The 71,632-nt window shown below is 40.9% G+C and overlaps 4 protein-coding genes across 9 annotated transcripts in view; 2 read left to right on the top strand and 2 right to left on the bottom strand.

Annotated features, from left to right (window-relative positions):
* Positions 1–17,087, bottom strand: part of kcnh8 (potassium voltage-gated channel, subfamily H (eag-related), member 8) — a 59,879-nt gene extending 42,792 nt beyond the window's left edge. The window contains exon 1 of the mRNA XM_020648060.3: positions 13,081–17,087. Within this exon, the coding sequence (XP_020503716.2) occupies positions 13,081–13,156 (76 nt within the window). The 5' untranslated portion in view covers positions 13,157–17,087. The remainder of the gene's footprint in view (positions 1–13,080) is intronic.
* Positions 17,088–21,091: 4,004 nt separating this feature from the next.
* On the top strand, positions 21,092–35,676 carry satb1a (SATB homeobox 1a). Of its 5 annotated transcripts, none has more exons than XM_065948326.1 (11): positions 21,092–21,717; positions 22,058–22,287; positions 22,558–22,734; positions 22,826–22,952; positions 24,302–24,425; positions 25,761–25,872; positions 26,575–27,110; positions 28,220–28,417; positions 30,028–30,183; positions 32,479–32,682; positions 33,624–35,676. In XM_065948326.1, the coding sequence occupies exons 2-11, from the start codon at positions 22,071–22,073 to the stop codon at positions 34,491–34,493; spliced, it is 2,721 nt and encodes a 906-aa protein (XP_065804398.1). In that variant the 5' UTR covers positions 21,092–21,717; positions 22,058–22,070; the 3' UTR covers positions 34,494–35,676. The 5 variants fall into 5 exon arrangements, with proteins under 5 accessions (XP_065804398.1, XP_065804396.1, XP_020503705.2 ...); XM_065948324.1 differs by having other exon boundaries at positions 21,092–21,769; XM_020648049.3 differs by having other exon boundaries at positions 21,092–21,775.
* A 2,976-nt stretch (positions 35,677–38,652) lies between these two features.
* On the top strand, positions 38,653–61,279 carry tbc1d5 (TBC1 domain family, member 5). Of its 2 annotated transcripts, XM_065948328.1 has the most exons (23): positions 38,653–38,751; positions 44,966–45,022; positions 45,383–45,501; positions 46,681–46,738; positions 46,902–47,010; positions 47,223–47,312; positions 48,149–48,223; positions 49,367–49,434; positions 49,550–49,652; positions 50,097–50,185; positions 50,350–50,400; positions 50,562–50,631; positions 51,768–51,940; positions 52,053–52,195; positions 53,073–53,179; positions 55,499–55,584; positions 56,488–56,804; positions 56,982–57,038; positions 58,249–58,457; positions 58,697–58,796; positions 59,117–59,196; positions 59,289–59,564; positions 60,030–61,279. In XM_065948328.1, exons 3-23 carry the CDS (start codon positions 45,402–45,404, stop codon positions 60,342–60,344), a joined length of 2,676 nt encoding a protein of 891 aa, XP_065804400.1. In that variant the 5' UTR covers positions 38,653–38,751; positions 44,966–45,022; positions 45,383–45,401; the 3' UTR covers positions 60,345–61,279. The 2 variants fall into 2 exon arrangements, with proteins under 2 accessions (XP_065804400.1, XP_065804401.1); XM_065948329.1 differs by lacking the exon at positions 56,982–57,038.
* Positions 61,280–62,408: 1,129 nt separating this feature from the next.
* The window catches only part of LOC109994621 (inactive phospholipase C-like protein 2), a 26,843-nt gene continuing 17,619 nt past the window's right edge, over positions 62,409–71,632 (bottom strand). The window contains exons 8-12 of the mRNA XM_020648048.3: positions 71,462–71,632; positions 70,640–70,843; positions 68,948–69,023; positions 63,753–63,862; positions 62,409–63,590 (exon numbers count right to left, since the gene is read on the bottom strand). The exon at positions 71,462–71,632 is cut by the window's right edge and continues 116 nt beyond it. Of these exons, the coding sequence (XP_020503704.2) occupies positions 63,411–63,590; positions 63,753–63,862; positions 68,948–69,023; positions 70,640–70,843; positions 71,462–71,632 (741 nt within the window). The 3' untranslated portion in view covers positions 62,409–63,410. The remainder of the gene's footprint in view (positions 63,591–63,752; positions 63,863–68,947; positions 69,024–70,639; positions 70,844–71,461) is intronic.

The following is a 71,632-nucleotide window of genomic DNA, read 5'->3' as shown; positions in this document are numbered from 1 at the left end:
CTGGTCGCCATGACTACATTCCTCCCTTGTCTCTCGTGATTATATTGTAGTCACACACACAACTTGTGCCGGACCCTTTCATGACGTAATTTTCAAGATTTTAAAGTCTAAATATCAAACATGTTTGAAATAAATCGTTAAGATTGGATATTTGTACAACTCACACTACAAGATAATCTGAGCAGATAATCGGGTCCGAGCAGCCTTTAGTCGGATCGGTGGGAGTGTTCTGCGGTGCTGTGCATTCTGGGAGTTGTTGTCTTTCATCCACATGAACCAAAAAGACACTTTCTGCCGTTTCTCTCGGTCAAGAAGGCACCAACCTCAAATTTTATTTCACATTTCTTCTACATATATGATCCAATGTCAATACAGATTCATGTTTCAACCGGTGAGGTATCCCTTTAATAAAGACTTCCATTGCTAATAAATACTCAATTATTTCATTTGACAGCTGGGCACTGTAACCTTAAGAAAATAATACCCACACATGAGAAAAAAGTAAATTTATTGGGGGCAATTTAGCTTTGGTGTTTTAGCGGGTATACCTATCCAAAGTTTAAACTTGGTAATCTTATGATAAAATACTTTGGCCATGCTCATTGTATTAAGGTACATGTCCAATCCGTCATTTATTTAATCAGCAGGCCCAGAGTGGCTAATCTGGAGGACCAGGAAAAATCCCTGGTGGGCCGTGCTGGTTGTTTGGCTGCGAGGGCCGGTGACAGCAAATAGAACTTACAAGCTGCACTCGCTAATGATGTTCAGAAAACCAAACTGCAAGTTCGGTAAGGCCTGTTCCAACCTCCTCTAAAGAGGCAAGAGCAGACAAAATCCAAAACAAGCCTTTTTAAACCATTTGTTAGGTTATCCACCACTTTTCTTGGATATATTGAAGAAAGATAGTGAGCTTCTTTGAAATGGTTGTAATTCTTGTTCACTTCAGAGGGAAAGTTTGGGCAAGTTGATGTATGTTTCCAACAGAGAGTTGGTTTGAAAACTATTCTGTTCTCCTCCATTATTTCCTCAAAATGTATTCTAATGACTTGACTCCTTCATAGCGGTGACACTGGGTTCCTACATATCAGAATGAACTTGCTAAGTGCTAATATTAAAAGGAATTAGAACAAACAATGATAGCGCAAAGCATTTGTATTGTAATTGTTGAATGTATGCTCTAACAGCGTTTGGGAGTTGTAGTCCTCATGGATGTAAAACATAATGAGAGCTGTTCCCATTCATGTAGAGAAATCCCAACAAGAATGACATGTCAGCTGTAACTCTCTGACTGCGTGGCTCAGACAGATGGTCAGAGTGGGTCTCAGCATTGGGACCGGCTGTCAGACATGAAGCCCCTCAGGCTCGTGGTAAGCAGGAGAGAAAACGACAGGGCTGCTGGCCTCTCAGGAAGCCCCGGTAAAGGCCTGCAGGACGTCTGATGGCAGCTCCCAGAGAAACGAGAAGATGGTGCTGACACAGAGCGGATGTTTACAGTGAAATACACACCATGCTGTGTTTGACTGAGGATTATATAGGTTGGATGGAGTTGACAGCTTTTGCTACATGGTGTTTAAATACACAGTATGTGGATGTGGAGGGGCAATGAAAAGTCTTCTTTTTATGTTGGAAATTGGCCAACATATCAACATGCGATTCAGCATTAACAGACTCATCTGCAGACGACAATGAGATACATGACAACTGTCATTGTCAAAGCAAACCAAACGTACACAGCACTGATACAGTTCATCTGTGTTTATGGGTGCTACATTATCAAAGTTCACACACACAAGCTACTAGAGCACTATTCAAATGAAGTCATTAATGTGGTTCCCTTTAAAAAATGAAGTAATTGAGGGACTTGCCACAAACACTGATTGGCATTTACAGTAGCGAATAGCGCTACATGTGAGAACATTCAAACACAAACACAGTGACGCTTTCATCACTCAGCAAATGTGTGTATACCTTGCTAGAAAGATAAGTGCTGACTTGTCGAAATTCTTGTTGTTTTGATTTCTGGTCCTCGTTGAATGTTTTTGTACATGCTCCAGGTTGTTGTCTGTTATCATTTGCCTGACGTATACTTTTGGAAAAGTTTTAATTTAATTTATTTATTTTTATGTATGTTCCCTCGAGTCTTGACTTATGTTTGAATTAGCTCGTTCCTGTGTATTTTGCTGTTGCATGTTTATCCTCTACAAGATTTTGTGTGAATATTTTTTGTATGTTCTAAAATTGTCAATAAAGACGAAGAAAAAAAAAAGTGAAATATGTGTGTATACCTTTTGTGTATTGGAGGAGAGACATCATATTTCCAGAAAGTATAAGTTTCAAGTGTTAAAGTGCAAATTCTGGAAACTTCTGGAAAGTGCAGGGTGAATCGTTTTCCTCTTTTTAACGTTGGCCAGAAAACAATCTACTTTAATCATCTTAATGAATATAACAAAAATGTATTTGTCAAGCCTGATAACTGCTAAACGTTTGCTATCAGAGCAAGAGTCGGAGCAGTGATTATGTCACAGAAACTTGAAAAGAGCAATCAACTGATGTTTTTTAAGCACTGGCAAGAACCAACATTTATAGTGATAATTCTAGTTTCTAGAGTTTTGCAACCAAGTTTTCGGGAGTCTTGTGATTTCTTGAATTATTTATTTCTCAGCAAAAACGCTTGACAAAGTAACATGATTACCATTTTCTTCCTTGCCCTTTCCGCTAAATCCCCTGGTCCTTCCATTCTCTATGTCTCTTTTGCCCTCTACCTTTGACTGTCCTACTTCTGTCCTACTCCTCTTTCCCTTCTTCGCTAATGCAGCTGCATTAACCCCTTTCTTGCCTTACCCCGCCCTCCAATACTGCTACAGTCTGGTCTCTTATTCCCTGGCTACCTGCACAATTCCCCTTTCTCTCAACACCTCTCATTGTCCATTGTACACCTTCTTTCCTTCCTACCCTTCCTCTCCTATCCACTGTAACTACCTCCTTCCCTCCCAGATGTTCTTCAAGTCCTCCTACCGCTCTAGATCGTTCCGCCTAATTACTTTTCATCTCCCCTTTCCCTGGGAATTCCATCAGACTATCCCTCTTTTCCCCAATCCATTTATTCTCTTCACTATTTGCACATGTTCACCTTCTTCCCAATGACCCAAAGAGCATCTGTCTCCTTTTCCTATCTGTCCTTTGAACCTTGATGCTCTAATGAAGGAAAACTGAATCATCTCTCATTCTGAGTCCTTCCTTCAGAATCAATCTCACCTTTTTTTTTTTTTTATCTCTCCATCACAATCTCCTTTGTGTCTTTCTTTTGATGGTCTTTTCAAATCTATATCTTCTCTCCCCTGAACCTGTTCATCATCTGTCATTTCTCTGCTGTATTCATCTCACCATTCTGATTTTTCTTCTACCTAATTGCTCCGGTGTAGAAGCACCATAGATCATACGGGCGCATAGTCCTGAGAGATCCCCCCCCAAAAAAAAAAAATTCAGAGAGGAAGAGGAGCAGAGGAGAAAAGATGGAAACAAAGAGCGAGAGGGGGGGACAGAGGAGGAGAGAGGGAGAGAAGAAAGGGAGCTAGATTGGAGAGTAGAAATCTTTACGGAGCCTTCTTATGCAATTCAAGTGGGTGAATGAGTTATTTGTAAAGCATGTTTGAGCTTTCACTAATAGATACTTTCAAGCAATATTATAACATCAAAACATCAGCATAGCCGAGCTGCTGCCTCCTCTCCAAATGCCTTTAGAGATTTGACTGTTTTGTCTAGCCTTCCAATAAGGCAAATTCACAAGAGCAGGTTTTATTTGCTCTGGTAGATGTGTCTGTTTCACCCTCTAATTCGGACAGATTTGTATCCTTTCAGATTCAGGTCAGGTTGATCTAACCCTTTTTCTAATACGGGGAGGGTTAAGGGGTTGTTGAGGAATTTTTCATAAACAACTTAGATGGCTGCTGCTGATGTGGAACGCTTTAATCTGCCCTCATGTTAATATTTAATAAACTTCTCCGTTGGTTACATTATGAACAAATGTGTTGGCTTTAAATCACGCCATGCCAAACGTTGTTGTACTTTGTTGAACTAGAAGCCATATGAAATGGATGCTGAAAGAAACTATATACCCCTGTTGGCTGACTACATCACAGGCTGTATTACTCTCTCTTTGTTTTTTTCGCTCTTTGCTAGGTTGTGTAGCATTAAGAGGTTTTGGGGGCTCTCTCTTGGGAGCAAAGGAAGAAGTGGTATTTTAATAGCATCACAACTGGCTTTGCTTTTCAAATATTCGGCTTGGTTTCCTTTTATGACCACAATATTTCCTTAACTTTAATCCAAAAAAAGCTGGCCTCATGGGTCTAGGAATGGTTAGCTATTTGGTTTGCCAGTTAGTTGATCCATCACTGTGGTCCAGCTTAAAATATCTCCCAACTATTGTATAGGTGACCATGAACTTTGGTACAAAAATACAATCTCTTCAGCAGTTAAATACATCCCTTGATGTTTCATAAAGCACCAACAGGTTGGTCAAACCTAATACTTATGCAGCAAAGCATGGCCATAGCACTTGCGAAGACACATGTTAGTTCAAAGAGGATGAATCTGGGAACCGTGACTTTGCAGCCCAAAGCTTCAGCAGAAGTACAACATTGTTGGTAAAGATGAAATAAAGATCCACATCTATTGGATTGATGCTATTTAGTTTGGGCCTTTTCTCCCCAGTGGATAAACAGTGGGAAATGTGGTGTTCCTTTAATCTTCTCCAGTACATCTCAGAAATACCCAATGCTTGAATTAAAGTCTAAAAAAACCTGCAACAAGATGACATTCTCTTTGGCTTCAGCTGTTTTGTGTTGGACAAATTGTCAAAAAAAAAAAACTGTCTTAATGTTTTAACGTTTTAAACATAACACTTACTAAAGATTATTATGTTGGCGTTGTCATTATGAATATATTAGCATGCTGATGGCAACATTTTAAGAACCACTGTGGCAAAGTGCAGCTTAACAGAGCTAATTGCAGAAGTATGACATCAGCAGAACATAACACCTGAATAACAGGGGCGCCAGATTAGAAAACACTCATGTTGATCATTTTTCAAAGTTTCTATAAGTGACCTGTTCTGTGTTTTAGGTTGGAGGACTCGTGAGGATTTACTTTCCCAGGTGAGCAGTACAATAACATGGTTTGAGAGAGGCACAAATTACAGCTCTCCTAAACAAATGGAAAAGTGTACTAAAGGTGAGTGAGTGTTTGTGCTACCTTGTCCACACACTGTTTTGTCCCAGATTTGAGGGTTGGAAACGCACTCAGAAATGCTCTGTACGCACATTCAGCAGCCCCAAGACAGCTCTGTGACACCACCTAGAGAACCCCCTGAGCTATTTAGGGCACAACAATTCATATAATAGTTGAGTAAGCCCGGAAAAAAAAAAAAAAAAAAAAACACACATAGAGGAGGAGAGATGGAGACATAGGAGAGAGAGGATGGCGGTGGGGGTAGTATCCGTCAGAGGGACATAGCAGGGAGGAGAAGAGATGAATGACAAAGCAGGTGAGAAAGTAAAAAATGAGGGAAATATTGGAAAAGGAAGGAGAGGCAGAGAAAAATACACCAAGGCGGACAGGCGAGGGTGGGAAAGGGACACAGGGTGGTGGGGCGATGTGAGAAGTTGAAAGAAAAGTGAGATAGAGCTGCGAGAGGTGGAATGACGAAAGATGGAGATGGAGTATGGAGAAAATTGGAGGAGAAGTGGAGAGATGGATGGAAAAACCTCCTCACCTCTTCGCCAGAATTCATGCCGGTCTCTTGAAAACTGCTACAGGGCAGTCACATAACCACAAAATGTCTCTCTAGAGCTACCATGGTAACTGTAGAAACACACCACAGCAACCAAGGCTACGACTGTTCAATTTGACAAATAGATAGTGATTCTGATTCAACACTTTGGATTATGAGATTAACATCACATAACGCAAAACTGCTCTGTTTTTTAGGAAACTGTTTTGGGTCTGTCTATTGATCATTTGTATTTCTTTATGTACACACACACATCCAGGACACAAACACAGACTCCCACAGCCATTCAAAGTGTGGTAATCCATTCAAACCATATCAGTGAAGAGAGAAAATCATTAGCCAAATCCAGAGTCTTAATCACTTTCTTGGGCTCTTTGTCATAAAGTCCCCCAGGCTCTTACCAACTGAAAAATTACACCAGTCATTACGCTCCTGTAATTTGCAAACCCCCTCTTCCCCCGCCCCACCCCTAAATTTTTTCATCTCCATTTCTCTTGGCCAGTCATTCAACTTCCATTGTATATTTCCCCTCTTTGCTTCCTCTAAATGTCTGTCACACACACTCTCTCTGTGTCAGAAAAATGCAATCGTCTTGTTTAAAGTATTAATTGAATCTAAAAATGGCCGACTTGGCCGGGATTTACGTTGGTGAAACCCTGTTTGTCGATCGCTTTGGACAGGTCATTAGAGACGGTGATTAGGGAAGGCAATCTTGCTAATTAGGCGGTTTAACAAGGCAGAATGTCCACGTTGACGCCGAGGCTCTCACACAGAAGTCCCAAAGTTTTGTGGAAACAGATATCATACTGGCCTCTGAACTGTATTAACGAGGCCTAGTAATCTCATAGCGAGGTCAGTGTTTTGTCTGTAAGTCTGCGCTGCTGCTGATGGCGGTTGTATCATCTTAATACTTTGTCAAAGTCTTATTAAAGCCAGAGGGTCCTGCTGGGTTGCTATTAATTCAAAAAACTCATTTATATTTCTATCTTATGCCTTTAGCTATGTTGGCTTACAGTGAATGAGTAGGTAGAGGCTGAGGATCTTCTTATTTATAACACAACATGGAACTGATCATGTTGTAGGAATCGACCTCTTCTTGATAATTCAAATTAAAACATGTGTTCTTGAGGCACATAACTTTGGTTTAAGTGTACAGAAGAGCAGCAGGCAGCTATTTTTAGCTCAAATAAAGGGCAGATGGACAAAGGACTAATTGGTGCAGCATTTACCTAAAAGACTAGAAATTCTTCTTTAGAGTTTATAAAGACGTTCAGGAAGCAAGGGGGGGGAAGAATGAATATTAAACTCGGATACTAATGTAGCTCTGTGTCTGCTGGAGTTTTACAGGCAGACATCGAAGCATAAACTGAATGTTGGCCTTACATAAAGTTGCACTGACCCAGCGTATTTAAAAAAAAATCCATGTAAGTAGCTAACTTTAAAACCATTGACATAGCTAGCATGCCAACTGACAGCCAGCTGATAGTAACGCTGATGAAGGCGCTTTATGCTGAAACACGTCCATTGCTGACCTCTACTCCGCTGCTCTACCCAGATTATAAAACTTTAAAAGGACATTAAATGTGCTGACTTTTCTGTTTTTAGCTAGCTGACAGTAGCCTTAACCAGTTAGCTTTAGAAAGTGGGCTAAGATGTTTAGTAAACAGTATTTTCATGATTAATGTCGTTTAAAAAGTGTTTTCTTGAGGCGGGTGCTTATATTCAGCAAGAAACTAAGTGTGTGACTAATTGGTGAAGCATTTAGCTATAGCATCACATATTATTCAAAGGCATCAGTTATATAGTGTTGATTAAGAACAACAGAGCTGGAAGGAGAGTACATTTTTCACTTGAATGCTAATACAGCTCTGTGTTTGCTTTTTAAGGTTTATTTTTGGGGCTTTTTATGCCATCGCTTAGAGGACGATAGTGTCCGTTCATTGGGCACACACACTGACTACTAATGACACACACTAATGGCTACTGACGGCCCAGCTCTGTGTTTGCTGGATGTGTAAATTCACTCCTTTAAGTTTAACTGATTCTGGTGGTAAAAAATAAATGCACGTGTCAAGATAGGATAAGTTAAAATGACTGATTAATCAGAAGACTAGAAAAGCGCTATATAAGCTCAAGTCCTTTAAGAAAAGGCCAGAAACCTAAAATTATTTTACCTTTGAATGAACAGTGCTAACTCTGTCAGATACGGCTGACCTAGCTAGCATGCCAACTATTGGTTATTAGCAAGTTCTCTCTAATCTGTTTTCATTTTTTTCTCTGTATATGTCTCCCTGCATGTTAATATATTTGTCTCCATCTCATTGAATCGTTCTGTCTATCCTGCTTTCTTAGTCAGCTGGTTCTGGTTCTGCTCGAGGTCTCTACCTGCTTGAAAGCATTTCTTCATTGACACTTTGGCAAAGTAGTTGCTCATGGGCGTATTTATATTTGGTCTTTGCAAATAAGATTTCAAAGAATACTTTCAAGATCCGCTTTTCATTTAAAAGGTAATGAGAGAAATGGTGCTAAATTAATAAAACTTTTAACTTTTTTACGATTAATGAATTGATTTATTTTGTTTATGGCTAACTGGAGAAAGCATTACACTAATTTGCTAAAAAATAAAAAAAAACACATTTAGTAGCCCTGAAAGAAGTCACAACAGAAGTAATATGTTGGCACCTTATACTTTGTTCTATCGGATAAAGCACATCTCATTCCTCCTAGTTTATTTTTACTCTAAAATAAAACAGTCCTGATATTAAGTGGGCTTTGGAGAAAAGGGGAGCAGCAGTGCCAATCCAGCGGCAGTAAGTGAGGGCCCCTGTGCACCCTGCGGCACTACAGTCAATGATGATTGATTACTCCCTCGCTGTCTCATAACTGCACTCATTACTTCTTTCACAGTCAATCTCTATCTGAGGACTGTATTAGACCTGCCTTTTCACAGTAGCATAATCTGATGATGTGTTCTAACTCTATTAAGGAAAACTAAAGAGTTGCTAATGTTTTTTTATACAGTTTGACACACCCAAATAGCCCAAGTTTACTCTGCTTTAATAAACCTCATTGAAACATTTGTGCGTCAGCATGTTGTCTGTGGTTTTTTCAGACTCAGTAATTAGCTCCCTGGGTTTTCCTGCAGGTCATGAGGCTGCTGGTGAGACTGAGCCACAGGGAGAGCAACACTGTGTCTTCTTTTAAGACAGCCGACTCTGATAGCGTCGGCTTCTTTTATTGTCTGCGATACCCGGGTTAGTTTTTTAAACACGTGACAGAAAATGGCAAGATGTGAAATCCCACAGCCACTACAGCCTAAATATTTAAAGAAAGGTAGTTTATCAGTCGAGTTGAAACTTCTGCTTTAGTACTGTACCCTTATGCTTAAAGATAGAAAACACACACACAGCTACACACTTGTAAAGTTCTGTGACACAAACTTGTGTGCTCAACTCTGAAGTGCTCAAAATTTAGCATACTTTCCTGTTTCCTCTCGCTTTACCCTCCCCATCCTCCTCCTCTTTCCTTACGCTCTCACACACACAGGCACACACACTTTAACACGTCGACTCAACACACAGCTGTTCCATGTCTCAGCATCAGTGATTGTGACAGTAATTACCTATCTAGTGGAAGTAGAACTAGTGTGCGTTGGGAGCTAGAAAATAGCATTCTGGAACAATGGTGCAGGATGGGGAGCACGCAGCCCACACTATTGGAGGCTTTACACAGCCCTCTGTTACAACTGCAACACCATACCGTCTGCTTAATTTTGGTGGAAGGAAAGCCCAATATGGTCTCCATTTCCCAAATGAAGGCCATCATTGCCTGACAGAAGGAAGAGTCAGCAAGTATTCCAAGTTGCAAAGAGACAATGATCACTTCAGAGGTATAGAAAGCTAGTTTCCCAGCCAGAGAGTCATAAGGATACCTTTTTAATACATTTCAGTGGTTTTACCAGCTATATGGAAAGTCAATGGCATAGCAGATTTAAACTCCTATCATACATTTCTATACTCAGATAAAAAAAAAGGGAAATGGCACAAATGGTAAATGGAATCGTATAGCCCTTTTCAAGCCTTTCTGACTACTCAAACATTAACACTACATGTCACATTCACCCGTTCACACCACATTCACAAACTGATGGCAGGGGCTGCTACATAAAGTGCCCAATGGCCCATCAGCACCACCCCATTAATATGCATTCACACCGCTTACATAGCAGCAGGAGCAATTTGGGGTGCAGAGTCTTGCTTAAGGACACTTTCACATGTGACCACAGGAGATGGCGATTGAGCGCCCAACCTTTCGGCTGAGAGACGACCGACCTACCACTGAGCCACAGGCATGAAAAAAATGTTTAATGTTACATTGGCTACATCCAATCGAAGTCTATAATGCAGCTTTACTCTGAATGTAAAGAGACTATAAGCAATTATGGGCTATGAGAGACAATGTGTGATTTTGTATGAGTAGCTCACTACTAAATACAGCTCCAACAAAGGTAAGGTGATAAAGTTAGTCACCTGGATGATGGACTGATGAAACACAGTGTCACAGCGCTCTCTCACAGAGTCATCACAGTGCAGAGCTACACACAGATTCTGATGTGTATAGTTACAGTGTGGGCAAACAGACACACACCGATCCAGACAGTGTGATCAAAGGTGTGTGGAGTTGACAAAGCAACAGATTTTGAGTCATTTCTAAGTTGTTTCCATCAAACAAGGATATGTAATTTAAAAAACAGTTACTCTAATAAACATGTGATGTCCTCTCATATCTCGTACATGAATTTATCTTGAAAGGTTGGGCCTAGGCAGCAGTAGCTCAGTCTGTAGGGACTTGGGTTTGGAACTGGAGGATCGCCAGTTCAGGTCCCGGTGCGGACCAAATCTGGAAGTTGGTCTGGTAGCTGGAGAGGTGCCAGATTACTTCCTGAGCACTGCTGAGGTGCCCCTGAGCAAGGCACCAAACCCCCTTTCCCACCACCAGCTCAGGAGTCACTCTGACATCTGTCCATTAGTGCATGTCCATAGGATCCTGTTTGTATATTTCAGCCTATGTGTGTGTTGCATGATTAAGAGAGTGTAAAAAACTGAATTTCCCATTGCGAGGATCAATAAAGTAAATCTTATCTTAGGACAAAGAGCCCTGGGTTTGAGTTGAAACGATAATCTCTCCTGTTATTGGCTCTGAAAAACTGTTGAATCCATTTAAAGGTCACATATAAATATAAAACAAACCCTGGTACAAATCAGATCAAGTTAAAGACCTGCCTACTTTCACTTTCATCCATTTATCATTTACTGTTTCCAGGTCTGACCCTCCCGCCTGGGCTACGAATGACGTCAAAAGGGATCGCATAGCAGTGAACTCAGCACCTCCCTTATATGTGCTCCTGGCCAGACCATCACACCTAATTTGTCCCGTCAAGCTCCGCTGCTTCCAGTCTGCCCTGTCTTGCAGTTCAAATCCTGCGTTCATTTCCTTCTACCTCACAGCGAAAAAAAGAAAAAAGAAAAGCCACTTGTGCAAGTAGCGATACCTCTTCAACTCTCATGTGTTAGAACAGAGCTCCTGCACAGTCGGCTCCATGTTTTTGCCACTCAATGTAAAGCCTGCTCTTACTCATGCAGTAGTGCTCAGCCTGCAGGTCTGCTTACTGAAACAACGGGTGGATGTCTGGGGTTACTATAGATACAGTTGTTGTTATGAACATACAATGAAGACTGTAGCAACTGCTGTGGTAAGAGTGGGCTCAGGAGTGGACTTAGGGATGAAACCAAGCACTAAAGGAAGGTTGTGTTATTATCTGTTTCGTCTATTATTAGGATTTTCACACACAAACGAAATCCAAACATGGGCACAGAATGGACAAAGAAAGACCACAGATAGAAGTGTGTTTATAAAGGTAGCAAGGACAAATTTGAAAAATTTAAAAGCAAACAATACAGAATACTAGTCTCTTACATTCACACTGAGTTGATCTAATTAGATATGCAATTAAACCCTGATCCATCCATTACTTGTTTAGCTGACTGGTACAAAAATATGCAGAGTTTGAGAGTTTGATGGTGAAAGGTCACTAGTGTCAGACTCTCAAATATGCAAATGTGTTGCTTTTCTTTGTATGAACATTATGGACACATATGATGACATTGTATTAGTCTTCAGATAACCGTTATGGGCATTTTCACTCATTTTGTATTATTTTACAGACTTAATGAGTGATTAAGAAAGTGATTTGGGATAAGTCAATAAATTAATAATTAGTTGCAGTCCGAACAGCAAAGAGTAACAATATATTTATCAAGAAAAAAAACAGGCAAAGTTTCTAAACCAAGGGAATCATTGCAAAAAATGTCAAATTGTTCATGGTTGCCTAGAAAACCAAAAGGAACAAAGATCTAACACACATTTCAAGGCTCAGGCAATGGGTGGAAGGCAGCTCAGCTTAACAAAAGTCAAACGTGGACAATCATCATTACATCATTGCAGACCTCTATGAATCTTCAAAGAGTAAAAAAAGAGAGAGAGAGTTCAGACAGAAGTTGCCTTTAGAAAGCCCTGTGCGTGTCTCAGTCTGTGAAAGACCTGCTGTAATATCACCTACGACCAATTCATTCTGATAAATGCTACCGCTGGTCTGAGAGCAGCAGGAGGACTCATCAGACCAAAGAACAAAGATAATAAAGGTTAACGTTAGGGACACACCTAGTTGACAACTCAGGTGTGTGTGTGTGTGTGTGGGGGGGGGGGGGATAGAGATGCACAGGTGTGGTCATTAAAATAAACATGACACAGGCAGTAACTTGTGAAAAAGTCGTCCAGATGTGTTGTATGTACAGTAGCTGGGAGCCTGTTAGCGCCCAGTTAACCCTTTGGTCGCTGTCTGTGGTGCTGATGTTCCAGCACCATGGACAGCGACAGATTCAGCCTGATAATTGCTGTGGAAGCTTTCCCAGCTTCTCTATTAGTTTTACACTCAGATATATAACCATTTCGAATTACAGGCAAGTACAATTTCAGCAAAAAACAAATGTGCCTATTGTTGTGGGGCTCCTGTTGTGTACATTTAATTAAAAGTCCATTTGCATCAACGACAAAGAAAATAATAATCCCATGTTCTTCTTTTATTTCTGCAGGTTTAAATCTGCTGGAGATCTCCAAAGATCAGATGCAACCTGCTCCTCACAAACCAGAGGGTAAAACCCAATAGAGAACTTAAACCATAAATCTACAAAAACTGATTCAATTGCATGCAAAATAATTCAAAGCAAACTTACGCGTGCCATCAAAACGTGTGGCTATAGTGTCCAGAAACGTGTTCTGCGGCGCTAATAATCCCTTCATCACAGGCATTTTCCCTGCTTGATATCAAAGCCCCCATCAAAGTTACTGAACAGAACGTGCAAGTCGTCCACATGTGTGAGCTGCTCCCATTTAAGCCTCCGGACCTGTATGGAGAAGGAGCTATCCGGTCAACTCAGCACAAGGCGATCACCAGCCGGTGGTGAGTGCACGCGACGCGCGCACCCGTGCGCCTGGAGCTTGCGTCGCGTGTGTAAACGACAAGAGGAGATGAAGTCCACAGGTGCAGTTCAGGTAATAGCCAGGACGACCGTGAGAGCGTGAGGCACCCTGTCAGCAGTGCCATTATTGTGCCCGTTGGATTCAATGATCGTCTCTCCACAGCGCGCAATGCCGCCTGGGAGGCATCAATCACTCCCAAGAAGTATAAAGATTAAAAAAAAAGAAAAAAAAAGAAGCAGTGATTAAAGCGCAAATGAGGAAGCTTCTCAGAGTGAGGCCTGAGTGACATCACAAGTCAGAAACAGAACTTTATTTTTTAATTTTTTTAATGAATATCTGTAGTTTCTCAGAAAAACAAATAATATTTCTTTGTCTCATTCTCGCATCAATAAAGTGTGGATTGATTTGATTTCATATGATTTCATTTATGGATCTGTATCCATAAGGAAGCAGAATTACACAACCGAACAGCAGCAGTCAAATCTAACACATGTCGAATCAGTTCACATTTAAAAGAAAATGTTCTAAAAGCATGGTTAGCTTTGAAACTTTTTTATGACATAGTAAACACTACAGTTTTTAAACTGGACTTAAATTAACCTATAATTAAAATGTGAGCGCATCTTTTCGATGCAAAACACTTGAAAATAGAAAAAAAGCTTGTTTGAACAAGAATTACGCAAGAGATAATGGATAGGCTCTATTTGACAAAAACTAAAAACAGGTGTTGTGCCAAGAATTGCATGCTTGGGGAAGATCTGTGGTGACAAAGTATCTGAATTTTATACTTAATAAACGTTAAGTGTCCCTTATTTTTCTATAGACTCGAGAGAGGATGCATTTCCATAAGCCATCTTAAATATGATCTGCAAACAGTGATTGACGCTGAAGTGTAGGTAGAGGAACTTTAAGGGGGTATGCGTAATTCGACAGGAATTTGTGTCTGCTGTATTACCCTTTCTCCATGCATGCATTTCTCAGCATAATACCGGCACGTGCACGGCCCTTAATAAAAAAAGAAAAAAGGATGGGGAGCAAAATTTTCACAACTGAAGAAAAAAAGCTTTCGGGGATCCACAGCTCATTCACATCGTTTTGCTTAGGTTAAGACTGGCAGCGTTTCTCCCTCAAAGCGCACAAAGCATGATCACAGCTGGACACAGGAGCACATATTTCTTTATTTCTAGCGCCACCTGACGGTTGGATCAAGAATCGCTGAATTCAAAACAACACGAAAGACTGAACGATGTTAAACAGACAAGTGAGTTGTACAATATCGCCATCTTGTGGACAGTTCACTGCAGTGCTCACCTACACGACGAATAAGTTTAAACCTATGTCAGGCGCAACTTCTAAATGCACATTACAGCCTGTAAAGATTGCAGAGTAGCTTATGACGTACATGCTCTTAAACATGAAAAACAGTTTATCTGTTACAGTCTTTTGTGTGGGATCACAACTTTGTCAGATTAGAACAAAGTATGTTATTGCTCTAAATATGCAGACTTGACACATTCTCAAAAAAAGCTTGTTATTAGAGTATTAAAAGGGTCAAACACAAGTATTGAAAGTTAAATCTGTAAGATGTTATCTTAAAGTCACTGAAATGTTTCACCTAGAAAAGCCTCATGACAAAAAAAGTTCCCTAATCAAAAAATAGGGAGCAGGGACTACAACTAGTTATATGCTAATTTATGGTGGGATAAACTAATTATTTCCTGAGCAAGCCATACTTAAATATGTGGGTGAGGGAATTCTGATGAAGCTAATGATGGAAATAATTTTGAAAACGTACAAAAATTCTGCCTCAAGTGATCTTAAAATCCCACCCTGCGAAACCCAAGTCTCCTCTGTAAATCCACAAATGGGATATCACCCAAAGTTTGCGATTTCAAGCCTCATGTTGCAAGACACCTCTAGCACATGACAACAAACCTAGTGTACTAGTGTACATTAACACACACAAACACACACACACACACACACACACACATACGCATACACATACAGACAAGCACACACAGACACACACATATGCAGGCAAATCACAGCAGACAGAACTAATCTAGGTCAATCCTATTATGAACAGTTCCACAGCACAGGACCAAACAGCAGAAGTCAAGCACTCCCACTTAGATCCTCCACAACAGTGAAGCAGCTGTTATGTCATTTAGGCAAGGTGAGGTCATCAGGTGCTCTAAGGCTGAGAGCTGTGAATCATATATTAAACTGTATGTGCCCACAAACACACACACCACACACACACACACACACACACACACACACACACACACACACACACACACACACATACACACATGAATCACATCCCTCAGGAAAGGCAGTGTGAAACACAGAGATATACTTCCATAAGACTGTCAGCTAATAAAATTAAAACAGACAGCCAACACACATCGGTGGATCGCCTGAGTAATCAAGAGCTTAATGCATCATTCAAGCCTGATCACCGCTCTGAACACACATGCTGTGTGTGTGTGTGTGTGTGAGACAGTGTCATAGAGGAGGTCGTAGTGAAGTGACAGTGGAGTTAAAGTGAGTCATTGTTCATCACAGTGTTCCCTCTAAACCAGCTTTATTAGAGCCTGCATACATTATGATCACTTGACTCACATCTTTCAATAATCACTCAGTTAACTCCGTGAGCAAGTCTACATAAGATGTCTGATGAAATCTTTTGTGAACAATTCTTAACAATTTGCGCAGGAAGAAAAATAAATATATTTAGGAAAAGGCTGTGCACGGGTGTAATCCCCAGATAGAGAACATACATCAGTAGAAGGTATATGATGTTGATATACTGTATAATGTTAACCCTGAAAAGAACCAACACAGAAACTAAACAAGAATGGGAATCCAACATTTTTTTACGTTTTCTAAACAAGCCGCGATTTTAAAAAATCCCCATCGTCACATCCTTACCATTACTATCATCACCTGTTTATTTCTAGAGCTGTTTTAAAGAAAGGCTGCAACGCACCTCATACAACAATTATGACAACGTGCATTAAAAAAACAAAGAAAGGAACAAAGGCACTATTATTTAAAGATTCTTTTTTTCACGTTAAAGAATAGAAAGTTAAATCAGGTCAAAACTAGAGTTTTAAACAACATATAGAAAGACATGGAAATAACTATTTATGTTTCTCTGCTCAATAAAAAGTTGAATTCTGGTTTCAAAGATGATAGATAAGATAACAGAAGTTAGATTCAGTATCATTGTAGAGAACTAACCACCATCTAAAGGGAATATGGCGGTGTAGTAGATGAAGCTTTACTGAGTTATAAGACTGCAGATAGTGTCACTTAAAGTTCCTACCTAAGGAATCATGTGAATATACTAAAAATCTATAATCACTGTAAAAGCATCATTTTTGTGTTGGAAGAGAAACGAGACAATCCAAATAAAAGATGTTGTGTTTTCATGCTACCACTAGGAGGCGCCAAAGAAACCTTTAAATTGTGCACGTAGGAGCTTTAACAGAAACAAATGATCTGAATTACAGAAAAAAAGACCTTCATGTGCATCAATCATTCATTTTAGTTTTAATTTAAATAACCTTAGTGCCAGTTCATAAATATGAAACGGTCTAAAGTAAACTTTGATCTAATCTGCTCTCTTGTCTCTATAACACAAAGTCATGCATTTTTATTCTGCATGTCTTTCGTTTTGCAATGCAAAGACAACTATACTCTTGGGGATTATCTCAGAAGTACACGAGGCTGTGAAAGCTATACGTTGCTTCTATTTTCACAAAGCTAATAGCTCATATTATATGTGCACACAGTCACTTCCACCCACCCACACAAACTGCTGTACACTAGTACTGCACAAGCCCTAATTAAAAGGCAGTATGTCACATGTCATAATGCCCCTTTAGTATTCCTTTCTTGTATCTTTAGAAGGTTGATTCTGTTTTGTCGGTTGTATGTCAAACAATGACACAATCTCATCGGAAATCTGAAGGTATGCAATCAGACTCAGACCTTTTTTCTCATACAGTAGATGACCTTAACCTGGAGCTAAGTTATTCTCATCCTGTTATATCTGATATCTGCATTGGTACATGATCAGACCAAGGAGCCCCAGATCAGGAGAAACCTGAGCAGACACAGCTGTCTTCAAACCCAGCTCAGGAACAATGTCAGCGATAAGATTATTGTATGGATATTTTATTTGACTGTAGTGAGAGGTTTCTGGGTTTGTGTGTTTCAGGTTAAAAACATGACAAGTACAGAGGTGGCGCTCATATTTTTGAATTTAGATAGAAATAATTTACATTTTTAAAGGAAAAAAAACCTGCACTCAGAATAAAGCAGATATAAGACTTTAATTTTAATGTGGATTTTTTTTTCCAGCCCTTGTTAAAGAAAATGTGTGTGTATAGTGTTGTAATCTAATCTACTACTCCTACTACTTTGTACTTAAGGCTTTTTCAGTCTGCAAACTGTAAATTTCCTCAGAATCTGACCTTGTGTCAGCGTGACAGGGATTAAAAATAACTTTATAGATGTAGTCTATCTTGTAGCTGATGGCCTGGTTTGCTTTTGTAGGTCATATAGAGGCATCAGTATTGAATTGAGTCGGTTTCAAACCCAGTTCACAAACACCCTAAAGTACTTTTAAGTGATGATTCAAGTAAAAGCACATCAGTAAAGCATACTTAGAGTATCAAAACGAAAAGAAAGTCAGGACTTTGTTAGTCTATTATCAAAAATAGCATGGTTGGATTGGATTACTATTAAGGATGTGTGAAGAAGAAAGGAGTTGGAGTAAATTGAACTAGCTTTATAACTTAATATACAGTATGTTAATAATGTCTACTGGTTTCTAACATTTGGTTTGGACCTTCTTTAATGGGCCACAAAATAAATGTAGGGGTGGCTGGAGGTGATTAAAAAATGGTTTATATTTTTAAACTTCAATCAGGTGGAACCGCTTAAAACTACTAGGCTCATATCTAAAAGTTTCATAATGGACACCATCAAGAAACACCTTCATAAAAGTAAAATCAATCCCTTTAATGAAATGCCAAAGAAGTTAGAAAACCTGTTTAGTAGATAAAAGTAAAGCACATTTACTTTCAGACTATTTCACTATGTTGACATGTCTTCAAAGTTCTTTTGAATGATGTACACAGAGATGTGCGAGTTCACGATGGGTCGTGTGTGTTTTAAGGCGGGATGTATTGTTGAAGACATCTTATCAGTCATCTGGGAGTGTCTGTGTGTTTTGCATTACATAGTGTGTATCAGATTTTGAAGTGTTTGTCTGCAACAAAATACTTCAGGACACCAGTGTGCCCGAGCAAAAGAAAAGGAGATTTGCGGTTCAGAGTGTTGGCAATCCATTTCCCCTTTTAACGCTCCAACATGATGCCTCCACCCATCTAATGGCAGCAGGCTCACTAACCATATCATGAGTTTATAATAACCACATCACATCCACGGCGAATGAGGTGGAATGAAAATCTAACCTAATTTGGAGAGATACACGACTGTGTGAGTAGTAGGGTGTCCCTTGAGATGAGGCTGCGATCGAGGGAGCTGCTGTGCTGCACTGGTAGTGTGCTCTGTGAGCGTGTAATGGTCTTAATTATCATTTAGCATGCCAGCCTCAATGACGATGTATCAAGCCACTGATAAAATAGTAGAGCAGAGGGTGACAGCCGGAGAGAGAGAAATAAATAAATAAATCAACACCTAAAGGTACAAGCACACACACAAGAAGTACTATATATCTCTAAACACACTCACAAAACTGTGAACTTACACAGCAGCGTACCCAGTGGTGCAATTGAAGTTACACACATGCACACACACACATTTCCATCCAGCTGAGTGACACGTCTCTCTCCGAATTAGTCACGATGAATGATGTGTAACCAGCCATGGCTCGTTCTGGCTGGGGAGATAGCTAATTCACTTTGTTTAATTAGTCAAAAGTAGTAGAGCATGCTCACTCTCCCCAAACAGACTCTCTTATTGCACAACATCCACCCATCCCTGTGCCCGTTCTCTCTGTAGAGAACACAGACCTGTTACCACATCGGTGGAACGTTTCAATGGGGCAAGTCTGTGGATCTTTGCGACAATGAAGGACTTGTGACTCTTCTGGTCTCCTTCTGCCTCTCACAGCACACACACACACACACACACACACACACACACACACACACAGACGCAGACCACACTTGGCTTGGTGTTACCTTCTCAGAGATTTCAGGCAGCATTTAGTGATCTCAGCTCCAGAGGTGCAGCTCGTCTTCCAGTGACTGAACAGAGGACGTCTGCTGGCACTTGGTCGCAACTTCAGGATTCCGCAAACAGGACAAAAGACGTTCTCTATGCCAGCTGATTCAGCCTGATCAAAACTCTTAAGGTACTCAGATAAAAAAATGTTTCCTTTCATGCACTTTTCTTTCCTTGGGTGCTGTTCTTAGACATTTCAAAGTGGAATTTAGGGATTTACTTTAAGAGTCAAATGATAACCTGTTGTTTAAACCCAGCATAGTTAAGCAAAGTCAAATACAGTAAGGGTAACTAAACTCTATTGTATATACTTCTACAATATTCTTTACTGAATACAACACTACACTATGTAATGATTTGCTATGATATCAATACTATATAGGCCCTTACAAACATAATACATAGCATATGAAACTATGGTGTATAGTAAAGTATAGAGTACTAATCTATATAATCATAATGTATATTTTACTCTTTCATAGTGCTGCTGTATAGCATAATATACTGTGCATATTAACAATATCTCAAACACAACTGCTGCAGTTTTGAATGCTTCTATATTTGTCCCCTGACAAGTTGCACTTTGGTCTTTTATTATTATTATTATTATCATTATGTCTGTTGTTTGTTGTCCTTCGGTTACACTGTGGCCTGGGAAAGCAGCATTTGAATCCTCTGTATGTCTTTTATATCAGGCAGATTTGACAAACGTATCTCTTTATACTGTACTATATTTGACACGTAATTGTTCTATGCTATACTAAACAGCTCTCATACATGCTCAGACTAGAATGTACATACTATAGTAGCACTCTATAACACCAGTACAACATAATATAATTTAGTATAGTAGTCTTAAATTGAGTATGGTCTGAACACTCTATATCCTTTACTGTCTACTATACTATAGCATACAAAACTAAACTTTATACAACACTATAAGACAATGTACTGATACAAAGCATACTGATTCAACATAATGTACAAAATACATCCTGTTTTTTGGGTTGCTTTTATCGTTGTGCCTAATGCTTGTGTAATTGTGATGGATAAAGTTGATCTTGGTGGCAGTGATTAGGCTAAAAAGTGTTATTAACTGCATCTTCAAAAAAAAAAAAAAAAAAAAACTCGAGTGAGGATTTAACCTCATCGTTCAAAAGTTAATATCAGCCAGTTCTCCTCGTGCTGCTCCACTTTGTTACCATGGAGAGCTCCAATACCCTAAAGACAATAATAAGTGCGTGCACAGCATGCGGCGGAAAATAATAAATAGATTTATGCGCAATTGTCACATTTAATACATTTACGGAGCGCGCTAGTGAATTCATTATTACACCATATGCTAATGCAGCTGGGTCCACGTATTTATGAGTATGTGTATGTGTGTGAGTGTGTGTGAGTGTGTGTGTGTGTGTGTGTGTGTGTTTCTCTCTCTCTCTCTCTCTCTCTCTCTCTCTCTCTCTCGCTCGCTCGCTCGCTCGCTCGCTTTCTCTCTTTGCGTGCGCATAGGGCTTTGAAGTGCTGTCCCGGAGTCACTGCTGTAGCCTCGTGTATGATAGGGAATGCACTACAGGAGCTCAGAGCCGCGTATTGTTCTCTCTGGAGCCCGACCCACGGTAACAGCTGATCCTCAGTCCCGATGCTGTGGACGGGAGGTCGGCTCTTGAACTTGCACTAAGGCCAAATTTATCGTTGCACCGGAAAGCGAAGCGCGGCTGGAGAATAGGAGGCAGCCTACAGACACAATACTAATGCGACTGCAAACACGAGGTAATGTTGATGTTTGAGAGGCGATCCAAGTGAGTAAACGGACGAGCACTGACGGCGATGAGACGCGTTTCTGGAGCTCGATGGAAGCGAGATTAACACATGGGGTACAGGCGGAATGCTAATGTATGATGGCAGGTTGGACATGCACGGTGTGCGGACTGAAACAGGTTGGTTTCTCCTCGATCAAACTTCAGCCTGATCAGACGTGGGACGATCGGCGCGCATTACGGTGCTGAAGAAGATGAACTGAGTCAGTGTTACGCGCCTGGAGATGACAGCAGGCTGGGAAACTGCGCTCCGTCGTTCACTGGACTTTTACTGGATTTAGAGGGTTATCCTCTTCGCTACATGTGGGTGAAGGTCACCCCCTTTTACTGACCCGGATATCCTTCAGATCTGAGTGTGTGTGTATGTGTTTTCTGATATTAAGAGTCAGTACATGAAGGAAAAGCCTTATTTACAGTCTCTCACCAAGTATCCAAATTGACTTCTGCTATGCTCATGTTTTAATTATTGACATTCTCTATGTAGCCTATTCTTCACCAATGAAAATATGACATTACATTTCTCTGGGAGAAGTCACTTAAATATGATATCCGCTTAGCAGTACAAGAAGCTGTTTGTGCTGATATGAAGGAGAGATTTACTGCCACTGTGTTTGAATTTTCAGCATGTCTGTCTCTGTAATAGTGCAAAACAACAGATGGATGTCCTGTGTAATGGAGCAAAGAAACCTGAGGGCGCAGATCCCCTTTTAGACCCCCAGCCTCCGCCTGCCAAGCTGGCTAGACTGGAGTATAACGGAGCGGGACCCTCTGCCCAGGAGAGAAGCAGGCAGGGGAGCCCCGTGGCCAAAAACCTCGGCCTGGCCCAGAAGCCCACAGCAGTGAGGCCACAGAGCAAGAGCTGGCACACCAAAGGTAGGAAGTTTTTCACCAAAAAGATTTTTTAATTACACTTACTGGAAACATTGTGTTACAAATTGGGTCTTTAGTACAGCGATTATGACGCCTACATGCCATCTGATATGTCTTATTACTGACTTGGGTTCATTTTGGGGGGGATGAAAATGTTTCAAGAATATAGCAGGTTTGGAACTATAACCAATAAGTGCATTAATGAACAACATAACATTTTTTTAATTCCTCTTAGCGTGGGTCGTTTCTCCTCATTTGTGTCCATCACCTCAGGGAGTCTGCTGCCTGTGTTCTGCGTGGTGGAGCACAAGGAGATCGCTCCGGAAAGAGAGAGGAGAGAAGAACACGCTGAGTTTGTGTTGGTCAAAAGAGACCTGCTGTTTAACCAGCTGATAGAGATGGCCCTGCTGACGCTCGGTTACTCGCACAGCTCCGCCGCACAGGCCAAAGGTAAAATACATAAACTTGTAAAAATAAAAAAAGAGGTAAGGACACCAGTGTGTCTTTTTCAGTCTATTCACTTCAGTGTTTACATGTTCAGGTCTGATCCAGGTGGGCAGGTGGAACCCTGTGCCTCTGTCCTGCGTAACAGATGCTCCTGATGCCACAGTGGCGGATATGCTGCAGGATGTTCACCATATTATCACCCTTAAAATCCAGCTGCACAGGTGAGACCCTCTCTATATTTACAACTTCGTTCAGGTTTTCAAGCCATCCACCATCCCTCATTGAGGAAATAAACTTACCAAGTGGCACAGACCAAATCAAACCTCTAAACTGTAAATCAAATCTGTTCGGCAGTCTCCTGCAAAGTATGATCAAAATCTTACTTTGTGACAGTTTAAATGCCATCAGATAAAGTTTAATGAGTGATTTTATATGCTTGTTGCAATGAATATTGATGCGTATTTTAATGGAGGGAGACATTAAAAGTTATTTCCTGTAACATGTTTCAATAATAAAGGTTCTTTTCACTTTTTGACAGAGGGGCTTTAGCGATGCCAAATTTGATCCACAATTCTATTTAAGACTGAATAACTTATTTTGTATTACAAGATACAAAATCTGAGTGTTTATACGCAAAAGCAGATATTTTGTTGTCATAGAAATACATAGCTTAACGCAAACAGCTCAATGGAACTCAGATATCTTTAAATGTACGTTTTTGCACCTGTAATGTTTTGCGAAATATAGAGCCAATTCTCTAAAAAACCTTTAATTTTATTTTTCATTAACACCCTCATACTGAAAACTTGTTTGGGATCCTGCCTGCACATCACCAAGTGCATGCTGGGAGATTCATTCATGTCTAGGGACACTTAAGGGATATCTTGTTATTAAAGGCGCCGTCACCATGAAGTTCAGTTTAGCCACCACAATTATCAAACAGAGTACTGTAAAGCCCCTTTCACACATGCGCTGCACTCCTGAGCATTTTCCAACATTGTCTGGGTCAGCTGCAGGATTGTTGACATGTTTGTCGTTGAGTGAAGTTTCGCCGCTGTATACTCTTGGCTGCTCACCTCAATGATCTGTATATTCTTTTAAACTGTTGTGTTTTCATGTAGTGGTGACATAAGACAAAAGCAGTCGCCGGCCTTATCATCCTTCTCCTGCACATGCTATCTAGTGCCCCACCTAAACCAAACGGAGTAATTCGTTGTGTTTGAAAGGCAAGTTCCTGAAGAGGTTAGGGCCTGACTGTCCCAAATTATCTAGAAAAGGTCAAAAGCTCACGTTTGAAAGAGGCGTATGTCTTCTCTGGTCGTAAATGTAACCTTTTTAGCCCTAAATATGTCATCAGGGTCTGGAAAAGTAATCACTGGAAGATGCGATTAAGCATGTGACTTTATGGCACTCTGTAATTTTCCTGAGATTAAGTTGTAGTGGAAGAAGCTGAAAGTAAGGTTGTTGATTGTTATTGAACTTTATTTTTAGAAGATTCCCCGTGTTTCCCTTCATACTGTACGACTTAAGAATGCTGCAATTGAGTGTTTTAAATGTGCTCTTTGTCTAGTTGTCCCAAATTGGAGGACTTGCCCGCAGAGCAGTGGAGTCACTCTACAGTGAGAAATGCTTTGAAGGAACTCCTCAAGGACATGAACCAGAGCACCCTAGCTAAGGAGTGCCCACTGTCCCAGGTACAACACAAAGACACACACACACATACGAACACACAGCATACATCCAAAGACAGAGCATGCATACACAGAGAGAATCAATTCCTGCTAAGGTTCAAAGTGTGCCTTTAATGTCTTTGCCCTTCCATGTCCTGCTGCTGTGTTCTTGTGTGTGTGTGTGTTTGTGTGTGTGTGTGTATGTTTGACGCATGAGGCAGAGTGAGCGTGTGGTCCAATAGTTTGACAGGAAGTCCAGATGCAGCGGGAGATAAGGTGTGGGGGCAGAGTGAGAGCGGGAGACACAGATAACGAGAGATGGCTATCTCTTAAAAAGCCCCACCGCCTAGGGGTGCTGCCTATCTTGATTCTTTTCTCCCTGCCGACCTGTCTGCCTGTCAATGTATCCGTCTGTCCGCCTGTCGGCCTCGCCCGCCGTCTTACTCTCACTTGCTCCATCTGCCTATCGCCATTTTTTTTCTTTTCCTGCCCTCTTGACTGATTCAGCAATATCATCCAAATCTGGTTTTAAGATCTCCTTCCAATCCAGTGTGTTTAATCAAGCAAACAGAGACACAACTGCAGGAATAATATTACATTAATGTTGCAGTATTTGGGGAGGGCCTCTTTGTGAATATTCATAATTATCAACTTAGTCTGTCTCTTTGTTTGCCGAAGGCAGCATAGGACATCTACAGTTTGATAAAGAGAAATTCTCACTATCTCTCCCTAATCTGACACAAAACAATTGTCCCTCCCCCATCTCTCTCTCTCTCTCTCTCTCTCTCTCTCTCTCTCTCCTATCACTCCCATTACCCCCTCTGTTGTTCGCGAGGAGCAGATTAAAATAAATATGAGAAGATGAAAGGTGTAATCAGATGTAAAGATTGCACAGGACGGTCTTTGGGGAGAAGCTGTGCCTGTGTGTTTTTGTGTGCACTTGTGTGTGTGTGTGTGTGTGTGTGTGTGTGTGTGTGTGTGTGTGTGTGTGTGTGTGTGAGTGAGACAGACAGAGCAGCATAGTCTCTGATGACCTCGTGTGTGTGTGTGTGTGTTTTCTATTTTATTACACACACATGCATGCACAAACACAAATGTGCCTCCACATGTTGTAAACACACACACACACACACACACACACACACACACACACACACACACACACACACACACACAGAGCTCTCACACACGGACACACTCATCTGTCTTTATTATCTTATTTACCTGGGGGTCTTTTTAATAACACAGATCTAAGTTCATTAATATCAGATGTGTGAACAGCTGAGCCACCCCAGCCGCCCATAGCAGAAGCTGGGAAAACGTAATGAATTTCTATTGTCTTTCCTCCCTCTGTTTCAGAGTATGATATCATCTATTGTAAATAGTACTTACTATGCAAACGTCTCAGCTGCCAAGTGTCACGAGTTCGGTCGATGGTACAAGCACTTCAGGAGGACCAAAAGCTTCAAGGGTGAGGGGTTTCTAACAAGCCTGCAACCACTGAGTGTGCCTGATAGCTGTTATAGCATTCACTATTAGTAAGTCTTATACTACCTATCTTGTTGGAAAAAATATTTAATTCTTACAGTAAAATTATAAAACGTTCCTACAGAAGCCATTTTCCTCTGACATCAAGCTCAGGGTCGAAAGCTAGAATGCTTTCATTGAAAAAATATTTTGCTGTATTCAGTCTGGCATCTGGTTCATCGCTTCCCAATCCATCAGCCACAGAAAAGACAACGGGCCATAAAGACACTGGAAGATATTTGGGCAAGATTCAAGCTACAACTATATATTTGCTGACTCATTAGTTAACGGAATGCAACGACTGGCATAGAAACACTTCCTATTCATGAGCAGTGATAGAAAAGTCGTACATTTCTTGCTAATGATTATGAGTTGGCTTTGGTGAACTCTAATGTGAACAATACTAAATGTTGCTTAGTGCTGTGCTCATGATGGATTAAACAATGAATTAATGAATTTTAGCGGAATAAATTCCAACTTCAGTACTATGATAAAAAAAAAAAAACGACAGTAAACTGTTTAAGGCATAATGCTGTCTGGTTTAAGTACCGGTATACATTTTTGTCACTTTTTCTAGAGTAAAAATATTTCATACTCCAGTTGGTGTTTTGATACTCATATGAATGTTTTCTCTTTTCTGCACCAGATATTGACAACTTCTCTGAACAGTCCACGCACGTCACCCTGACCCAGCAACCAATCACAAGTAGCCCAGCCGAGCAGAGCTCCACCCTTCTTTTCTCTCGTGGAGAAGTAGCCAACATATGTGGCCGTTCCCCCCTTGGCCTGCGCCCTCACAGCTTAGTGACCCAACCGCTCAGCTCTCAAATGGTCAACCAGCAGCTAGTGATGGCCCAGTTTCTCAACCAGCAGTACGCTGTTAGCCGCATGCTAGCCGGGCAGGGTCACCCATCGCCCCCACAGCAGTATCTCAATCATCCGCCTGTAGGGAGGGCACCTCCTAAGGTCTTCTCCCATCCACCTGAATCTCAAGCCCCGCAACAGGCACACTGTGGCCCCGGAGGAGGGCCTGCACCCGGACCACAAATCCATACATCAGCCGGGTCCTCCGTGGGGCTAACAGACGTGACAAGTGACATCTACCACTGTGTGAGGGAGGAGCTGAAGAGAGCGGGCATCTCTCAAGCCATCTTTGCTCGAGTTGCATTTAACAGGACCCAGGTATGGAACACAAAGAGGTGGGAAATGTTTGCTAGCAATTATCTGTTGGAAGTGTTTTCTGGTGCTTTGGTTGTTCGTAAATGTGTCCTGTGATTGTGTGTATTTCATGGTTGGCACATTGGCATGGCCTTTGCCGCAGTGCCCCCTCCCCCCCATGCATGTGTGTATGTTTGTGTGTGTGTGTGTGTGTGTGTGTGTGTGTGTTTGTGCCAGCTCTCTGCAGCACAAAGCTGTTGCCAACACTGAAGCAGCTGCTAGGCCAACTAATCACAACCCCTTGGAGAAATGTTGTCTCCCTCTCCACCTTTTTCTCTATCTTACTGTCCCTCCAGCTCACTACTGTTCACCCTGACAACCCTTTTTAGACTTTTAATCTCCTGCTCTGATCTTTCTTTTTGTATTATTCCCCTTATTTAGTATCCATATCTACCTGACTGAACTGCCACTTTATCTGTGTCCATCATCTTGCATTCACCACGCCACCCACAGAAATGGGGCTCAGAAGACAGGCCATTGTTATTATTATTATTACCGCCATTATCATTTTCATCACAATAAGCAGAGGTAGTTATTATCCATCCCTGTGTTCCCCCCGTTGCCAAGTCCAAGGTGCCTCAGTGCCAGCCGTACAAATCGGGCATGATGCCAACCTGCCACATAGACTTGATAGAAGCATTTATCATTTAGCGATTCATGTAAAGCCTCCTTCAAGTTGAAAGGGGGAGTTAGCGAGTATCTAAAGATGATCCATGATTTGAATAAGAAGGCTGTTTCCCCCTTTTTCCTCTTCCAGCGTAAAATCTGATTTCTTTTTAGGATTGAATCCCTACAATCTGCATGAGATGTTTGAAGACTTTTCTCAAATAAAGCTCCAATAATGCGAGCTTGACAGACGAGAAGAGCGCTCAGAAGTGACTGAGAACTGGCTCTGTATCTTGTAAAGCCTGGCAACACTAAACCACAAGTTAACTGTTAGAACGAGAGCGATGAAGCAGCTATTGTTCAATTCTTCAGACGTATAGGAAACTTTAAATATACCACCTTTATGTGAAAAGCATTTCATTATTGACTAAGAATTTACTAGTGTTTTTACCAAAAAAAAATACCAGGGCTTGTTGTCTGAGATCCTGCGGAAGGAGGAAGATCCTAAGCACGCCTCTCAGTCTCTTCTGGTAAACCTGCGAGCCATGTACAGCTTTCTGCAGCTGCCTGAAGCCGAGAGGGAGCGGATCTACCAGGAGGAGAAAGACAGGAGCCTGACTGGATTCACCCCCAGCTGCAACAACACGCCACCAAGACCTACACAGGTCAGCCTGCAAGTAATCAGAGAGGGAGAGAGAGAGGGACAAGAAGAGAGAAATGGCTGCTTTAGAATGATTTGTATTATTTATTTTGCTTAATTTAATTGAAATATTGAATAGGGGTAACTATTATTAAGCTTAGGATAATAAAATCACTGATGTATGCCTAAACTAAATCTAAAGTATCAGATTGCATATGCTTGGTTGTAAGAGACCGTCCTTAAAGGGCCAGAATACATGGACGACACAGGCTTACTAAGTTAAAGACTGAAAAAAGAAACACAAATCCTCAAATGATCACGTTTGAAGCTCACAGACGTTCAACCAGGAGGCATTTGTGGTTTGGAGTGAATCTTTCAAAACATGTACCAACACATTGCCAGGAAGTTTGCTACAGTCATTTACGATCCTTTAGCACCCAAAGGCATCATCACTTCAAAATTCAAATTTGACCAAATAACTACAAAGTGAGTAACATTCCCAACAGCCTCAGGTTTACTTGTTAGCTAAAGTTACTACACTAGCATGCTTTACTATGATGCTAGGTTTTGGCTAATATTTTACATGTTAGACAACAGTACGTAAGCTTGGTAGCATCCTGAAGCTAGCATTTAGTGCACTGTTGACCTCTGTCCACATAGTGGCAAGTCTGGTCTCGTTCCTGATTTTGTCCTGTCCATGTGGAAGTAGTATTAAATGGAAAATCTCATCCTGTCAGATGCATCTCAACAATCATTTTTGCTGTGGAAATTTTTTTAAATGGCTGTTTCAGCAGCATGCTTTTCTTTTCTTTTCCTGCTAACAAACAGCAGCCCATAGCATGGGGGATAGGCATTAAACATTTTAATATAGAAGTAATCAATCTTGTCTCTGGTGGTTTAGTTTGCTATTATTGTTCATAAAGACACATCAATAGTAATTTTGGTTGGTTTCATTACCAGCTACAAAACTCTTCACAGGAGCTTTCAGCAAATCAACAAATGGAACGATTGGGATTGATAACCTACTAGCCAATATTTGAGACATACATGTAGATGAATTTTTCTCTTCACTTCTATCCTTTATTTACACCACAGAGCAGGACCGATTATATATAAAATACTTGCACAGCTTCCTCAAGCCATGTGTTTATTACATCCTCCCCCGTAGCTTAGTTTTCATCATCTTTTTCATCTACAGTTCTTTCCCCCCATTTACTCCCAATCTGGTACGGCCAGCTCCTCATGCACCGCACTGCTGACTCCCCTCTGTCGGCCTGGAGAGGGAGCAGACTGCCACATGTTTCCTCTAATATCCTACATCAGGTTGCCAGCTGCTTCCCCAGCCAGGGAGGAAGTAACATGTGCATTGGTTCATGCCGTCTCCAAGAAATAACACCTAAGTAAGGATGTTAAGCTTTAGCTCATAAAGGACACAATCCCTCACTGGCTTTCCCTTTAGTCGTTCTTAAAAGAGAGCTTCTTTTAATGTGGGTTTGATTGATGAGGCACCTCGTCTTTGCTCTGCTTGGATGTCATTTCACTTGGTTGCAAATTCCAAATACTTAGATGCTAACTCTGGCTAGCATTCAAATCCAATTCTCTTGTTTTTCTGTGTTATTGTTCGGCTGTTTTCAGGCGAGACTGTCCCCAGTTGCAGGAGACAGAAGTATAAGGACAGACAGTTGTGTTCTCAACGTGAGCGCTTCTATCTACGAGGAGATTCAGCACGAGATGAAGAGAGCCAAAGTGTCTCAGGCTCTGTTCGCAAAGGTGGCTGCCTCCAAGAGTCAGGTACTTGCTTGCTTGCTGGTGTGAATCGGATGAAGATGCTCTATCCTAAACATGCACATATTGCACCCAATCCTTTCTACTGCTTAAAAATTCAAATTTTGGTTCCATGATGAATACATCTCCATAGTGTGTTTGTGTGCGCTTGTGTATGTGTGTGTGTGTGTGTGTGTGTTTGTCTGTGTGTGGAGGAAAGCCCAGATAATCAACCAGCAGCTGTACTCTGCAGAGGACTATCATCAGTGCATCAGACTGCTATTGTGTCCTAAATTATCGCTTTAATAGTCACCATACAAAAACACACGCACACTCACACATACACACCACTTATTTGTGCACATAGACATTCTGTACAAGTAAATGCATTCATGCAATAGCCTACAAACACACACAGATGCACTAATACACACATGATTTGAGTGTTTATTGTTCCCATTTTTATGGCGGCCCCATAAGCTTGTTATTGCCTTTTGTTTTGAGGATAATTTCCCTTCATGGAATGGGGGGATTTTAGCTGTCTCATTTTCTCTTCCTCTCGTGCATGTCTCCAATTTTCACCCTTTTTCTTTCTTTCTCTTATGGTTTATTTCTTTCTTTCTCTCTCTATGTCTTTCTTTCTTTCTTTGTTTCTGTCTTGCTTTTTTTCCCTCCAACCATGAAGATGTTTGGAGGTCATTCAGCGGTCATGCCAGTACAGACAGGTGGTCCAAACCCCCTGAGGGATGTTTCTATCTCTTCTTCACTGGCCTCTCTTTAACCTTCATTTTTCCTGAAGTTCTCTCTCTCACTCACTCACTCACTCTCTCTCTCTCTCTCTCTCTCTCTCTTTCCTCATATTACCCGGCTGTTTGGCAAGCAGAACCGTGCTGGATCCCTCTGTTCTATCTGCACTGTGCATCTGGATGGCATTGTGTGTTAGACTTGGGTTATAGCCAGGTGTGCTTATGCGAATCTGTGTGTGTGTGTGTGTGTGTGTGTGTGTGTGTGTGTGTGTGTGTGTGTGTGTGTGTGTGTGTGTGTGTGTGTGTGTGTGTGTGTGTGTGTGTGTGTGTGTGTGTGCATCAGCCTGCGTGCAAACGTAATCATGCTCCAGTTCATGAATCAGAAACTAGCTCGGCTTTACATTTGTCAGTCTGCCACTTGCAAGTTTCTTCCCTCCTGATGCAGGGCGTAATTCAAGCTAATTAGAAAATCTCTCCATCATCTTTGGCCTTTTCGATTAGAGGATGCTCAAAACTGTTATTTTATGGTTGTACATGAAGAGCAAACTAGAAGAAAAGAAAGAGACTTAGGAAAAAAACAGATTTAAAACAAGAGGCCATGTTGGATAGAAGAAGATAGTTGGAAATGAATAGTGAATTCAGAGTGACAACTATAACAGGAGAGTGGGCGTATGTGGCTGACATCTTTCAAAACTTATATTGATTCACAAAGTTGGCATGGCAATTTTGATGTCCCACATCCATGTGAGCCTTATGCCGGAGGTTCACACTGAGGAATTATTAGATGTTTAAGAAGAATGCAGCATACATTTTCTGACTTTGTTGAACATACTGCAATTTTTTTACATTTTCCTTCAGTCCCATCCTTAATGCCAGACAGTTTCTTTTGTTTGTGCATGCTGCTTTAAGAGATATTGCATAATGAGTAGAGATAAGCTTAGCTTCGATATAGAAGTATGCGCGGTCTATTGAGACTACATATTCCACAAAATTCCTTCTTTAATATTCAACATTATTTATTTATATTTATTCCTGTGAACATGCTTCCACAGCCAAGAAAAATAGATAAACATGTCATTGTTTCCATAGACATCAAGAAGCTTGAGTTAGCTTAGCTTAGCGCTCAAATAACACCAAACTGCATGCAGGGGTATGAGAATAAAAAATGAATTCTTCCTAACTGACTCTTATCTCAGGAGAAATACACAAGTGTATAGATCCTCTGAGGTACAGCAAGATGAGCTTGTTGATCTAGAAAAATTAAATAATGAATGAACTAATTAACAGAATATTGACTTGATTAGCATAGCTTATGGTTAGTTTATTAGATATAGGCAATTAAGCAGGACATTAGGCAGCCGAACGGCATTGTTGATATGTTGAAACATTATAATTGATCACATACAGTAGGAATCACATTTCTCTATGCCTTTTCTTGCAGAGTTGTTAGAAAAGTGAATCTGTATATGTTTAAACAACACTACAGATGGCTAAAATCAATTTATTAAAAAAGAAATCTAAGCTTCTGACGCTAAATGTTTAACATTAAAGTAAAGTGTTACCGTTCCTCTTGCAGGGCTGGCTGTGTGAGCTGCTGCGTTGGAAGGAGGATCCCAGCCCAGAGAACCGGACCCTGTGGGAGAACCTGTGCATGATCCGCCGCTTCCTCAGCCTGCCGCAGACAGAACGAGACGCCATCTACGAGCAGGAGAGCAGCAACACAACTGCACAGCAGCACTGCAGTGACAGACTTGCACTGCTCAGCAACGACAACGCACTGGTGAGACAATAGGAAACAAGATCAACACAATATGATGACATGCAATCATGCAAGTCCCACGCCATAGCAGCATCACTTTAGAATACATTGACAAAGAATGAGAAGAGGCATGTTTGCAAAGCACACTATATAAGACACTTGATATTTAAAGTTATAGAACCAGATTCAATGCCATTGTAACTTTCAAGGGCATGCACTGGAAAAAAAATACAACTGGCAGCCAAATGCAAAAATAGGACATGATAATAATTATAAGCAATAGACTTTAAGGTTCCAAAGTGATATGTATTTCACTTCAATAGCTTGAGCATGGAGGAGTAATGGCTAAATTATTGCACACTTACAGATAACATGTCTAAAACTAGTTCTGCATCCCTTTGTTTGGGAAAGTTAAGCATCAAATATGAAAAGTCAAAAACAAGACATAAGAACTATATGTTCTGATATTGGCTCTGATCAGTTCTGTAGTCAGTAAGAGTGAATCTATCCGTGTATGTTCAGAAATTCATCGTTTCAAAGTGAGCTCAAACACAGGAAGAAACTGCCTTAAATGTGGGCCCTGACATCATTTTCAGCTCCTATGAGAAATAATCAAGCATTACTAATCTATGCAAAAACGTAGCTTTTTCATTTTAATTTGTAATTAGAAATAGAAAATGTGATGCCAGTTCTCTTTAAAATATATTTTAATGAGTCTTTAAAAACACAAAGCACATATTATTAAGCAGTAAAGTTAATTGTAGACCCGTTTCTTTTGAAAGGATTTAGTTTTCATCAATACAATTATTTGCAAGTAAAATTAAATGTTCCTTTTTTTGTAGGACAGTTTAGTAAAAAAGTAGTCTAAAAACTGTCTAGACTGACAACACTTTTAGTAATTTAAATCAGTAAGACTTTTTTTTCCTATATATTATTTCTAATTACTGTCTCTCCCTCCTCAGTACCAACGCAACTCTCCTCTACCACCTCAACACCACCTTCAACCCCATCAGCCCCTGCAGCCGGAGGCAGCCCCTTACCTGTCTCCACAGCAACCATGTGCCGCATCACCGGCCGAGTCCGAGGCTGGGGGAAACTGGGGGCACATGAGAGTGCGTCATCAGGGCAGGAGCTGTAGTAATAGTGAGAGAGGGAACAGTAAGGAGTGCATTGAGGAGGGACGAGGAGATAAGAGCACGGTCGGAGGGGACTGGAGTTGTACAGGAAGGTTTAGGGAAAAAGGAACTGAAGGCAAAGAGCTGGTGAAGGAAGGAAACGAAGGTGAGGTAGGAATAAGTGAGATAAATGGAAACGGAAAAGGGGATGGGGTTGAGGAGAAATTTACCATAAAGTGGTCCAGATCGAAGGATGAGGACCAAGATGGGGCCAGGGTGTGTTTAGAGTCAGATAATTCAGTTCAAGGAGGAGATGAGGTCCAGGGGGAGGGGCTAAGAGTGTCCCAAGAGGCGCTAGGAATCCTGCAGAGCTTCATCCAGGATGTGGGCCTCAACCCAGACGAGGAGGCGGTCCACACCTTATCAGCTCAGCTGGGTCTGCCCAAACACACAATCCGAAGGTTCTTCAACAGCCAGGACCAGGAGCAGCATCAACACAGCAGCCTGAGCCCTAAACACAGTGAAGGCAAGCAGGAAAGCCTCGCACAGACTGCTGAACGAACAGAGGAGCAGGAGCAGGAAAGGGATGGAGAGACTGAAAGAGAAGAAAAGGAGGAGACACAAACATGCAGAAGTGAATTAACTATTTCAAAAGAATCAGATGCTGGGACTCAAACTATTCCATCCGTCAAGGCGGAGCAAGAGAGCAACATCTAAAGACTAAAAAGTTGACCTACTGTAAATATTGTACAAAGACAGTTCAACTACAGTATACTTAAAAAAAAGCTGTCTTTTGATTGGAGGATTCCTTCTGTAATTGAGAGACAGAAAACAACTGTGCAGATAACTTTATAAAACATTGTTCCTGTGTAGATTCATGTCTGGATGAATGGGACCCAGTAAAAAAAGCTGCAGATTACATATCACTACTGAAATCTTACAATCATAGCTGGCTGATTGATGAAGTTTGAGATTAATGCCAGTAATGCCTTGTGGAAAGTGGCACCTCCTGTTTTTTATGATCAATATCGCCTTTGTTTTTGTTTTTTTATGGGGGGGGGGGGGTGAGATTTGGTCAAAGGCCTTGTTCTTCAAGTTTGTTTGTCACAGCTTATGAGAAGATCACGCCTTTCTGATTCGATTTGAAATTGGATGACATTTTTGCAGCTAATAAAAAGCATTTCAAAATCACCCTTTTAGTAAATGATACGACATCCTCTTCAATATGTCACCGCATTTCTTGATTACTCAATAGATGAATTACTGGATGTGTTACCACACTTCTACACACGTATTACAAGCATCTCCCCTGCAAATCAGTCCAGTTCTGCTCCTATTTCTCCCCTTTATTCACATTGTCAATATTTGTTATGCACCTGAATTAAGTATTTCTATTGATGCATGAATTTCTAATTCTCCCACCCAACAGTAGGTATGTTCTTTGAGGTTGAGTGTTACGTTGAAACATGTTGTGGTCTTCCTTTTGTGATGATTAATCATCCAAACAAACTGTAGCAGAGACAGAAACATCAATAATTTGAGTGTTATAAAATGTCTAAAAAGTGAACTCAGTTGTTCCCCTTTTATGTTTCACATGGAGTGCACAATGTTTAATGTTTCTTCCTGAAAGACAAATCGTGGACTAGAATATAAGACTGAAGCTGTGCAGTGTGCACATGAAATGTGTAAATTAAAAGAATGCACTTTTATTCACAAAGAAAGTCTTTCTTTATTGTATTCATGTTCATTTCTTTACATGGTCTCAATTGTCAAGTCTGTGTGAGATAAAAAAAAAAAGTGTCTGTCTTGATAACTAAGAAGACTAGACTGATCATTTTAAACTGCAGTTAATATTACATGTTGTTTTAGTTTGGCAGAAATTAAACAGATCAACATTTCATTCATGTAGAAAGTGGAAACTTTTCTCGGCAGTGAAAACAGCAACTTGTGATGAATGAGGAAAGTCAGGTTTATAACCTCGTGATAGGACACTGTGGGAACATACAGAGGTGGAGATAGCCGGGAGGGGATTGTGTTTATCTTTAGTTTAGTTTGTTTTTCCCTAAGAAGCTTAATTTCTGCATGGAGATTTTACTCTTTTATAACATGTTAGCAAATATATTTGGATTGTATTTAAGAAGTCTTTGAGATCATGCTAGGAAGTAGATTCCCTCTGCTGTTGATACCAGTATCAGAATGACACTGCCGGCAAATAGGTTATCGCTAAGTATGCCAGTCAAAGCAACAGTCTGAGCCCACAGATTATCGACCGCCCCCTCACCCCCCACAAATTGACCTACTTATTCCTTGTCCACAACATAAGCCTACATTAACAATACTAGAAACTATGACCATTAGCGGCTACTGTTGCAAAGTGGTAAAGACGAGCTAGCATTAAGTGTCAAGGTCAGCAAAGTGTGAGCAACCCGTTTTTTAAAGATGAATATTTTCAGTGAAAAGCTTGAAGTGAAAGTGTTTCATGTTTTAATTGTCAGGGAATAAATGTTTTTAAGCAGACTAAAGGGAAGGAGGGCTACTAGCTAAGCTGCTGCTAACATTGGCTCTGCTAGCTACTAGATGCTAAGCTTGATTTCACATTAGCATAGTGTATCAAGCCAGGCTGTAAAACAATAGCAGCAGGCTTATCACAATTTTGCAGGGCTCTGGGTATAAACTTTAAAACATCAATGTTGGAAAGAAACAAAGCTACTTCATCAACCTGCATGATTAAAGACAAGTAGAGCCATGCATTTAAAGAACCATTACAGATTTAATAAATCTTTTCACTGTTCCTACAGATGTTTCTGAGTTAATACTGATGAGTTCTTATTATTTTACTGTGGTCATGTTGGTGAATCACTTTCATTGTTTCCAGCCATCAGACAGTATTCCTCTGTGCTGATAAGCAGGCCGTCCAGTACCAGTGGATCTGTGTCTCTTCACAATCACATGCCCCTCTGTGCGTCCACTGTTTCCTATCATCTGTCTCTTTTTATTCCGCTTTTATTTCATCTGTCTCATTTCTTTCTTTCTTTTTCTTTTTTCTGCAGCTCAATCTCACTCATCTCTCCTCGGGACTTTTTTAAAAATTTCTGCTTCCTCTCTACAGACAGTGCAACACTCATGGCCCATTTGGTAAGAATAGCTTTATAGAGTAATTCAATAAAGCTATGCTCTTTTCTGACATCCGTTTCCATGGTGATACCTTAGTCAGGGCCAACAAGAGGCCATGAAAGCCTCATCATCAGTAATATTAGCCATAATAATGATGATAATGGCGCTCCTGAAATGCCATGTCTCTGATGATGATGATGGTAATGTTGATGATGGTCATTAAGAATGCTTTGTGTAAACCCCCACTACTGCACAAAAATACACACAGACACACAAACCACTGCACACATTTGGATCATTAATGCTATTAAATGTCACTACCTGTAAATGCTCTCTGTTTTATTTATTTATTAACTTATTATCATTACCATCTGGCTGCTTCGGTTTATTTTTTTCTGGATATTGTTTTGTCTGTGGGCAGCACTTTGTAAAAAAAGGTGTTTGATAAAAGCCCTCTCAAGATAAACTTGACTTTTCTGACCTCAGAAATTGCTGCAATTAAGTCTCCATAAAATGGTGTTAATTAACCCTCGTGTTGCAGAGCCCATTTGGTGTTCTGGTTTATTCCTGATGTGTTTTATATCTCCTCAGTGAGGTGATTTGCAACAACTTTATGCTCTTACCAAAGCAGCATTCTTTATTTACTTCTTTCTAGTTTATATGTATTCCTAACACAATCTTTTTTTTTTTTATTCGAAACTGAAATATGTTGCTCCTTATTCGATGCAAATAATGACCTTGAGTGCTGCAGATTGTGTGAAGACAAATTTGCAATTCAATTTGTAATCTCCTAATTGATTTTATCTCTGCTGTCCAAACTAGTTTGGAGTTATTTCCAAACCTAAATTAACAGGATTAAAATGACTGAGAGGAGGGACAGTGCAAAATTCAAGTGTAGGTTTCTGGTGAGAATGGTGCAGAAGACATTCATCCTGTTTGCCCAGAAGCTAAGGGAACAGGGTGTAGCTATAAGTCTATTAATTATGTGAGACAAGCACAGTTTTATACTTTTGCCCTGATATTGCTAATTGGCATCAGAAAGTTTTTAAATCTGCCACTTTCTAATAAGGCAGTTTTTCTAACCAATGGAGGATCCAGACAAGCATCCGAGTAAAATAAGGCAGCAACAATGCCCTCTTGGATGCACATGGAGGCCATGAAGTTTTCTCTACAGTGCAAGATTTAAGATCATTTGCCCTGATGAGCTACTACTCCAAAACATGATGCATACCCTAATGAATGCCCTAAAAATGTAGACCCCTGTAGTGAATAGATTCTTCATTTAAACAAGTTTGGGTCACCAGGTTGTACGAACAAAAGACAAGATAACACATCTCACTGGTGTATTTTGGTCCTCATCTGGCTCCACGTTGTCTTTCTCATAGTTCATCAGGTTGTCCTATGCAGTCTGACCACAGAGTCTGACGTGTAACCTGGAAATGAACCGCAGAGAATCCACACACCACTCGCCTAAACATGCATCAAAACGAGAATCAAACACACAGGCTAACTACAGATTTGGGTTATGTAAACAGAATAAGAAGTTATGAATGACTGACAAACACTAACGCAAGTGCCCTCCTGCAGGTAGACTAGCCCAAGAGTTTCTCAACCTGTAACAACAATCCCGAGTGGATAGTTGACAACTTTGTCTAATTCCATTTTTGCAATGTTATAAAGACTCGTGAATGGGCAAAGCTTAATAACACTTCAGCAGCACAGGTTACATGCATCGTCAGCCTCAGCTCCAGTCACATGATCAGTCAGCTGGTCTTCAGCACATCCGCCTGACCCGCAACTGTTTACAAATCAGCAGACAGTCCGACAGAGCAGAATGAGGAGTCCTGCGTGATCTGAACAGGTACCTGAAACCACACTGAGAGCCAGCAGCGGCGTTGCAAACCCCTCTACATCACTGCTAACACATCAGCCTGTGTGTGTGTGTGTGTGTTTGTATGAATGTGTGTGATTGCAGCTTGTGTCGTGTGTTGCAGCAGCAGTCTTGTGTGTCGGAAGTAAAGACAGGCCCGTGTATCGACTCGGTTAACAACTTGCTAACAGCCAGGCTAGCAAAAACACGATACCTACCTGCTTCATGTCGCCTGTGGTTAATTCAGTCAACCTCGGCAGCTAAAGTGCACACCTGTGCGTTTATTTCGCCTGTTCAGCCTTTCAGTTAGCAATGCAAGCTAAATAACAAGCTAGCTTAGCCGCTGTGTGGCGTTTTGCCCTGCCTACATCGATAATCCCGCAAGCTTTCGCTGTCATTATCCAGGGTGCAGCAAACATGGACAGTGTGTGCCTTTTACTTCATGTTATAGACAAATTATCAATGCTGGCTATGAATTGTGCTTTAAAAACTCTTTCAACGTTGACTCCCACTGATATGTTTGCTAATGTAGCCAGCTGTGAACCAATTTCTTCAGTGTGACCCACCCTGCCTGTCAGACTTTGTGTTGGGCACAAACAGTCCACAGGTTTCCTCACACTCTTTCCCTGCACGTTTTGTTTGGTGGGGGAGTTTCATTTTCTCTCCACACTTCCAAGAAGCAGGTCAGTAAAAAAATATGCGTGTCAGGAAAGCACACCAGTGTCTGCAGGCTAAAAAGGAGAAAAGGGCTCCTGACTAGAGGTGTGTTTTTGTGCCTTTAAGTCTAGAAAGGAGGGAGTGAAACTGAGACAATAGTCTGCCATTGTCAGCACTCACAAGTGTAGAGAGAGGAAATAGGGACTTGGTGGGGAAGTGTCTGTGACTAACTTAACTGTTTGTTCCTGCAAATTACTGAGTATTGCCAGATATTTAAAGGTTTCTTATTAATTCTTCTTGCATCATATGTCTCTGTCTAATACAGTTGTTTCAAATGTCTGTGTGTTTTTTTTTTTTTTTTTAAATCTTGTCTCCTGAAAAAGTAAAAACAGAATGTACATGTGAGTTCAGAAGAACCCGTTGCATAACTAAGTAAGTTTTTATGCGCTTTTAAAAAATGCCTGAAAATCATCCAGTTATTCTCACAGGGAAAAAAAAGAAAGATTAGAAGAAAGTCTGAAAGGAACAGATTTTCTAGAAACAAACTGTTCTGTTTGCGTTCCTATCCTGGCATGTGACTCCTTATGGAGGCTTAGACCCCAAGGTTGACTCTATAGTCTTTGTATATACAGACAGATAACTGTCAGATTAAATTTCTCTCCATGTATTTGCCAATTGAATCAGTGAGGACTCAGCAAGTAACAGTATTTTTCCAGGGTTGAGATCCCCAGCGTGTTCTCAGCCTCTGGCGGAGCATGTGACTGCGAAGGCTCCCGGGCTCTTGCTGTGAGCTGAAGTAAAGGCATGTGAGTTTGTTTAGCTGGAGAGTAACACTTCTAACTAAACTACAGTCTGCAGCCTCATCTGTAGCTGCCAGTGTCGGCTCCTCTTGTCGCTGTTTGCAGAATCCTGTTTAAATATTCATCCATCTAAACAGCCCATATGGTGATGACTTTTTTTTTTTCCTGCATCTAATTTTCATCAAACAGCTCTGACAGTCAGTTGAAATGAGGACTAGTGTATTGGTTTCACAAACAGAAGAATTCTTCAAACTTTGGCCTTGTATGTGGAACATTTTCTCGAGCTGAAAACAAGCTTTACCTTGTTTATTTCAGAAGAGCAACAGTTTTAGTTCAGTCTGATGTCCCTGGATGGAAATCCTGCAGGCAACTTAAGCAGAACATTTAATACACTTTAATCTGGGTTTACTTTCAGAATAGTTTAGTCTTTGTGCCTTTTTAGCCAATGAGCTTCGTGCAGGCCGAAGCTCTTAGGTGTGTGTGTTCTTTTTTTTTTTTTTTTTTTGTCCATTTCAGCTTCAGCAACTTGAGCATGTGGCTTTCCAGTCGGTGCACAAATAGAAACCTGCCTCTCTGTGTTTTGAAGTAGAGATGTAATGAACATATATATGTCTGAATGTGTTAATCATGCTCTTTCCTGTGCAGCTGATCTGTGTCTCTGACATGTAAGGAATGTGATGCAGCTGCAGGGATTTGATGAAGTTGGGGGAAAACAGAGTAGTGGACTGGAGGCTGAATTTTGCTCCAAAGTGAAAGTTGAAGAAACCAGATACAGATAGTTAATTGTGGTTTTATTATTCTTTATTGTCAGAACAGGACAAACTATACTTTAACAGAGGAACATTTCACAATCATAACCACAGTGCACAGTGCTGGCAAATGCAGAGAAAAGTGATATTGCGATAATTATCTTTTTATTGCACAGGCCTGCGCACGGTTGTCTGTCATTACTTTTAGCTTTAAGAGTGTGTGTGTTGAGCTTCCCTATCATAAAATGATGCTGGATTTTCTAACTGAAGGAGAAGAAATGGTTGTGAAATCCTCATTAAATCCAACTACAGCCTCAACTTGGATTTAGCTTCACTTGCTGCAGTTGTTGTTTTAAATCTACCTCTGAACAGATGGACACAGTGTTATTTGCCTGATGATTTATTTATGCATTTCATTATGTATTGATTTGATTATTTCATGAAATATTCCTGGTTTGAATTATTGAGGTGTCTCCAGGTGCCGTGGATTAAATTATGCAAAAGCTAATTTGCCTTGATTATTATTTAGTAAAGTTAGGATGGTGGGTTTTTTTTTACATTCTACTCTGGTAAGAGTCAATGACAGTTATGCTATGATTAGCTTCAGGCTAACATGTCAAGGCCTTGAGTCTTTTACCTGCGTCCTCTTTAGTTCACTCACAACATTTCTCCTCAAAGCGTGCATGGGTTACAGTGACAGCCTTTGCAAAGTTTCGAATGGGTTTTATTTTTGGAAAGAAGGGACAAAGAGTGAGTTGTGCTTGCAGGCCTGCAGGGAAATGTCGTCCTCAGAATATCTTTTGGCACGTCGTTTGATGCAAATTTCAGTCACATTGTGAAATATCATTATCTGATAGTGAGGACTTTTATATTTTGTCGTTGCGCAGGAGAGCTGGATACGTCTTTCAAGCCAATCCTTCAAAATGAAACTTAACTATTATGGGAGATATGTATTCACAATATTGTTCTGTTCTTCCCTGTAGTTGTGGATTAGTCTGATCATTCAATGGGATAATATCCTTTTGATGAGAAAAGGGAGGAAAAGAAAACCCCTCAGTCTTAAGGAGAGCATTAGTCTTTGAGGAGAAGAACAGATGTTTCAGAAGAAAGCAGCAGCATACATTATGCATATAAAATTATTTCTGTTTTGATGCCTTGTGTAGCTGATTTATGGAGCCGTGTTCCACTCACATGGTTAATAGGTTTATGAGACGCCTTTGTGTTGTGTTTTCTTTTTTTCTTCTTTTTTTTTTTACACAATTAATAAGGCGAATGAAAACATGACGCTCTGTAGAAGCGTGTATTCTGTAGGCTTGTGTATTAGGCTAACCATATTCATAAACGTGGAAATAATCCCAAACCGGATGAAGCATGGAGGAAGAATTATTTAACCTAGATTGTGACGTCTCGCAAAGAAAGTCCAACTTTCCCTCGACTCTGAACAGCACATGCAGAAGAATTGGCTCAGGGTTTCCGTGATTATATTGATGGATTTATAAGGCATTATTGGGTCTTTTTTAAAACATCTGGGTTTTGTGTTTAGCACAACTAAGACCTGAAACCAGAGAGTGAAACAGTACATGGTCTATCTGCTGATGAATTCACTTTCAGGTTTCTGCAGCTCTGTAACTCATGGTTGGGTCTTTTAAAGAATCCAAAAATAGTAAGGAAAGAAACCACCGTTTCTTACATCCCTCAGCAATGAGTCTTCTGACTGGTTGTTCCATTCAACCAACAGTCGAAAAACACAAAGATATTCATATTGAAATGATTCAAAAACCAGATAAGCTGAGGAGCAGGAGCAGCAGTGTTTCGCTTGATTACCAACCTAAAGATAAATTGGTCTTCAGAATTGTTGCAAGATACATTTCCAGATGAGACTGTAAAATGATGACACACTGCTCACATACTAGTAACTGTAAAGCTTTCTTTCTTTTTTTACACAGGGCAAAGTATTATTGCTGCTGTAAGCTAACTTCTTTATTGACACTATAACCAGTCCTGGCCCCCTCAATGGACTGCAGCCTGTTTGAAACGCTCGGAAATCTCGTTGGCCGTCAATAGCTGCTGTAACTATTATCAGTGTGACAACAAGAGATTCTGACTGCTCACACCAACATACTGCTCTGTGAGCGACTTTAATTCTCTTTAAGGTTAATTATGGTGTTCATTTGATCAGTTCAGATTATTCATCATCACTGCTCACCGAATCTGCTCATGTAACATCTTGACACGAGGGCCCTGACCGACTACTTACACGATTACACCATTTCAAGCAATATGTTGATTCTTTTCTCATTGATCGCTCACTCTTTGATCTGGAAACAAGCACTGGAAAGTGTCTTTTTTTAATTTATTTCCTGGGATGCAGGGCGCTTACATGTCTCCTGCATATCTTAAACTCAACAGTATTTACGCTTTACAATGTAACAGGAAGAAAAGCATCAAAAGTTCTAATTTCTGGCGCTGTAACCGGAAGAAAATGGCCCTTTAGTTTAAAAATTGACAGACAAATAATCCACTATCTACAGATTGTTATTAATCATTAAGATGAGATCAACTATTTGATCCTACTCCGAGGACAGTCACTTGTGACAACAGTATAAGAGTCAAACTACAGAAGAAGAATGACTATGTTATATAGTAATTGTAGATAATGTGAATTAAAAAACCTCCCCAGCTTGTTATTGCTTGTGTATTCATCAGTCTTGCAGTAGTAGATTTGTATAATTTGGAGATTAGTTCTGACATCACACTCTGCATTGACAACAACGCAGCATGCATGGACATTGATTTTGTATATAAAGCTAATGACATGCCTAACGATAGAGATGGGACAGATCCAATACTGACGTAATTGACATAATTTGGATATCGGACTGACGCAGCCGATCCACACATTCAGACTGAACTGTGAATTCCCACATACCGTCTCCATGACGACGTTCAGACGAGATGAAACGGCTCCTTCTATGTGATGTAACAAATCCAAATCTTACACTTCAGTTTCAAATATTTAATTTGAAAACCTTACAGTTGTTGCTGCTTCCTGTTTGTATGTGAAGCCTGCAATGAATTTATTTAGAGTGATTTCGATTTTGATGCATTTCTTTATAAATATTATGTTTTTCTCTTTCAGTAAAAAAAATGTAACTCCGGGTTTACTACAGCATTGTGTAGCCTTGACTCAGTACCTGTATCGGTACATTTGTATCAGAATCAGATCTGAACTGAATAAAGTGGATCTGTGCGTCTCTAACATAATAACAGAAGCTTCATATCTACATTGTCATATCTCTCCCTGTGGATCATGTCATTACATTTTGCAGCACGATGCTCACAAACTTTGTTTTATTAGCCTGACGAAGTTCCTGAAACTGTAACGGCTCCTTTATCACTTCAAAGAGAGGGTTATCAGCATCATATCGATGTGCGATGTGAAGCCCTAAAGTGACATTATAAAATGAATGCAGAAATTGGCTTATTTAATGACATCATGAGAATCACTGTTATTTTATGACAGAGAAGCATAGTTTGGTGTACGCAAAAGCAGAATAAACGGCAACTTCTGTTCATTACCCAATGCAAAGAAGCAGTGTTAGCACCTTTTTATTCATGTATAATCACTTCTAAATGTGTTTGATGTTGGAGTATTATCTTCCAGGTTTTAATAAGTAAGGTATACAGGAAATCAGAATTTAAAGCTTTAAATTCTATACATGAGTGTAAAGTGGTCAGTGAAACTTGTACTCTCTCATATTAAAGCTTCACTGTGTTGAGATGCGTCCGAGTTGCATCGTAAATGTCCAGTGGATGTACTGTATGTAATGTGAATCAGTTGTTCTTTTCTGCTGCTGGTTTCTTTTTTCCCCGCCAAAATATGTGTTCCTTTTATAACAATGTCTATTTTTTTTTTTTTTGGCCTTCTTCAGAACCATGCTCTTTATTTCCCCGTGCACTGAAGGTGTTTACTTTCATTATTGTCTTTTCTTCTTACAGAGTCGTCTTTTTTTTTTCTTCTGAGTCGTGGCTGAGGAGAATCACAAGACTGTGACAGTAAGTCCTGACATTAAACAGTCCATGCGTGTGAAATGCAAGCAGAGAAAACTTTAAGACAGATTGAACGTGCAACCCTTCATGAAAAGGTTAAAGTTAGTGAGAGTAGAAAACATGTGCTCGAGAAGACTCAGGCAGAGAGGAGATGCATGTCAGCACAAGCTCCGATCAAAGTACAGCCTCTCTATCACGAAGACGTCAGGCGCAACACAACACAACTGACCCCCAAGTTTGATTGTAACTGCATTTATCTCAGGCTAATGTGCTAGCTGTTCTCTTGTACCAACATGTGATATTTGTTTTTTGTTTTGTTGTTTTTCTATTTGAATTCTCTCCTGTCTCCGCTTTCACTCGCTGCAGGTCCGGTTGGGTCGTGGTCATGCAGCACCCAAATTTCGAGACCCGCCACCCTCTCCAGACAGACGAGCAGCAGGAGACGGGCTTAGACCCGCTCAATAATTTCAACAAGAACCAAAATAGTACGTCAACTCTGATTTTTGACAGTCAAACCAAGCTACTCATTCCATTTTATCAATCCGTCACCACAGCAAACTCCTATATGAATTCATGAGTTTGATGTATTACCATGCAGACCTCCTGCTCATCTTAAATTTAAATATTTTTAGACGACCACTTTCTTCGTGTTTCAAGTCAATAACTGCTGTTTTTTAATCTATCTTAATTCATTAGCTGAGGGACTTTTGTTTGCGCTCTTTTTGCTGGACCTCCACATATTATTGAGCTCCCAGTAAAAACCTGACACTGATGAACTCTAAGGGGTCATAATAAGACTTGGTTTGTGAAGTGCTACATTGCTATGTGTACAATAATGGCTAAAAACACAAGTGCAGATATTTGACTGACAAAATGTGAGCCGACTCGGGCTGTTCTTTGACTAATGATTCCAAAGGCCGACTTTTAGGGGCCATTCTTATTTTAGCCTCAAGTTGGCTGCAAGCTCTCAATAAATCATTGAAGCAACTAATAGCTGTTCCTCCTTCAGAAGGCCCTTTCCCAGAGTGATGTTCTTCTACTCTCAAAGGAAATGATGTGATGATCCTGACCAGCAATCGAGTCGTAGAGCAGAAAAGAGATTCACAATACCTTGAAGTTCTTTTTCTCAGCAGATAATAAAGAATACATTTGGATCTCACCATGAAGTGTGAGTCACGGAGGTGTCTGGCGACGCCCCCCAGGCTGAGGGTGTTTTTTTTTTTTTTCCTGTTATGTTTACGTGAGAGGGAGTGAGAGAATATGTCGTAAGGGGTTGGCATGTTGTGGTGCTGATGAATATTCATGCTGAGCGTCCCTGTGGAATGATCCACTCATGTAACTAATGTTGATAGACAGCTCTCCGTCTTGAGTGCATGTTCACCTGCAGGCCAAATTAGACTTATTACCTCCATTAAAGACAAAAAGACGAACGGTGCTACACTCTCCCCTTCATCACTTTCCCTGCCTCTGGCCCTTTTCTTGATGGACTGCACGGAAAGAAGCATAAGCCCTAAAAATAACCCATGGGTCATTTGGAACCAGTTCAACGGCTAGTTCTCTCAAAGTGGTCGTCAAAGGTTTTTGTTTATGGTTAAAAATGATCTCTTTCTAGTTTTTGTCTGTTTACATCGCCCCCTGGTGGCTGTGTTTGCATCTTTTAACAGGAGGATCTCTTGATGGAAGCACTTTCTCACAGCCTCAGTCCACCTTCCTCTCATACAGGTGAGTGTTTCCAGCACTTGTGTGTGTGTGTGTGTACACCATAAAGTCTTGGCCCAGCTTTTCCTGCTCCAGCCTACTGGTACACCGCTGGGTGACACATTAGATGGAGCACCGTGCCCAATTTAGGTTGAGAAGCTCATAAATCTCTTCGTCCTCTATGCAGGAAAGAATGGGATGACTTGTTCCTCAACAGTAATTACCTGGCCCGGATCCGGCAGGCAGGCATCAACGGTCGACTGAGGAGCAGCCGCTTTCGGAGCGTGTGCTGGAAGGTATCTTGCCAAATGGAACAAGCACTTCTATCGAATTTGATTAAAATGGCTTTGGCAATTTCCCTACTGCTGAACAAGATGCAGTTCTGGCAGCACGCAGAGCTTCTTTTGATGGAGTTTGAAAGTGTGAATTTTCTGCATGTTTGTGACTTCTGTGAGGGAGGGTCTTTTGAGGTAGCCTTTACACTAACCTGTGTCCTGTCTGCCTTCAGTTATATCTGGAGGCTCTTCCAGAAGATAAGGGTCAGTGGATCAACAAGACCAAGGAGCTCCGAGCCCAGTATGAAAAGATCAAGGAGACGGTGAGAGCGCCTCCATGTGGCACATTTTGTCAGCATGATGACAAAAAAGGGTCAGGAGCTTTTAATGTTTCTGGAGGAGGTTGTGAAGAGTTAGCACTAAAGAACTGTCCTCCATTGTTTGTCCGAATTACTTATACAACGGGCTCACTACTAACTTTGAAACCAAATGGAACTTATAACCAATAAGCCGGCCCAGTGGCTGATGAGTGGTTGGCCTTTTAGAAGAAGAAGAAGAAGATGTACTTTATTAATCTCAATGGGGATTCTTTTGTTTTTATTAAACCTGCTACACACACATAATCCAGGAATACACACATATGCATATACAGGAACCTATGGACATGTTCTAATGGAGAGATTTCAGAGTGAAGGGGAAGCACACAAACGAGCCTCCCGAGCAGCTGGGGTTTCAGCGCCTTGCTTAAGGGCACATCGGCAACCCCTTGGAAGTGAACTGGCACCAATCCAGCAAAGAGTCCCAAGGTTCATACTTTGGGATTTGAACTGGCGACCCTCCAGTTGTCAACCCAAGACCCTACAGACTGAGCTGATCCGTGTCAGATGCTTTAATCATTTTTATAACATTTTATATGAGGAAAATGTTTCTTGGCACTTTCTTTTTTTTTCTAATCAGCACCTTCTTAATTATGCAGCACCATATTATGTAGAATGGCTACATGGTATAGATACAGAGCATGGACCAGTTTATAGTGAAGGAAAGTTAAGTCGCACTATGGTTATGCATTTCTTGAAGTGAAACCCTTTCACAATTGATTGATCACAAACTGATCTGTCCCAAAATCTCACTGACACACGTGTTTGTTTCTTTGTCACAGCACATCACTAACCCCCGTAAGGCTGCAGGCCAGCAGGACCTGGTGGTCAACAATCCACTGTCCCAGGATGAAGGGGTGAGTGAGTGAGTGTGTGTGTGTGTGTAGTGTGTCCATGCCTTCACAAGTCTTATGTTTCATATCTGCTTGGAACATGTGAGCTTGAACAAAATCCCTCCAGACTATCTATTCATTATTCAAGGACTGTTTCACTGATTCCTGATGTTTCAATGATTATGAATTTGTTGGGTTTATTTTAATGATAAGGTGATAAATTAAAGAAAGTCCTTGAAAAATATTGAAAAACGTATTCAAATTTTCCGTTTATTTCTTTGCTACTTTACAACATACCTGTAGATTGTGATTGGTGGATTACGTGTGGCTTTGACAATGCGTGAGAGGTAACACCAGCTTTTGTTTTGGTGATCTAGATAAGTTTACATATTGTTTAATTATATTTCCTGGAAAAGAACGTGTAATCTGGTACTAATTATACTGCTGAGAAAATAGAGACAGCACCCTTTGGTACACCTCCTGTTAATACGTTCATTTCTAGTTTGCAAGTCTTGTAGTTTGTACACAGCAGCTTAGAACAAAGTGCAGTATGTCTACCAACTCAAATATAATTCAACATGCACTTTAAAAAGTTTCCAGTAATAGATGAGTTTATTTACTTCAGATAAAAGGCGTCGTCTCTTCAGGAAATCAAATTTCAACACACAACAAAGTCAATCTGATTAACAAAACTTCCTCTTTTTTATCTGCTTCCTTTTTTTCATTTACAACTTGTTTTTTTCTTATATTGCTTTCTGTTATCTTCATACTCATAGATAAATTATTTATTTTTTCCTCATTTACAGGGGATAATTTCACACATTCTGTACACTATCAGTGCACCCACTTAATACAAGGACTTTCAATAAACTTATGAGGCGTTTTCCTTCAAGAATTACATATCAGTCATTACAGGCCTTAGAATGTATAAACAAATGGACAGCATGCCTCAGCCTCTTCCCGTTGAACATGATGAAGCCAGAATATTTCTCGAACAGGGGTTTGCTACTGTTTAAATATTTTTGGGCAGATTTTTGTCGCTATATAATGACGTACTTGTACACCCCGATGAAGGCTGTGATGAGCTGAAACCAAGCGCAAACCTCCAGTCTTTAAAAATGAAGCCAATGCTTCATTTTGTAAGCTCTGTCTTGTGTTTTTGTCCAGAGCCTGTGGAACAAGTTCTTCCAAGATAAAGAGCTAAAGGGGATGATCAAACAGGATGTGTTGAGAACGTGAGTGTTGTCCTTCTGTCTATTTACTGTATTTGTAAAGGAAACACCTATTGTACACATGAAGTAAACCCCCTCCTCTTTTTTTTTTTTTTTTTTCTTATCTTTTTCGCTGAAGGTTCCCTGAGATCCGTTACTTCCAGGACGAGGACGTGAGGTCCAAGCTGACGGACATCCTCTTCTGTTATGCCCGAGAAAATGAACAGTTACTGTATAAACAGGTAGGACTCGCACACCGACCCAACAGCCCCCATTCCCTGAGCTGAAAAGTCAGTCACACTCTTGATTTTTCTTAATTAAAGGTTGTCTAAAATACGACTTTTCAAGTCTCAGATTTGGTTTTCTCACTGAGCTATTGTGTCTGTCAGGAGGTCCTTCATGTAAATAGTGAGCTTAAACAAAAGAACAAGACGCCGTTGTAACCCAATCATTATCAGAGTCTGTAACAGGTGCCAGGGAATAAATAGATGACCAGTACGGCGCCTATTGTTGCAAAGTGGAAGTGACACGCGGCCAGGCAGTGGCTAACAATATCTAAATTAGACCTGCCATCACAGATTAGGTACCTCGTGGATCACCATTAAAAAAGAAAAAAAAAAAGGCTGACCACAAATGAACCATAATTCATCTCCCCTCCACCTCCGTCTTTTCACCTCTGTCTGCAGGGAATGCACGAGCTGCTGGCTCCCATTGTGTTTGTGCTGCACTGTGACCACCAAGCCTTCCAGCACGCCAGCGAGACAGCCAGCCCCAGGTCAGGCTTTCATAACTCTGAAACCCTCTCGTAGCCGCTTAAGTAGCCAGAAACACCTTTTTAAACCTGCCTGTGCTTAAGGGGCCTATGCTCTAGAAAGAGGCCAGAATATTTCAATCTTTTGTTTGCAGAAAGATTATTTCATTCTTTTTCTTTTCCCACAGCGAGGAGATGAAGTGTCTGTTGAACCCAGAGTACCTCGAGCACGATGCCTAGTGAGTACACATGTGATATAAAAAACCACAAACAAATGTTCATATTGAGAAGTTTCATTACTTTGAATAAAAAGTACTGTATGTCTGCATTTTGTTTGCTCATTATGTATCTCTCTCTGCCACACACACACACACACACACACACGTACGTCTGGCTACAGTGCCTTGTTCTCGCAGCTGATGGAGACAGCAGAGCCGTGGTTCTCCAGCTACGAGAGGGAAGTGAGGAAGGTCAGTTTAATCTGAGGAACTGTTTTTAACCCTCTAAGATTTCAGTTCTGCTCTGTGTGACGACACCCCTGTTTAACATGGGTAACAGAAAGTAAAAAGAAATGCTGCCTCCTTTAAGCAGCTGCTTCGAAAAACACAAGCAAAGAGTAACTGGTTTATCTGATTATAGTGCAGACAAAATACTCAGTCTTCATCATAAAGAAGCCAGTCAAAAATATTTCCAATTGAGATCAGATTCCTGTTACACCCAATGCAAGCAGCACTCGACTATGAGTTGATCTAATGTTAGAAGTTGCAGTGTTGCCTTTAGCCCTCCATCTAACAGCTCGTTGTGATGGCTGCATCGTGCTGTGTCACTTTCTTTAATATTCAAAGCTGATTCTCTGTCAATAGAAGAGGACCAGTGGATTGTTTTATTAATGCATTTTAAATAAATGATTGACTTTGTTTCCTGCCTCACAATACCCTCTGTATTTGCTCTGTGGATGCTGTTGGGTTTACGTGAGCAGTAACTTTATAAATCTCTACAGTTGTGTCTCTGGTAGAGTCAACATAGACATGCATTCATTGCCCCTCAGATAGTCACATCTCATGAATTATGGAGGCTTTCTTTACAACTTTGTTCCTGTGTAAGGTGTGATAGGGAAATATAACAGGTGCTCTAAAGAAGAATGTGTGAAATGTTATTGCTAAGAACTATTATAGATCATTTTACTTTGAGAGCAACGAACTGTTTATTATATTATAATAGAAAGAAAACATCTGTATGCTATATCTCAGTTTATATACAGTTTATTAAAATCAACCCATCATTTGTTTTCATCATTTGGGAGCCAAAAGTTTCAATGACCTTCCAAGATTATTTTACTGGTCAGGACTTTCTCCTTTACTTTCCTTGGTTTTTTACATGTTTTCTAAAATTTCCAACACCAAATAATTGCAGGAATAAGAAGTTAATGAGACCAGCATGAGAATGTTGCATTAACAGTCCTAACTACTAGACAGTTAATCTTTTTTCAGACTTGAGACAGTTTTTTTGCCAGTTCTCAGAAGTTGCCAGTTTTGCAGTCTTGCCATGCTTCTTGTTCATGTTAATATAACGATGATGCTGATCATGTAGTGATCTGTTGTTCCAGGGTAAGGAGGAGATGTTGACCAGCATCCCATTTGCCCGGCCCCAGGACTCGGGGCCGTCTGTTGCCATAGTGACCAAAGTCAACCGCATCCAGGACCAGCTGGTGAAGAAGCACGATGTTGAGCTGCATATGCACGTCAACCGGCTGGAGATCGCCCCGCAGATCTACGGCATGTCAGTGTTTACGCCTTCAGTTAACTCCGTCTGATCATATTTTAGGACTTGGCACAGTACACAAAACTGTTACCCTTGTGTCTCTGTGTCTTTTTGTGTGTCTGTGCTGCAGCCGGTGGGTACGTCTGCTTTTCGGCCGTGAGTTTCCGCTGCAGGACCTGCTGGTGGTTTGGGACGCCCTGTTCGCTGACAGCATCACTCTGGACCTGGTGGACTACATCTTCGTGGCCATGCTGCTCTACATTCGAGACGCCTGTACGCTCCATTGATTACTGAAATAATCCAATATGTTGTCTTTGCAGCATTTCATTTCATAAAGAAAACCTAAATGGAAGAATGTGATTTACTCCACCTCATTTAATCAGGTGGCGTCGTATTGATTTAAATAGACAGCAGCAGATCTTTGCTGCAGCACGGGGGGTGAAGTATAATGTCCATAAACATCATCCTAGTGTCTTTAGTGAGCCATTGAATACCTGTTGCTAAAGAACTGACATAAAACAACCAAATGCAGATAGTCATGGCATCTCAGAGCATAGGAAGACTCCTTTTTATTTTCTTCAAATATTTATTTTTGGGCGTTTTCGTCTCATTGGGTAGAGAGAGAGTGGGGAATGACATGCTGGAAAGAAGCCACAGGTCGGATTTGATCCTGGGCTGCGCACTTCCACATCCATTGGGGCACGCGCTCTAACCACTGCGCCACCAGCGCCCCAGGAAGACTCCTTTTGAGAGGAAAACTTAGATGCAGTCTTTGGAAATTGTAAATACTGAACAAAAAAGAACTCTGACTCAGCTGTTCTGTAGCAATGATGAGGTGCTCCAGCTTAATGTCCCTCAAACAAAGGGGATGCTGTTCATCATAGAGGTATGATTTGTTAAGGGATGCAGTCTGTAGAAATGTAAGAATTGATGGGAGCCCCTGGAGAAAATCATTTTGGACACACTTGGTTTCACGCCGGATGAAAAGAGTCGATTCAGCATGGTTAAGCCACAGACAGAGTGCTCCCCGAGTTTAGTTTTCAGAGGTTTTTCAGACTGCAAATGTAATTGCACTATACTTGAATGGATTCTGATGTTGTTGATTTATTGAACTGAATAACTAACACTGCATTTGTTGTCGCGTTTTCAGTGATTGCCAGTAACTTCCAGACCTGTCTGGGCCTGCTAATGCACTACCCACCATTAGGAGACATCAACTCCCTGCTGCAGAAGGCTCTTTTCCTACGAGATCCCAAAGTAAGCAAACAGCCACACTTCCATCACTACTCTAAATGTATCTTGGTTATTGTTTCTGTAATGTCTGTGTTATTCTTCAGTCACCTTCTAAAGACTCAATATGAAGCACTTTAGTTTGGCCTGACACAAGTCACAAATTTAAATAGAAATAAAATGAGAAATATTGCACATAAAAAGGATTTTTCCTAGAGCATGAATATTTTGGCTGAATGTGTGTCTATAATTTAGTCCTATTAGCAGAGACCACAAGTATTTCCCTAAGTTTCTGCAGAGTAAGTATCAGGTGTAAGTAAGTATGGATTTTCAGAAGTGAAAAAAGCAAAGGCTAAAGTCCTGAACCAGCCACACAGATTAAACCAAAAAAGAGCTTGTTGCTTGTAAAAAAACAAAAAAAAGAGGTGTTAAAGTAGTTATGTTTCAGATCCTCACACTTCAGTGGTTACACATTAGTGATTTAAATGCAATTACTGTGAACACACAAGGCCCAGGTGCAGTCAGTGAACCAGTTCATTCAGTAAATGATGAAGAGGTTAAAGTAGCACAGATATAAACCGATTGAACATGTACAAATAAACAAAAAGCCTTTTTTTTTTTATACCCCATGTACTGACGCACAAACTCGCAATCTGGACAGCCTCACATCAGTATTTTACCCATAATGCCTCACAGATTAGATGCAAACCATGACGACCAAATGAGAAGTAACAAATTCAAACAGGACATTAATGCTCAGTAGGTAAACACACTGTACTGCCTGAAGTCTGATGTGGTGATTAATCATGTGTAGTCCTTTATAAAACCTTTTTAGCTCGTATCAGTTGGAACAGCTGGCCGTAGACTGACACAGTATTAAAAAAAAAACATGGCAATGTCTAATGACAGTTCGATATTGTGTTCTCAATATGAAGTGCCATAAATATGCAAATATCAAAGAATGCATATAACCTATAACGCAATTATTAATTTCCTACTTACGCAATAGCTGTGATTGGAACGTGAAAAAACCTACGGCTAGCTGATTGCAATGATAACAGGCCGAGTATGAAAGCACTGCTTGTTTACATCCACAATAACGTCCCTGTTTATTGGGATACATTGACAGTTTTCCAATGAGTTTATTGTGAATGCTCATATCATGATAACAAGGACATTTCAATTCATTGTGCCCTAGTTGGATTGATACTATCTATTGTTAGGGGCATAGCATTCCTGATCTCTGATAAAAACATAACAGTTATTTGATTATGTCTAGATCGTCTTGTAATCTGACATCACAGAGCAGCATTCACTTCTGAAGATGCAAGCACCGTCTTCTGTAGTTTGGCCTTTTCAGCCTTTGTTTTGTATGCTGGTCATTTAATCTTGAAACCAGTCACAATACAAAACCTCTTTTAAAAAGCCCAGCCCACTGAGAACATCAGCTAATTTTAGTAGTTGCTCCTATTAAAAATGATGTCATTTTATGATGTCATTTCATGATGTCATGTTGTGACTGCGAGACAACTGAAGTGAAAACCAGTTGGTGACTCTTTGACGCATTCTGCCACCACAGTTAATGTGAAAATAAACTACCGGTACATTTGAAGAGTGCAAAAATATGTATCCAGGTTTAAGACGTTTAAGAGGATTGAAATAACCTGCAGCTCGCAGCATTTTTTTCCCTGTCACACACTTGTTTCATTGTTGATCCCTCCTTCCCCTCACTCACACACACACACACACACACACACACACACACACACACACACACACTCACTCATTTTCTTCCCTTTACTTTATGAAACTAGCCTTTGACATGCAGGATCTTAAACCATTCTATCTGGTGCTTTAACCTTTCTAGACACCTTACAGTCCCAGTACAAAACAATCCTCGCTCCCTGCTTTAAAGTCACTGACCCGTACACTCAAACACAACAACTTCAAACACTCCTGTCTGCTGCTCTTCTGGGACCAAAATCCAGGAAGGTACTGATCAGACTTGACAGCGTTTCCCCCAGGTGAACGTCTATGTCACACCATGTCCACATCACAGTCACACCTAGGGGAGCATCATCATAAATAACAGCGGGGCTGAGGGGGGAGCAGGATAGAACCTCGGTTGCTCATATGTACTGACTCAGAAGCATCAAAACAACGTATTTGCTTGTTTAGGTAGTCAGGCGTGCACACAGATGGGCTGAAACCTACATGTTATGAGTTGACAGGTTGTTTGTCTGACACGCACCAGATACTCTTCTACCTCTCATGTGAAAATGTGCTCAAACAAAAGTTGGATATTCTGTCTCAAAAAGATACTCAAAGATATATATATTTTTTTAGAACAATCCCCGACCTGTCAACTACCAGTTTCAGCAGAACCTGGATTACTACAAAACACGGGGGGCTGACCTGATGAACAAAACACGGTAAAACACACACACATCTTCTCATTGGAATTCAGTGTGTTATTTAAGATTTTCCACTTTTATCTCGTCAGGTTTGAGTGGAGTTTCACTTTGTTAAAGCCTCTTTTGACTGTTTTACAAAAGTTTGCAGAGTAGATGCTCAGCTCAAAAAGAAAAACAAGTATAAAAAGGTTTGTTCAGTACCTGTAAGTGTGTTCCAAGCAGTGGTACATTTAGCAAAAACTACCTCTATAACAGTGGTTACACACTTTTTGTTTTCAGCCCTGTTTTTCCTGTTTTTTCATTTGGAGTGTTTTCCAGGCATGCCATTTTAGTTTTCTTTGTATAAATGGAGAAAGTTCCCTTCAAGGTGTTACCACATGACTTGCAAATGTAATACAACAACTCAATTACACTTTCTCTATTTCTTCTCTGTCAAACCGCAGATAAGTCAAATTTCCTTCACAATAAGTAACTCAAGTAATTTATTTTGCAATCTCCAAATTATGTTTTGTAACACGCTTTGAAAAATCAGCAGAATCCTTGAACACTGAACACTTGAGAGTAACAACAACAAGCTCCTTTTTTGTATCAAGTTGTCTACACATGACTTTTTTGACCTGTCCGTATTTGCGTTCCAGAATCTATATTTTTTTAATTTTTTTTTTATATAGCTAACTTTCAAATCTGACTTCTCTTCCTCTCACTTAATGAAGGGTGCATTAATTGCCTTTGTGTTTAATCTCCTCCTAGCTCCTCCTATGCAAACCCCTGGCTGCCTCGAAATATAAAATCTAAAGACTATGAAATGTAATCTGAAAAAAGATCCACATTAAAGAAATGTCTAAAAATCTACAACTTCACTAAATGTTCTGCATGTGGGCTTGTCATCTTTCGTCATTGCTTACTTGAATGTCTCTGTAGAACTGGTTCTAGTACAAAGACGGCCCCCCTCAACATCAACAAGGTCTCCAGCAGCCTGCTCAGTTTTGGCAGGAAGCTCATCTCTCCGGCTATATCCAGCGGCTCCAGCGGCGTCTCACCCATCAACAGTGAGGTTCACTCCACCTCTTCGTCCTCCTCCTCCTTGACCGTTCCATTATCTTTGCCTGCGCCTACCTTGCCTCACCCGCTGGCTGATACCCCGTCAGGCCAAGCCCCTCCGCAGTTGCAGAGCCACACCCAGAATCAGCACTACCGCCTGCTCAAGTCCGAGAGCATGCCGGTCCACCTCAGCAAAGGTGAGCAGCAGGACACGCACACACACACACACAAAGCCACATCCATTATTGTCTTATTTGTGTGTTTATGTTTGCTGTTGTGCACCTGATCAATGAGCTGCATGTACAGATTCCCCATGAGCACAGGAATCGGTTTATAAACAGGGACAGCTTTGGGTTTGACTCTGTCGGATGTAGTTTCAGGTGCAGTGTCTCAGCTCACTACCCCAGCCCAGACTCACACTGACACACAAGGTAACTGCTACCAAGGCAACTGCTTGTGTGACACGCCCCTCCCCCTCCTGTATGTACAAGCTTGCATCGACGTTGCATGTCCGCACACGTTGTCTGTCATGGACTGATCTTGCTTCTAAATTCACTCCTAGATATCAACATATTTCAGAAACTGGGTTTAATTGTCCAAAGCATGTAATGTTTAATTCTGACCAGCAGAGGGAGATCACAGCTCTCCACATCAGAGTAAAGCTGAACGCATGAACACCATGGATGTGTTGTGGCTTCTGCTGTGTGCATTGCTATGAGCATGTGTTAAAGAGCTTGTCACTGTACATTTTGTTCTTGTTGTCCGTCTCGTTTGTAAAGGAGAAAAGCTTCTTCCATTGAGCCTAAAATAATATAAATTATATATAGTGTATAATTATTATCACTTCATGTTTAAGAAAAATAATTAATTATATTTATGTTTGTATTTAAATTATAAGAATGATGTGATAAGAGAGCAGAGGCAGGAGCTCTGATTGGCCACACCTCAGACCTCCTGCTGTGGCTCTGTGAGTTGAACCTCACTGAATTATGTGACGACATTCTGCTTAATGCATCTGTAATATAAAGTACTGAGGTTCAAATTAAAGGTAGCACAAAGTCAAAGTTGTAAATGTATAAACAGTAGACTTTTTTAGGAATAGACGGTCATGTATATTATTAAAATGACAAAAGTTAGTTTGATGTTGAATACATTTCATTTAAAAACGAATCATAACAGAAAGACAGAATAAGGACAAAGTTATTAAGAGGCGTAATCTAATGTAATTAGATGTTTTAATTATGGATTATTTATGAATCATTTTAAATGCAAATGTAATCATAACATTGTATTATTTCTTTTTGAGACCTTTCTCTTCTTTTAACTTTCTTAATCATAGTCTTATATTAAACATATATATTTATTTAAACAAATCCATGTGCTTCTTTTTAATGTCAGCTTTAAACCGCCTTACAAGGTTTTCATAGAAACGACCGCAAAAGCGCTCAGGTCAGAATCAGGTTTATAAGGAAGGAGATTTGGAATTGGTCTTAGTGTTATTTTTGCATCCTGATGTAATAAAACAGAAAATGAAAAGCAGCACTCCTATTGGCAAGAGACTTGAAGGTTTTTGTTTTTGTTCACATTCTTATTATTATGTTGTGTGTCCTCCACCTCTCCCTCCGCCTGTCCCTTCCTCAGGCCAAAGCTCACGGACTGTCAGCTCCTCTCCCAGCATAGAAAGCCTCTCGGGTGGGCGGGGTCAGTCCACCGCCTCCCCGCCTCTGCCCCCCTCCAGAGGGAGTGATGTCAGCACTTCATCTCCGCCCCTCTCCGCCACCAAGAAAGAATCTTTCTTCAACATCACTCGCTCTCGCTCCCACAGCAAGTCCATGGGCAAGAAAGAGACGGTGAGCCGGAGTGACCAGCAGTCCAATCAGATGTTTGCATTTCCACGCGTCTGTCCTTTCCACTGTTTGTCTCACTTTCTATCTTCTCTAACAGTTTGAACCTCAATCCCTCCTTTGCACATCCTGTCCATTTGTTCACCTTCTGTTTCCTAGCTCCTTTTTGATCTCCTGTGCTTTCATTCTCTTCTTGTTTTCAACAAGTGTGTTGGTGTGTGTGTGTTGGTGTGTGTTATCCACAGGAGGAGGACCTCGAAGCCCAGGTTTCATTCCTGCAGGGTCAGATCAACGACCTGGAGGCCATGAGCAAATACTGTGCCAAGATGATGAACGCTCACATCTGTGAGTACAGCAGCAGCAGGAGATGGTCAAATGTGCATGATTAAATCATCATTCACACCAAATACCAACAATACTTTACTAAATATAATACATGTACAATTTTAGTTTCTACAATAAGTTAATCAAACATTTTATTAAATAAATGAATATATGTCAATGTTTTGTTATGAAAGTATTTGCATTTACTTTTTCTTTATTTACTTGAGGTGTTTTAGTCAAAGTTTGTGCAGCACCTTGTTTCCTAAGGAAGACGTTGGTGCAGCAGAAATTTGATAATAAAATATAAATATTAGGAATGGTTGTTTTTTGTGTCTCCACAGGTAAAATCCAGGAAGTGATTCTCCAAGAAAACCTGGAAAAAGAGGACGAGGTCTTAGTGTCTCTGGCTGGACTCAAACAGGTGGGTGTGAGCACACAAATGTTTGTGTTGAGTTTTTGTCACAATACTCTCTTGACATTCCTGCCTTCTGTCTGTTTGTCTGACCCTGTCAGATCAAAGACATCCTCAAAGGGTCGCTGCGCTTCAACCAAAGCCAGCTGGAGGCGGAGGAGAACGAGGAGATCACGATCGCTGATGATCACTACACCGCCACAGCAGCAGCAGCGGCAGCCGCAGCCGCGGCCGAGGCTGCTCTGAGTGCCAACAATCACCTCAGTGACCACCAGCACAGACACGGCACGCGCGAGCGGGACTCTGACCTGGACGGGAGTGTGAGCACTGATGAAAGAGAAGAAGAAGAGCAGGCGGCGACACCACCTGATCAACAAGTCAGTCCTCGTTTAGGCTGCTTGAATAATCTTTGTTGTGTATTTGTATTAACTTAAAAACAGTTCAGACTGTTAGTTTTTCTGTTGTTTTGTGATTTTTGACTTTTGTATTCCTGTGTTTAATATCTTACACAGCTCAGACTTTATATGCAAACAAACTGTGTGTACAAATGATCCAATGTTTGGACCAGAGTTCTGTTGTTTGCAGGATTAAGTCATGTGATGCTAAAGCTCACTCCATTTGAGATTAATCAGACAGAATGATGCTGCATAATACTGCAAGTGTGTGATGAAAATATATGTTCCCTGGAGGCTGTGGATGGTTGCATGAATTAAAAAAAAAAAGCTTCAGGGCCAAACAAGATGCTTATATAATCAAATGTTAAAAACAAGTCTTCTGCAATGATTTACTTAGACTGCAGTAAGATTGTCCTACTGACGCCCTTCATGTTCTGTCCTGCACAGGTTGCATCCTCTCTCGGCTCAGAGGGTAAAAACTGGGACGACTATATCCTCGTGTCCCAGGATGGAGATCTGCAGCCTGCAGAGGCAGGAGGAAGGGAGGCAGGAGGAAGGGAGGCAGGAGGAAGGGCTGCGGCAGAGCGCACCCCTCCAATCGGACGAGGGCGCGGCATGGTGCGACTGGAACCCGAGGGCGCAGCCGGGACCTTCCACGACCCCCTCATGGCCGGACCCAACTCAGGCTCCTCCAGCCCAGATGAGGGCTCCACCCACAGCAAGGACTCAGACTTCACCATCGTGAACCCGAATGACCTTTGAGCTAGCAAATAACCTCTCCACCTCCTCTTCTTCTACCTGTTTATCTTCCCGTTCACAGGATGTGATCCTTAAAAAAACTGACTCAGAATCAGAGGGTGGAGTTTGCAGATTTTTTTCGGTGAAGCTAAAAAAAAAAAATTGCACATGTGGACTGTGACACTTCCAGTCACAAACTTATTATACTCTGTCTCTTTACCTGGCATCTGTCTGAGCTGATGCCGAATGCTTTCTCATCTAATGCCTGTCTCCTCACCATGTTGTCTCGTTATATTTAACTGTGGCACCCTGCTCCACAGAGAGAGGGTGCCAATGAACTTCTTAGCCCTTACTACACGATTACTCTGAAGAGTTGGACCTCAAAATGCATTTGTTCACAGGGGAGGACTCTCTCCCCCAGAGCTTACTGTAATGTCGGAAGTGTGTCGCTCTGTTTCTTTTGAATGTGGAGATGTGACCGTTCCTCTGCCTGTGTTATGTCTGTCTGTCTGCGTCCTTACAAGAAGATGTTTTCTGCTCAAAGGAAAGCCATCTGCTTCTCTCCCCCTCCTCAACCAGTGCCTCTGACCATTATCCTCCTCAACCAAAAAACCTGACTCTGTGATCTTATTATTTTTGTTAGTTTTTCTCTTCTTTTTTTTTTTTCAACCTTATTTTTAACCCTTTAGGCCTTTTAGTTTCCTGGATACAAATGGAATAGGTCTTTTTTTGTCTACTTTTTTGTTTTTAAATTGATTCCTATGTGGACATTTTAATGTGTTAATTCATAGTTTTTCATTCATAACTGAGTTGTTTTCGTGTCCCGTGGAAACCATGTAAAGCAGCACACACACACACACACACACACACACACACACGGAAGAATGTTCCTCTAGCTGCTCATTCAATATAATTAACTCAAGTCCAATAAAACTACATAGCTCTTGCTATATACTGAAGTTACTGTGTCTGTGTGGGGATGCTCAGCTTGTTAGTAGGACCATGAGGTTAAACTTTGGGTATGTTAAGTATCAGCTGGTGTACTACTTTATATTACATTACTGTCACAGTCAGAGATCATTGAACTTGTGACTTTTGGCCCTTCAGAAGCTGTACTGGAGCTTTCCCTTATGTTACAATGTGCTACTCAACATGTAAAGGGATCAATTTGAATGTACTTTTAAGGCAAACATGAACAAGATATCCCCTCTAATACTCAGGCAAAAAAATACCCTGTAGTACAGACACTGTATGTTAACCACTGTGTAAGGCTGCACATGCACCCTGTAGTGCTTTCAGTTCATGCTAGCATGCTAATGTGCTAAAAATGACAATGCTACGGATCTTTAATTTTGTCATGTTCAGTATTGTAGTTCAGCTAAAAAATGTGAATTCATTTTGTAGATTTTAAATTCAACCTTTATCTTGCCATGAAAAGCTTGAGATTCAAAAAAATGTCTCGGTTAATCGTTGAAGTCCCCCCCCCCCCCACCGAAAAAGAGCTGGACTGAAAGTTCCTCAACAAATGTGATATGGACATTGTGGTGACATTGTTGATGGGCGGCTGTGGCTCAGTTGATAAGAGTCTGTCGTCTCAAACAAAAGGTTGGGAGTTTGATCCCCAGCTCCTGTAGCCAGAATTGGCAAGACATTTAACCCCACGTTGCTCTGAATGGAATGAGTTCCTTCTGATGGTCACTTTACATAGAAGCCTCTGCCATCAGTGTGTGAATTGGTAGGCGTGACCTGCGGTGTAAAAGCGCTTTTCAAGCTCAAGTCCATTTACCGTTTGATGTTCAAAGTTACAATTATTGACAAAAGGATAAGATGTAGAAAAACACAAATGCAAATCCTTTTATTTCAGTAAACAGTCTTTCAACCCTAATCTGCATGAATGGAAACTGATAGGAGGATTTGATGTTCTGTATTTTGCAGCACTAAAGGTCTGATTCCCTTTTAAAGTAGATTGTTTCCCAGCTGTCATTAGCACTCCACAGAACGCGCTGCATGTGTCAGTATGAATGAATGCACATCAAAGCAAAGCTGCTGCAGAAAGAGAAAAAAACCAAAAAAAAAACGTGAGCATCCTTCATTTAAAAACTAGTTTATTTACATCCTGACTGTGACACAGGGTCCTCAACCAATCACAGAGCTGAACAGGTCCAACTTCATCTAATGCACCTTTAACATGTATCTGGAATGTTTTCTTTCAGGATCAATAACTTATGTAAAATATTCTTCACAGCAAAAAGGGTAGAATAACATATTAAAATACTGTACAGAGTTTTGCACACAAAGTAAGCACTTTGAACATCAAGGGTTTTTGTTCCCATTAACAGAGTTAATCGATCAACACAGCGGCAGCAGTGGTTTAAATAGCACAGGAGGTTTAGAGAAATACAAAAATATAGAATACTGTACGAGAGGCAATAATAGTTAGGTGAGATGGAGAAGACAACAAGGTGAGTGGATCAAGAGCGGGATTCAAGGACACAAATGCTCAATGAAAGAGGCATGAAGGGGCTGCAATGGTCAAAGAGATTTACCGTTTAAAGACCTTAAGCAACCAGGGATCTTGCTGTTCTTGTATTAAATGATCTAAATGTTTTTATATATTTTGAGTAAACCCTATCCTACTCCTGACTTTGAATCCTCACTTGATATTGGTAGATCTTCACTAACATGTGGAGGTGGCAGCTTTTCAAAAGTTTTCAAAAGGCTTTTTTTTTACATGTTTTTCCTCTGTTTAAGGAGAAGTGGTACAAGAAGAGGTTAATAGACCTAAATATTATTTACAGTGTAATACAGTACAAACTGAGCCTTGGCTTTAAACTACATTCATCCCTCCAGTGTCTTTTATCAGCTCTGACTTCTGCAGCTCTGTGCAACAGGTGGGTTCTCCACCTCCATTCAGACCACTTTTAGGTTCATCCACTCTTCTGTTTGTCCCTCCTAATGACAAAAAAAAATACTTGCTTAAGCTACTTCAGAGTGTCGGGAAAGCATTAAAGAAGTTTAATGAAAGGAAAAGAGGTTTGTCACAGCAGCTATGATGGCAGTTTGGTCCGTGATAATGTGTCGGGGTGTTTGCTACATAGAGGGGGCTGGAGAACTCGTCGTGTTGGGTTTGTCATCCTGTCCTCGACGTGAGCGCACTCTTCTCACTCCCATACCCTCCTTGGTTAGGTTTCCTGTCAAAGCAGCATCGTGGACCTGCTTCATGTTCTCCTGCACCTCGGCTTTGGCATGCTTCAGCAGATCGGCCTGACCCTGACGGGGCGAATATCCAGAGGGGGTAAGGGAGTACACAGAGAAAAAGTGAAAGAGAGCAAAAGTATGAGCAGTTAGCCTGAGGCTAAACATGCTCTCTAACTGTCTACCCTTAAGGCTGTTTGAGACTGTGTGTGTGTATGAGTGTGCGTTCCTGCTGACCTTAAGGATGGTGATGTTCCAGCTGAAACTCTCCAGAGCTCTGCTGATCTTACGACCTTTCAGCCCCTCCTTCGCCGCCAGACTCTGCAGCTTCTCATGAAACTCCATGGCTAGAGAAGTACCGTAAATACACACAAACATACAAACAAACACATACTGTATCAGCATTGAGGGTAAACTGGCTTATTGTTCAAGTTGTGAACACAGATCAAAGCTTTGATGCAAACTTCGATGGGTTGTCACTTTTTACCACCATTCTTTCCAACACTAAGCTTTCCAATGGATCCCATTTTAAAAGCAAAATGTAAAATTAATGTGTAAAATGAAGCCAGGATACGCCCACATACTACTGTTCCCAGCCACTTGACATCGAAACATAAAGACAGTTAATCTGAGTTTTGCTTTTTTTCTCAGTTAGAAACAGCTCCATTAAGGTAATTTCTCTGCAAAACTTCAACATCATTTGTTATTAAACAGGTTTTAAATTAAGCGTAATTAAGATTGTTGCTGCTTTGAGTGACAGCTAGCTGCCACTAGCTGACCGCCCGGTTTGATGTCAGCTCATTCCGGTCACTAACCTTGATCTCTTAGGGATCAACCATCTCGTCCAAATATTACGGCATCATTTTGTTGTGTCCTCCTTTACAAAAGGATCTAGGCAGCTTAGGGGGATCATTAATTCCACCTTCTAATTATTCAAATCAAAGTGTTCCTACTTATCACATAGCTCTTGCTTATGATGAAATTGTGCATACATTTGCATGTTTTCTGAAAATAAGATCTGCCTTCAGTTTGGTTGGTAACCTCTTTTAGCATGTTAGCATTCAGTAGAACCTTTCAGTGTTTTTATGGCAGATCGTATACATTATGACAATCAGATATTACTGCAATGTTGAGTGTCAGATTTTCTCATTTCAAATTAACGACCGTCATCACTGAACATGTAATTTTTTAAAGTCAGCACAACCGCACTGATGCTGTAATTAACGGGGGACAAAGGGATGCTTTTGAGTCTGTGGACTCATCAGTTATGTGCACACTGCTCTCTTTTAGGATTTAAAGCAAACACACATCACCACCACCAACACCACCACACACTATACAACAGTGAAAAACATCAGAAAAATCAGAACTTGTACCACAGAAACGTGCATTCAAATCAGCTTTACTCACTCGGTACTCTTTGATTGCACTTTGGATGTTGAATGTGAAATGAGTGTGTGTGTGTGTGTGTGTGTGTGTGTGTGGTTTGTTTTTGTGCTGTTCTGTCGTTCATGAAACTGTACATGCACTGATGCGTTTACACAACTGCAGATCCTAACAGATAAATACAGTTATTTCAAAGTTGAAGACGTTTGACCAGCCATCTGTTACCATTAAGTCCCCTTATCCCCCTCACAAGCTTATTTCACAATGTTTGGCCATTGATGCTTTGAAGAGTTTGCATCATCCACCTGCAGACGTTACTCCACCACAGCCAGACTCTAGGCTCTTGGGAATTCTGCCCTATCTCCTATCATCATCGAAGCCTACGCTTAATGAAACTGCTTCACATCAAGGGGCTCTTATCACCAGAGTCTTTCTACGTTTCCGCCCACACTAAATGTTGTTATCTACTTCTAATTAATCCCTCCTTATTGAAATTCAGACTGGAGTCACTCTGAGGCAGCAAGTCTTCTAACTTTGCCATTTTGACCAAACTTTAAGCATCGAAAAAAGAAACAAAAAGTAAGTATTAAAAAATACTTGCAGTGGATGAAACATTCGAACAACACATGGCGGTAGATGTATAAAGAGAAAGAAAAAAAGAGACACCGTTGTTGAAGTGAGGCTGTCAGCCACTTCAAGTGTGCACTGTGTTGTGTTGTTGTGTGTTGTTGTGTTTCTGCCTTCCTCTGACCACCCCAGGCCACTGTCCTACTGTTACCATGGAAACCCGGAAGTGGGTTAACATGGGGCACACATTGCTGCGAGCCATCAACAAGAGCCCAGACGTTAGCCATGCCAAGCTGTGGACCACACACACACACACACACACACACACACACACACACACACACACACAGAAACACACAAGCAGAGAGTAAACAGACTGAATTTGAGAATAATCAAAATATTCTTTAAACATAAACCTTATCTGTCACTACAAACACTGACACACACCTGCACACACATATGCTGTCACTGCTCCACATTCACACACACACCTACAGAAGTTGCCTGTATAATAACCTTTAGCAAACGGTTGCTAGGCAACTCGAAGCCTACGTGCCAGTTTAGTTTGTGTGTGTGAGTCTATTTCCCTGTGAAACCAAGCGAAGCCAGTGGAGAGAACATTATTTCCGAGTCAATCCTGGGACAGTGTGTGCACACACAGAAACAGGGTCCCGACCCACGGGCCAAAATAACCTTGAGGGGGGGGGGCTGCCACGTGACACAGCAGGAAGCGCGCAACCTTCTCTTCCTGTCCTCTATCTGAACTCTGAGCAGGCATAATGGGAACACACAAATAGCTGTGTAATGGGCATATAGTAGTATTTTTTGAAGTGTAAAATCCATACATAGAAATGTATCGAAGGCTTAAAGGCCATTTGATGTTCTTGGCTTCAATGCTCCATTGTGTAAAGTCTGCTAGTCTATAAACTCCACTACAGCAAAAAGTTTCTTTATTCTTATAAATAACAAGAACAATTATTCAATAAATAACAATCTAACTCATCAAAACTACTCAGTGACTCCCTATGCTTCCACTGTGTTTCTCTCTCATCAACATCCTCTTATTAATTGCCATCCTGACAGTGAGATTGAAATAATTTCAAAATGTTGGAACCATAGCAAAGCTTTTCACAACGGCGGTTGTCACAGGGCGGTGGGCTTAAATACTCTTGTACTTTCATACTGCTGTGTTGCATGTTGTCAGTGTTTTAAAAAAAAAGAGAATGTGACAAATTGTTTTTTTAATTAAATGCTGCAGATGCATCAGCAGTTGAAGGAACAGCAAGAATTTTGAGGGACATATTTTAGTGTAGAACAACATATTTGACAACCTGTAAGCAAATTATATAAATCATACAGCGCAATTTAAAAATGGACTTAATGGTCACTGCAAAGGGAAGTGAATGTGCTGCGAGACAATCTAGACACTGTTATTGCGAGTGAGAAGCGCTCTGAAACTGAGGTCGGGGCTGCTGCTAGTGCAAGAACATCTGCAAATGGACACAGGCCCATTTGCTACTTCTTAGTTAGCAAATGCTAATGTACGTTAAAAAGTGGTTAACCCTCGTGAGGGTTAACACCTAACGTTGCCGCAGTAATGGAGCTCCACCTTTGTTACCCAGGGTGTACACTGTGACATCACTGGAGGGCGTGGTTAATGATATGAAACTTTAAACCAGAGATGGGAGCATCTCACGTATTTTCAGCCTTCAGTTGAGTTATTTTTGCTACACTTTTCATTTAAATACACTATTTACAGTAGAATGTGTTGTGTTCCATGACGCTTTAAAACCTTCATCACCTCCAAATACTGAAGTTCATGTCTCTCTCTCTTTTCTCTCTCTTCTCCGCTGGCGTTCTTGTCGTCCTCTCAGCCCCGCCTCCAGCTATCTATCGCTGCCATTCATCTTCCCACGGCTTTCTTCTTACTGCGCTTCATCTCTCTTCTCTGATGTTCCAGACATCCATCTCTGCCACTAGCCTTCCCACGGCTCCCTCTCAGTGACCTGCTTATGGCTGCCCACCCCCTCCTCCAAGCCTGAGAGGAAGACCTCCGCTCTGGGATCACCTGATCGCCATCTTTAGTTTGTACGCACAGGAAGAGCTTTGTTCAGGAGATCAGGCCTCAGGCTCTGCGGCAGCTTTTAGTCAGATGAACGTGCTGGCATCGGGCCCGCAACACAGGCCTGAACCATCACATTTTCACTTTGTTTACTTATTTACTGCATGTGATCAAATGTCAAATAGAAGATAAACGATAGACAATGATGTGGTTACACAGCATCTCAGCAGCAGTTGGCTTTAAGTGCAAAACTGAGCTACACAACAGATGAATATGTAGCCCATTATTTAATCAACAAGAACAGCTCCAGAAACCTAAAACAAAGTTCAGTAAAGGTTGGAATGGGTTGTCTGGAAGGAGGAGGAGCCGTTGTAAACAATACTATTCTCCATCAAAAACTCCCTGAGTGATCTTCCATCTCTTGAAATATCACCTCCCTTCAGGTTCATTTGAATTTCTTCATTTCTTCGTAACTATTCACGCTGAAAAGCTCTTGAGTGGGTCTGAATTTCAACCCACAAACTCTCATAAAACCCATAAATGCTTCAATAAATCTCTCAAGAGGCATTTTCTAAATACACATGACGTGTGGAACGGCAGCTTTTTAAAATCCAGCACCTGGAGATTCATGTAAAAAAAAAAATGAATGTGTTTATTTTTTGCACCTCAAAGTGTCAATCAAACTCTCTCCAGGGTGACAGCTGAAAACTGAATCATGAGGGGGAGGGGCATGTGGGTAAAGTGTGTGTGTCGGTGTGTGTGTGTATATTTATTGCCTCTGCGACTAATGTCAGAAGACCCTTGGGGCTCTGCCATGCAAACAAACCTCTGCCAAAGATCACAAAAATAATATCAGCTGGTCAGACGTGATGCCCCTTTGCAAAAGGGTGATGGATGGCAGGAGCTGTGCCAATTTTAAAATCAGCCCATCCAAAACATACAGATGAACTGAGCCAGACAAACACCCAGACAACCTTCTATGAGGCATAAGATGTCAGCAGAGGACGAGACAGATTAAAATATGGTGGTTGGTTTAAGGACAGGAGTTGAAAGACAGAGCATGAGAGGAGACACAAACCATCAGTGGAAAGGAGAGATGATACAAGAAGTCTAGAGGAAGAGAGAGCAAAAATGAGAGAGGAAAAGAAAGGCAATACAATATAAGAAAAAGAGTCGAGTGAATGAGTGGTTGAAGTATTGACAGAGGATAGAAATAAAACAAAACAGGAGGAGTTAAAGGAAAGGACAAAAAAGGAAGAAAATGAAAAAATGCAGTTAAGTTAATGACAAAAGCTGCTCTTTTAAAGAGACTGTGTGGGAGTCTTATCATGAGTGGACAAGGGACTTAAGTACAGCCTGCATTCTACACTCTAAATATCAGCTTTGCTCATACACACTGACACACAAACCTACACACCCATCGTCTGCACATGCAGGATCCTGTCGAAGATTCCATCAGAGAGCTCGATTACTGCTCTGCTCGCCTGGACCATCTGCAGAGAGGGAGACATCTATTAGACTTAAACACACACACATGCACAGTTGAGGATCATCATTAACTGTAAACTCATTTTGCAACCTTAGTAAGGTGCATAAATCACATTTCAGACATTGTATAGTTAGAATAAAGGGTGGGAGCAGACTGGTGTAAATCACAGGGGAGGTTATTTACTATTAAATAAAACCATGTTGTGATGTTTTGCATATGGTGGCGGTCGTTCAAATTATGATAATGGCCAATTGAGTTCAGACTTTCAGCAGCAAAACCACAATATGCACAGTCGACACGAAGGCTTGTGACCAGCGGCAGGCACCTCCAGGGACTAATGTAACAGCTCCTTTAAAGTAACACATAACACAGACACACAGATGCACATGCAAACACACACACACACAACGCACCCACAGAAATGACATGAGCAGCTTCTGCCTGATTAATTCTGCTCCTCCTCTCACAACAAACCCTGCTGGGACGTGACCCCTCTATGGGAAAAAAAAAATGATGTCTGACAAATAAGGGATTAACTAAAGTACACCACTTTGACCAGATCCAATTCTACAACACACAGGCACACACAAAGATAAAACACACACTCATTCCCATTTCCTGTCACTATTTTTTTTTTGCCTATCCCTTCATGCATCAGGATTGAGGTGTGGAACCCATTTAGCAGAACAATATTCAAATCTATGCTAATAGTATTCAGCACAAGGGTGAGCCTTTTTCAACCCTGACACACTTGGCTGGAAACCGAAGTGTTCACACACACACACACACACACACACACATCTGCATGCTTTCACTTGCACACTAATGCACAAAAAGACAGACATGGGGCTTGTGTGGTTGCATAGCATTGACAAGCAACCGTAGTTAAATTAAAGTGTCACAGCTCATACACGTGAGCCTTTATCATAACTTAATAAGACCAGAAACAGATCAATTTATCTCAGCCGCAGCCAGCTTCTGTTGCTCTCCTTCACTCACAAAGCACATATACTGCTCACTGGACGGTATTTCTAAATTGGCAATTCATACTGTCTGTCCATCATCCCATGGAAGAGACTCCTGAGAAATATGACACATGAAGAAGTGCACTTTGAGCAAACATCAATTTTAAAAGTATTGCAGCCAGCAGCCAGACAGATGGCAGAAACAGAAGATGTAATGTTGTTTTCTGCCAGGAGGCTAGGCTTCACTTTAACTAAATCCTGTTACTGACCTTAAACTGGCTTTGTTTGTTTTCATTGTATCTAATATGCTAGCTGGATGACCAGCTAGACAGGCGTGTTTCAGCATCTATGGTATTGATTCAACTCCACCTTTTGGCCTGCTTCTAGCTTAGTTGTAAATTAGTTGGAGTCAGCATTTCCAATATTGTGACCGCCATTCTTGGGCTTCATAATCCCGCTTCAAAAACTAATAAGTGATGTCACTGAGACTACGTCCATGTTTTATACAGTCTATGAGTTGTATTATCGCCTTACTATTAATGCATTTCAGAGATGTAAAATTAAGTAAACCAGGGGCGCCGGTAGCCTAGTGGTTAGTGCTCGCGCCCCATGTACAAAGGATGAAGTCCTCGAGAGCGGGTGGACCCTTTCTCACCATTTCATAGGTTGAAACAACCCGGCGGAGGACATCAGGTAGGGGCCCTTGGGGTTCCAGACTTGGGTATTGGTCCCTAAGGTCAAACAGAAGTAACGGTGCCCCGTCTGGTCCTGACACCCTGGAGCCCAAAGCAAGTACGCACTGCATGAGGTTGGCCACTGCTGACACCCCACACAGCTCCCTGAACACTGCGACTGAGTGCTGTTCGAAAGACAAAAGACAAAAATGACATTTTTAAATCAACTCAAAATCTATGACGTCTCTTCCCCATCCCGTCTCCCTCTTGATTTTCCATCACTCTCTCTCTCTCTCCCTTACAAACAAAACACAGCGTATCAAAAGCTGCCACTGTGACACAGCTACAGGTATTTATCTTTTCCTTCATCCATTGATTTGCTCTCCTGCTGTTCTCTCCAGCAGCTTCAATAAAGAAATGAAGACTGCAGCCCTCACCACACTGACTGAACATGTAATTATTGTTTAATGGTCTCGGGCTGACAAAAGCACAAAGAGAGCAAATTGCTACCAAGGTTGGATAAGCTTAGAAAAAAAAATTCATAAAATTCATTACTAGTGGCTTCTGTCTTCTCTTTTACAGTTGTATACACAATAATTGTTACATTTTGAAAATGGTGAAGAGAAATTTAGATATCTAAGATGATCCCCATTCATGTATTATGAACAAAACTAAGTAAATTATTTCACGGTGCAACAAAAATGATTGGACAGGACTGAGTGTAATACAAACAAGATCAATTATCAACTCTCTGGTTTCTGTTAAAAGTCCTGACAAGTTGAATATTTGTTGTCACTCTTCACCTGCATGTTTTCCTTCAGGTCCGTGGCTTCTCTGAGCAGAGGAGTAGCCATCTTGAAAACGTCATCGACAGCGCGTACCCCCAAGTCCCTCAGTGCTGGGTAGTTCCTCCCCTTGCGAGCCTTCCGCACTGACAGACCCCTTTTGTGAGGCTTTCCCCCTCCTCTTCTATT

Source organism: Labrus bergylta, chromosome 19 (assembly GCF_963930695.1).
Source record: "Labrus bergylta chromosome 19, fLabBer1.1, whole genome shotgun sequence".
In the NCBI taxonomy this organism is placed as follows: Eukaryota; Metazoa; Chordata; class Actinopteri; order Labriformes; family Labridae; genus Labrus; species Labrus bergylta.
Note: the sequence above shows the minus strand (reverse complement) of the source record. Positions and strands in the feature narration are given on the sequence as shown.

Excerpts from the sequence above, each read along its gene's own strand:
- satb1a (XM_065948326.1), top strand. The coding sequence starts at position 22,071 with ATGGATGTCCTGTGTAATGGAGCAAAGAAACCTGAGGGCGCAGATCCC. Across the intron at positions 22,288-22,557 it reads CAAGAGCTGGCACACCAAAG|GGAGTCTGCTGCCTGTGTTC; the intron begins GTAGGAAGTTTT and ends CCATCACCTCAG. Across the intron at positions 30,184-32,478 it reads TGGCTGCCTCCAAGAGTCAG|GGCTGGCTGTGTGAGCTGCT; the intron begins GTACTTGCTTGC and ends TTCCTCTTGCAG.
- tbc1d5 (XM_065948328.1), top strand. The coding sequence starts at position 45,402 with ATGCAGCACCCAAATTTCGAGACCCGCCACCCTCTCCAGACAGACGAG. Across the intron at positions 48,224-49,366 it reads CACTGTCCCAGGATGAAGGG|AGCCTGTGGAACAAGTTCTT; the intron begins GTGAGTGAGTGA and ends GTTTTTGTCCAG. Across the intron at positions 51,941-52,052 it reads GCCCCGCAGATCTACGGCAT|CCGGTGGGTACGTCTGCTTT; the intron begins GTCAGTGTTTAC and ends TCTGTGCTGCAG.